The following is a 60,948-nucleotide window of genomic DNA, read 5'->3' as shown; positions in this document are numbered from 1 at the left end:
TGACAGATATAATATATGTAATATTCAATCAAGCTTCTCCTGTCCGATAAAAGTGTGTCATTAATGAAAGGGAAAAAACTCAATCCAGACTTTAAGTAAGTTTAGGGTCTGGTTCGCAGAGTATTCAGTTAAATTTGTTTCACAATTATTCAATGAAAAAAAAAAACTAACCTCATTTAAGTAAATTATCAAAACATTTTGAATTGTAATGATTTCTTTTTTTAAACTAAAAGTTTTGTTTAAAAAACTTTTTTTTTTAATTAAATAACTCATTTTTGTCTCATGAACTTAAAATGTTATTTGTAAAACAAACTTTTATTTGCACACATCAGGAATCTTGTTCCGATGTTTAGGCCCTGCCAACGCCATATGAGAATCGCAAGCAAAACTTTGAATCACAAACAAGAACTTTGGATAGCAAGAAAAGATTTCTGACATGTGTGAAAAAGTTTTTTTTACTAATCATTTTTTCACTTCATGAGACAAAAATTTGTGATTTTAATAAAAAAAAAATGTTTTAAGCAAAACTTTTTTTTGTTTAAAAAAATGTTACAATTAAAAATGTTTTGATGACAATTTTATTTAATTGAGGTTAGTTATTTTTATAGAATAATTGTGAAACAAATTGAACCCCAAAGCAGAGGTCTCATTTTCTCTGAAATGAATATTATGTTGTGCTATGAACTGAAAAACATATTGGTTTAAACACAAGGGTAAAGAATTGTTGGTAACACTTTATTTGACCGGGTGTGCATAAGACTTACATGACACTGTCATAAACATGACATAACACCTGTCATGAACATGAAGAAGTCTTTATGCAAAGTTGCATTAAAAGTCCATTAAAAGTGCCAACTTTGCATTAAATTATTATTTACAAAATCATGTGAAGTTGGCACTTTTAATGGACTTTTAATCCAACTTTTAGAGCAACTTTGCATTAAAAGTGTCATTATTTACCAAGTGACACTTCATGACAACTGTCATAAACATTCATAAAGACTTCTTCATGTTTATGACAGGTGTTATGTCATGTTTATGACATTGTCATGTCAGTCTTATGCACACCCCTTCAAATAAAGTGTTACCGAATTGGTAGTGTGGTTTAATATAGTGTTTTGATCATAATTCATTATATTTAGCTTTTTTCAGTTCAAAGATGCCACATAAAGAAAGACGTCAGAAACAAAAAAGAAAGGATCTGCTACAAGCAGGCAAAGGTGGTGGATTGTTGACCAACTGGGTCAGAACGAGGACTGTATGTAAGAACAAAGAAATAAAGATTTTTACCATGATCAACATGCAGTTTTCGGTAGTGAACAATATATTTAATATTACAAGGCAGCTGTTATGTTTTTATTATGTTAAGATGTAATAACTCTAGTTATATGTCTGACCATTTGTAATTTATCATTGTTTATTAAACTCTGAAAGCTCTGTGACTTTCTTAATATTCTGTCCTAAAATGTGCCCTTTTTGAGCACCTGCCCCTTTACTGGTCTGTGCACGGCCCTGGGGGTGACCCTCAAAAAACACCGCCACAGTTAGACGTAAGCAGCTACCTGACGCTGTCGATCAGCTGCTGATGGTCTTCTGTGATCAAAATGTCAGGCAAGGCTTCGGCCAGAACCTCCACATCCCTGTCGGAAGCGTACTGCTTGAGCACCTCGAACAGCTGCTCCTTCACGTCAGGCTCCTCTCCGAGAACCTCCTCCACCTGATTCGATAAAGACGGTGTTAAAACGACTCACGATGACAGAATGAAACCGGAGCCAAGCGAGCGAAAAGAAGCAGCTTCATGCTCACCTTTTTGTTGAACTCCATAGCCTTGTGAGCTCGGCTCTCCCTGATGCTGTCTCCGCTCTGCGACAGTACCCGCATGCTGCTGCTCAGCCGCTTGTTCCGACGGGCCATGCTGAGCACTCCCAGTCGGAGGGGTCGGCCCTGCGCCGCCTTGATCATGGCTGCTGCCGTTTCATGATGCTTCACCGGGATGCCGTTGACCTCCATGACGTAGTCGTTGACTTTGAGGCCGCTGCGTGCAGCCGGACCGCCAGGCATGCTCTCCTCGACCATCAGAGGGCTGTCCCCCACGATGGTGAAGCCAAAACGGCCATCTGGGCCTGGCGTGATGTCAATCTTAGGAACAGTATGTTAAAAAATTTGCCAAATTATTCCGGATTCTACAAAGCGGAGGCTAAATCTGAAATATTTAGGCGTCAGCTGACCTGTTCGATCCGTGAAACGACGCCAATACTGGGGGGTACGGTCTTGAGAGTCTGAGCCAGAGCGATGAGAGCTGGTGTGCTGAGGTTGGTCACATCCTGGCCCTCGATGTCCACCACCTGGTCACCTGGCTGCAAGCCGGCAAGGAAGGCACTGCTGCCTTCCACTACGGACAGGATGTAGCTGGGCCCAGTGCCTCCGAGCCTGAAGCCAAAGGCCTCTGGCCAGTTCTGGTTGGTGGCAGGGAGACCAAGGTCTAAAGAACACACAGGAGTTGGAGAGGCTCAAAGTAACATGTTGCTGGAATGATGGATACATAGTGTCTTACAAACATATTTCAACCCCTTATAACTTTTCAAATGCTGTTTTATTTCATATTTTTATCATCTGTTTTATCTTATTTTATTTTGTTTTATTGACCAACACAGATAAGTGCAGAATTGCGAAGCAGTAGAAAAGGAATGCATCATTTTTCATTTCCTTTTACAAAGGAAAATAAGTGTGGTGTGTGTTAGTAGTCAACCCTCTTTCCTTTAATGCCTGTTAATCTGACACAGAACCTTAAGAAGAACTGGTGATGCGTTCAGTGTGTAATTTGCTCTTAGTATGTAAGTCCAGCCATCCCGCGAAGGCTTCTGTGGTTCACAGAGAATATCAGCGAACAAAAAACATCGTGAAGACCAAGGGCCATGGCAGAGAGTTCAGGGGTGAAATGAGGTAGAAGCGTAAAGCCGAGTTAGGTGATAAAACAACATCCCAAGCTTTTAATGTCTCACTGAGCTCTTTTCAATCCATCATCTAAAACTGGGAAGAGAACTGGAAGGCCGGTCCATTCACCTACAGTATGTGAAATGTTCCCAGGAAGAGTATAATTTATCAAAGAACCAGAAGCTTATAGAGCTGCAAAGATCCACAGGATAATCTGCTAAAAGGACAACAGTAGTTGTGCACTGAACACTAAAACAAACCAGATTTCCAGGTCACTATTATTCATTAATATCATTGTTGTTATTTTTACGTTGAAACATGGCAGCCTCATGCCTTGGGGGATACATTTTGGGGGGCAGCAGAGATGGGGAATGTCGGTCAATTGATGGAGGTAAGGTGGCGCCAACTACACAACAATCCTGGGAAAAAAATCAAAAACTTGTTTAAGGCTGCAAAAGGGACAAAAATGGACATTATCAGCTTTTTTGGGTGGTGTTCCTTTAAGAAAATGTCTGCTCGCAATAAAACCATAAAGGAGGCCTGCTAATTAAGCTCTTATTAGCCTAGAGAGGTGTGAGTAGGTACACAGGTCTTTTTGTTGGAACGACCAAAAAACATTTTGTAAGTCGAACAAATCACAGCGAGAGGAGAAGTTTAGCAGAGAAGGAGGTTATTTGTGCCTGTTGGTATCTGGACCACATGTTGAACCGCTGGCCTTCCCCTGGTCACTGGCCTCATTCTGCTGCTGTACAAAGTGTCCCAAAAGAGTCTTCACTTCATCTGTACAGGACATTAATCTGGGTACATTTAAAAATATGCAGGATGTGGTGCAGCACGGTCAACGCGCAGTACATTTTATAGCAATTTTTGTATTAAAGGAGTACATCAAACCCTAGTCTATTGTGCCCTTGTTTTTTTTTTGTTTGTTTTTTTTTGTCTTGTAGATTTGCTTAAAATAAACCAGACTGCGGTTCAAATGATGTCCTTGGGATTTTTGTGAATTTCGTAACTTAATCGCAAGAGAGCATAGTTGCATAAGTGTAAAATTGCATGCAGTTGTTTTATTTCTTTTAAAAGTTTTAGCAGGTCAGACATGAAAACTGACAAAAAAAAAAGGTTGCAACAGTTTCTCCTAAAAGTCAAGTAGAAAGAGTCTGAATTGTAAATGATGTCATTTCTGCTGAAGGGCAAATCAGATCTCAGTGGCACGCCAGGCTTCAGACCGACTGTATGAAACATAAATCAAAGAATCAGTGATGGAGCAACTGCTGTCAGCTCACCAAAGAGAATCAGAAGAAAACTGATTTAAAATAGATAAGGACATCATGGATGGATCCTCTATTTGCCTTCTCGTAACACTGAGCTGTACTGTCAGGGCTTGTCTTCTGTTTTCTCCACCCTTCGTCCCAGATACACGCTCTACTGTAGCTCCTCTTCATCTTCCGTCTTGCAAACGAAGCCCTTCAGGAATACCGTCATACAAAATAGATCAAATCAGAGAAAGAAGACTTACAGAAATCTTTGGCGGCGCTCCGGGTCCCAGACTTGCTCTGGCGCAGGGAGAAGCGGCCCTTTCTGCTCAGGAAGCGCCTCATCCTTGCCCGGCTTGCGGCAGGGCACGTTCCAGCCAGCCTTTCCTCACACCCCCCGACTAGGGGGTCGACGCAGCCAGGGAGTGCCCCTCGGACACCCTGAAGCTGCTCCTCCACCTGACCTGACTCACCTCCTCCCCGAAGCCTCTACCCCACCTACACGGATGCTGGCCCCCCCAGAAGGTCACATTTGTGGCTTGTGAGGGCCAATTCTTCCCTCTGCTCTGAATCAGCAAAGCAGCTGGGAGAAGCTGAGGAGCTGAGAGCGACTGAGAGTCGGGCTCTCCATCCTGGGTGAGGCTGTCCAACCTCAGCCTCGGTCCAAACCCTCTGGCTGAGCGGCGAGCATGAAACTGGGACGCAGTAACTTGGTCCTGAAATGGTTCATTGCAAGGAAAGGTACTGCGAAGCCCCATTTTTCTATAAATACCTTCGCCTCTCTTTCTCTCTCCCACCCTCTCTCACTGTCTCCCTCTGTTGCTCATGTGGATGAAGCCCTCTCAGAGGGCTGAGGAGTGACCCAGAAACTGAGCCGTGAAGCAGCCCAGCCAGGGACGGTTCTGATTATAGCGTCTAGTACTGGAGCACCAGTTGGAGCCGTCGCCTGCAAGACGGGCTTCAAGGTTACAATCACCAACTGGAGCAATATTTTTCCCAGCAGAAGTTCTAGCAAACAAACAGACAAAAAAAACAACAACTTAGAAACAAGAGCTGTAAGAAAATAGCATTTATTTCAAATGAAATGTGCTTCGGCTAACACATTTTACATTTAAGCAGCTGTGTGATATGCTAGAGGACACAATACCTCTGCAAACGGGAACACTGTATCATGGTCGGCCTTGGACAAGCAGCCCAACCTGTCAGCGTTTAAAGGGCACCGCACTTCAAATCCGAGATAAAAAGTTCAAAATCGTGACTGCGGGTGAGGCAGGGAACTGGGAAAATATCCCATGCAATTATAATATGCAAGGTTTCCATTACAAAATCTCATCCTCAGCACTTGGAGGATTTCAAAACATGCTGCACGTTCGCTTAAAAAAAAAAAATCACCTTTGCTTTTGAGGTTATTTATCTGAAAGTTCAAACAACGATTCAGTGGATGAGAATTACAGCACCTTGCTAAAGATGCATCGAAACCAACTTCACTGGGATTTTATGTGATTGAGCAACACATAATTGTGAAGTGGAAATGAAATACAACCATTGATTTCTTGCATCTATTATTTTAGACAAACAAGCACCTGAAAAGTGTGGCGTACTTCATTCAGATGCCCCTAAAAAAATGGAGGGCAACCAATCGCCTTCAGAAGTCACCCATTTTTGAAAACATTTAATTTTCCTCCTGCTTCACATTTATGTTCTACTTTGTTTTGCTCCATCACATAAAATAAATGTGTGGTTGCTGTGTGACAAACATGTGAAAAGATTCAAAGGGGAAAAACTCTTTAGGCATATTTCAAAGCTTTCATGGCATCTAGACAAACTTGGCTGCTTTCCAACATGTCTCTCACTCAGATATAACTGAACTACGCTTTTAGATTATTGAAAATTTCAATGAGCGCATAAACGTTCTTCAGGCAGAGTATGGAAAATGTCCAGGACTCGACTCGGCTCCAAATTCAAAATGAGCTCAGGGATAGCCAGCTCCAGTTCTCGAGGTAGACTCTCGCAGGTTTTGGATGTTTTCTTTCTTTCTTCATGTCACCTTGCCAGACAGAAGCCTGTCGATCAACTATTCATCTTATTCAGGTGTGTCCAATCAGAAAATATCTAAAACACCAGGGACAGAGTATTCAGAACTCACTTCGGATTCTACCAAGTTTGATAAATACTAAAGTTTGGATTTAACAAACTAAACATAAAGGAGAGAATTTTCTTTTTTTTTTAATTCTGATTTGCAATATTTAGATTCTGAAATAAAAAAAAGACTAATGTAGCCTAAAGATTCAAATTTTTCTTTCTTTTTTTTTTCTCGTGTCTAACGAAGAGTGTAGGAACCCTGTGGAATATATGGGGGAAAAGATGAATTTGGATATGTTCTGGCCTAACATTCAAATGAATTTAGCATTAGATGTATTAAACTGTTTATTGGATCACAAATAAGTCACATCGAATGCATTTACGTTACTGATCCAGTTAATAACACTAATAGTAGGGTAAACCTACTACTCCCTGTTAACATTTGTTTCTTCATCCAAAATATTTATTTATTTTTTCTATTTCCGTCACTACGAGTTTTATAAAAACTTTGGCCTCAACTTCATATTTGACTCATCCACACACAAAAACTCAAACGGACTGTAAAGCCAGACGAGTCCATCGGTAGAATCCTCTTTGATCATACAACTACAGTCTGAATTTCCACCTCCTCTGGGGAGGTGATGACATACTCCTCTTGCTGCTGCACCATCTGTATTCCCTCCACTGCTTCCTCTGTGGTAACCATGGTAACAGTCCCCCCGACGTCCTCGGCGGTGCCCGTCGTGGCCAGCAGCGTGCCGTCGCTGATGGCGGAGGCAAGCGTCATGGCCACCTGCTCCGTCAGGCTCTCCGGCGTGGCGATGGTGATGGTGTCCCCACAGTCGGAGATGGAGGCGCTTTCCTCGTCCGCCCCGACGTTTCGCACGATGATCTGGTGGCTGGCGGCGCCGTGGGACTGGCTGACGATCTGCTGCACCACTTTCATGATCTGGTTGCCCATCTTGGAAGAACGGAAATTCGAAAAAAGGAAACGTCAGAGGACTTGTGAGACGGGCTTAACGAGAACTCAACTTTGTGCATTTATGAGCTTACGTTTTGAAGTGAGCAACAGTTATATAGATAATGCATAGGTTCTCTTTAGAGCTCCCCAAACGTGCACACTGACCTCGTTTTGGCTGTCCTGAATGAGCGTGACTTCTTGCTGCATTTCCTCTTCGGTTTGAGTCTAGACGGTGTGAAAGAATCGAAAAGTAGAAGAACTTTTGTTATACTTTTCATGTAGATCTCCCCGGACCGGGAGGCTTCCTGCGTAAAACCCCTGAAATACTATCAGGAAATTATGTTCCAGTCAAGATGCTTGGAGCAGATTAAAGAAGGTCATTCATTGAAAAATTATTAACCAGAACCAACGACTGGATTAATTTTTTCACTAAAGAATTAATTTCTTCCTGATTCTAAAGATCATTGCATGTTAGATATGAAATGAAAGCATGATTTAAAAGTAAAATGTAAAAAAAAATAGAGGCATACAACAGCCTTTTTTCATCATTTTAAAAATGAACTATTTCACAGAATAAACAAATGGTTGCAGAGGTTTCTCTGTGTAATTGTCCTCCAAACTTATGGGTTTTTGCTCCCACCTTTATGATATACTCCTGCGTGTCCGCCACCACCGAGGAGAACTCCACCAGCACGGCGTGAGGATCTTCTGCGATGACTTCTGCTGCGCTGAGGCTGTCCGCAGACGCCTGCTCCTCCGACACAACGCCCTGCTGCTCGTTGGAGTTCTCCTTATTGCAGCCACCTGGTGTGGAAGCAACCAATATAAGATCAGCTTTGTGTCAGAGCCATAAACACCCGAGTCGTTTTGAGTTTGCTTCTGCACGTCGCCCTGACCTTTGGCGCGCATGTGCCGGTTGAGCGTCCCGTGCTCGGCGAAGCCCCGCCCACACTTGGGGCACTTGAAAGGCCTCTCTCCTGTGTGGTGGCGGATGTGTCGCACCAGAGAGCCTTTCTCTCTGAAGCCTCTGAAGCAGAACTCGCACACGTAAGGTTTCTCGTCGCCGTGAGTCCGTTGGTGAACTTGTAAGGCGTTCTGAGAAAAATTGAATACAAGAATTTAAAAAAAACAAAACAAATAAAAAAGAGCCAAAACAATCAGAATGTTAGCTGTGTATGTACATCCACTGTAATCCACCTTGGTCTTGTAGCCCTTGTTGCATCTGTGACAGTGGTAGGGCCTCTCATCCGAGTGGGCTCTCATGTGTTCGCGTACGTGTCCGATGGTTTTATACAGCTTGCCGCACTCGCCGCATTTATACCGCCTCTCGCTGACGTGGACCTCCATGTGCTTCTTTAACAGGTAGCCAGTGAGAAACTCCTTTTGACATAGTGTGCACTTAAACGGTTTATAACCTATAAAACAAGGATAAACGCACAGATCATATAAAAAAAAAAGAAAAAAAGAATCAAAACATTTTTTTATCTGTATTCTTATTATAAATTGTCCCATGCATCAGAAAATGGTAGTTTATTTTTGTTTTCAAAATAACTAACTGACTGTGTCTGACCTGGAGGGGAATAATCTTACATCATGGGGTCCCATTACGCTACATTGTACTTTCTATTGGTCTATCACATCTAACATCAATAAAATACATAGAAGTTTGTGGTCCTAACATGACATGTGAAAAAGCTTAACAATAAGATAGTAACTCATTTCTTGCCCTCCAAGAAAAAATCTAGGAGGAAATCTTGACTATTGTGTAGGGTACTGGAAAGAGCTGCAACGTTCAATATGGGCTTACCTAAATGACCTTTGACATGAAAACGGAAATAATTTACGCCTTTGAACGACCGACTGCAGTGCGGACAAGTGTAGAGCTTGCAGGACGCTCGATCTTCCGCCGCTTCCTGTCCAAGAAACAAGAAAACGGTTATGATTCCTGGGAAATTTCTCCAAAGCGACCTTTTTGAACAAAAGAAACTTTGTGAGGCACATGCCTCCTCCGTCTCTTCAAACTCTTCTTTAACCTGGATCTCAATCACACTCTGATCAACGTCAGTAGCATCTGGAATGTCTTTGTCCAGCTCCTGCGCTGCCGGCGAGGATTCCTCCACCACCGTCTCCTCGGTGCCCAGGGCGATGCCGGAGTTGATGATGGCTTGGCAGATGAGGCTGTCGCTGGCGGCGGCGGCAGCGGCCAGAGCGTCTGCCTGAGACTGATCCACCACCACCTGGTTCAAGCAAAAGATAAACACCAGCTTGAGATACAATCGAAAGGGAAACGCAGGAAAGACTTAAAGCGTGCGCTCTCACCTGCTGCTCCTGTGTTGTCCCGTCCACTTCCATTGTGAAGTGGACCTGACGGAGGACCTCCTGGGAGCCGGCCTCCACCACACTGACCACAGCAGTCTGAGCCTCCACCATCTCCTGCTCCTCAGCTTGCTGCTCCACAACTACCACTTCCTGTTGGGCCACCACCTGGCCTTGGTCAGTTTCAACTCCTGAAACATCCACACCGTCTCAGGATCTGCTCCATTTACTGTGTCACTGCACTTCAAGCCAGATTAAACATGGACAAGTTTTGCTAGTTTTATAAATAAATTTAAATATTATAACTCCACTTCATAGTATTTATGAAAATAACAGCATTGGGAGACTTACTAGAACTAAGTTACAGTAAGATTTTTTTGTTAAATTACATCACAGTAGCTATTATAATCTGTATTATATATTGGAAGTTCTTAAACACTGAATACAATTTAAAGTTCAATATTTTTCTACACATAGATTGGTCATCATTTTTTAAGCTAAGGCTTCAAAATGGAAACCTGCAAAAATTGTAACACTAGATGACAAAGGCTCGATGAATGGATAAATGGCTGGACGGATATATGGACAGATTGATGGATGGATGTAGGAATTGTTGGATGTATAAATGGATGCAACTGTGCAGTGACTGCACTGCATTTCCTTTCCTTTAAAATTAGTCTGACCTTTCTGCACTCCGTCTTTGCTGACCAGGATCTCCTTGTACTGGACAAACCGGATCTTCTCTGTGCAGGGAGTCAGGGATTTCAGATGTCTGGTGAGAGCCCCCGACTCTCTGAAGGACTGCCCGCACAGGGTGCACCGATACGGCCGCTCATCTGCACGCAGTGGAGAAGAGAGCAAAATAGAAAAGTTTTGATTTCTGGCACAGATGTCAAAGTGAGAAATTTCAACAGTGCTGTGTGACTCCAGTTCATTCACCAGTGTGCCGACGGTTGTGACGTATCAGTGAGCCTTTGGTACGAAATGAAGTCCCACACAGGCTACAGGAGAAGTTCTTCTGGTCACTGTGAGTTTTCATGTGAGTCCTCAAGATGTTTGTCTATGCAGGGAAACAGAATCACAGAGTGAACGGAAGTTAGAAACAAGCATCAACTAAGGTAATTGCATCATGTGGCTTATCAACTGATTGACTCACGGTTTTAAATGTCTTTTCACAAAGGTGACAGATGTAACGTCCCTCCTGATTTACTTTGAAAGTCTGCTGTTCACCGTCAGCGTTTTCAGATTCAAACGTTGCGCTTTTATCTGACTGGTCGGTTACTTTAATAGAAGCGATTTTCTTCCTATGACCTCGACCCATTGGACCATTTCTTTCATCTGCGTGGAAAACAAAATAACAGAAATTTAGCGCAGTACTGCAGAAAAAATTAACTGAGCAAACATAATAACAAATTGATAAATAACTGTTAAAACTAATGTATTTGTAATTCAAACTAAGCACTCCAATTAAAAATATGCATCTTTTGTGGTTTTTAAGGTTCTCAAGGATTCTATAGAACAGCAGAAAAAGTAAAAAAAAAAAAAAAAGACATATTAAGGTTGATAACCTACCATCGGTGGTCGTTGCTGGTTTAACTGTAGATATACTTTCAGTTTTCGCCTTGGACGCTGAGCTTCCAGTACTTGAAGAGACCTACAGAAAAGAAAACATAACAAAATGACATACTGATGAAGTTTCATGGTTTAATTACATGTGCACAGATGGGAGAAAAACATAGTCGTATCATAACCATACGTATACATTTTTGTTCTAAGCTGTGTTTATCTTGATGGTGAGAAAAAAAAAAGACTTGCTCCAGGTTGGTGTTTGCTAAGAGGAATATTTTTGCTTTTTGAGTGTTGATCTCCTTGGACTGAATCTGACAACTAAATTTCCCTTTTATCTGCCAGATTAAAACTGATCATGCCAAGGAAATTCACTGACTATTTTGTATTACGTAAAACAATATCTGGATCTTGGCAACAACCCCAATTTATGAAGAAATTAAATATCAAATTTAGCTTTGTTTTTAAATAAAAATTATGTTTTCTGAAGTGAACATTTATTCCTTTAGAATGTATCATTAGTAAATCAATCTGAAAGATTTCCCAGTGGATGATCAAGATTGTATTGACCACAACAATACAGTTTATTAGATAAACAAAATAATAATAATAATTTGAGCTTAAAACTGTCTGAGGACATGCCTGCTGGTTGGTCTCCTGAGAAGCCTGTCTGGTCTCCAGACGTTTGCAGCTCTGCTGCAGCTTGTGCTGGATGAAAGCCTCCAGGCTGGAGAACTCACACCGACATCGCCCGCACTTGTGGACATCATCATCTACAAAAGGACGCAAAACAACCATGTAAATGTGAGATACTTCTGGGGTTTCTTATGACTTGTAACCCTTACTACTGCAAGGTGCTGCATGTTTGGTGCAACGTCTTCAAATGCCAACAACTGGGCAAATCTACAGCATGCAGCAAACTGGCTAATGTTGCTAATGTTAGTTAGCTGCTACTAGCACAATTTCATTACGAGGAAGTTAGCAAGGCCCAAACGTGATAACAGAGATGGAATTTAATCTTGTTTTATGCCGTCAGGGGCCTAACCTTCATCTCCCAGTGTAGTCTGAATGGTGATGGTGTCGGTGCCGTCCGTCGTTTGCTCCTTCTCTGTTTCTGCCGTATGATTATTTTCTGCATTCATGTCGTTTAACTTCTCCGTCTCTGTCGCAACGCAGCAGCGGGGCGGGAGCAAATATGGCGGATTTACGACCGCGTAGTCATAACAACTAAAGGGCTCGTGCACGTGTGGAATGAAATAAAACGAGATTTTCTGCTACGGACTTGGTCTTAAACTGTAATTCCTCGTCATGTGTCTCTAGAGGTGGTTCTTGTTCCGAAATAATTTACACATTTGGACAATGATGCATTTGAAACGGGAAAATCTGACTTTTGAGTTAAAATAACACTCCACACAACCTTTTGAATTCATTGAACACAACATTAAATAGAGGGTATTAAAACAATAGTTTATAAGGACTGGGCAAACCAGTTGTGCATGGCAGGAATATAAAAAACCTTACTGATTTCACTCAGAGAAAGCAATGGTATTTCCTGGATGTCTTGGTTCAGGAAACAACAGTATTAATAACATAAGTAAATTTAAAAAAATACAATAAAAAAAATACTGTTTATCCCAAAAGGAAATTAAATGTTGACATAACTTATAAGTATCTTTAAAAAGTGGTCGGTGATGCTGTGGGCAGGAATCGGCTGTAGCAGTCAATTTTGCAACAAATCTGAGGAGGCCTCTGACAGAAGACTTGCTGTGCGGCAGTCTCTTTTCCATAGTAACACATCCTGGATGATATAAGATTTGGTAAATTTGTTAATTCCCCTCATTTACTTTTATTACTCCTCTGTAAATATCTGTCTGGCTGCATAGTTAAAAGACAGACAGAGAAATGTTTACATTGACATATTTGTTGTTCAGTTGAGGTATTTCTGTCTCTGTTCTTTTCAAGATTAGTGTGTTTGCTTGAAAACAAGGACTGACAAAAAAAAAGGTGTTACCAAGATAAACAGACTAAAACATTTTGAATCTAGTGTTGACACGGCAGCATCTTACCTGATCATAGAAACAAGTTTCAACAATTGAAAATTAGGAGATGTTCTGTAAACATTTGATCAATGATGTTGGGATGTTGGCTGTGATCTTGAACAACTCGATGGTCAAATTAAATAGTCTGGTTGCGGTTATCACAGCTTGTTTTTGGGAAACAACACAATATGGAAAACATCATCTAAGTTTTTCCCCCAAACCCTCCTTCTTTCATCTTCAAACATTTGTTGTAGAGTTAAAAATGTAACGTTGAGATTAAAGTCAACATTCAAGTTAAAGAAGATGTTTAGTAAAGGTAATAAAGGGTTTGTTTTCATCTTATTTTCAACAAATAACATTACAAATATTGATATTTTTTTTGTACCTAAGCACCTAAAGTATATTTTAGTCATTCATACCATATTATGATTACTATTTTGCTCTACAATAATGTAGAAGTACATTTAAGTACATATGATGAAGGATCAACAACTGAAAAAATTCTCAGAGGTGAGCTGTTGCGCAGCTTTTCCAGTTATGGATAAAGTTGAATCAAGACTTCGCAACACTCATATAAACAACAACTTTACGGCAGTGAGTATGGCGTCTCACTTCAGCGGTGTCCTGCAGCTGACAGATCTCGACGATTTTATCACCCCGTCGCAGGTCGGAAACTTTAACTAGTATAGCATAACGTTACCGGATATTAATTTTGGTAGAACGAGATAAATATTAATGATTCGTCGACTTTTTGAGTCTGATTTTAGTAACGTAGAAACACGGTGAAGTAGCCAGCAATCGGATGTGTTGTTGTTCTTGTCACCTGTGTTAGTTGTTTAAGAAGCGACCCATAAGTAGCACCAACAGTGAACTATTGTTGTCTAAAGATAATCATAAATCGATGTTTACTGTTTGGTTGGGGCGTTGATGCCTCCAAAATACAGGCTTAAAAACACGATAAGCCGCCGTTAGCTTGCTAATGATAAGGGGGTGATGTAAGAAGACTGAAATAAGACTGAAATAATAATACTCTCAGCCTGTGGTAACTTGAAGTCTCTAATTTAAGAACATTAGTGCTGGCACTGACAATTTTACTGTGATGACTCACTGGGGGAGATTTTTGTTTTATAAGTATTAAGAAACAAACAAAACATTCAGCACGCCAATCAGGAAAATTGTAGTTTATTTAAAACATATTTTCCAGTTAAGCTCAAATGTTCAATAAACCTTGTTCAGTTTCTATGCATCGACATTCATTATTTGGTATATCGACACAAATAATGATGCAACTTACAAAGCTTTTAGGGTGTTAATGAAACCATTTATCTCCTTGGACTGATTTCTACAGGTTATAGCAGTGAACTAAAAGGTAACATGGCCAATTTAAAGTGTAATTGATATTTTAAAATCTTATCTAAACAAAAGAACAATACACATTTCCCTCTTTGCTCCCATCCAACTCTATTCTCATTGATAGAAATGTGATCAGAGCAAATATGGAATAATACAATGCATATAGTAAAGTTACCATGATTAAAATAATCCTGCTAATCTGAAGATACAGCATTGTTCATTGGCTGACACATTTCAAAATGTGATGACATGAACACGCAAACAAAAAGTGAGACAAGGTTCCAGATTTTTTTTTTTCTCATTCCTTTTTCTGTCTTGATCGTTGCTGGAATGATGGAAAACCTTATTGTTGTGGTTTAAGAAAATCCAAAAAATATTTTGTTTCATATTTGCCCTCTTGTTTCTGTTTTTGCAGGAATGTGTCAAACCAGTCAAAGTAGAGAAGAAACAAGGTAAATCTGTGGCCAAAATACAGATAGAAGATGATGGAAGTTATGTGCAAGTCAACCAGGTGGGTATCGTGACTCGACGGCATCATGACATTAAAAACCATGTCAGGTAGAACATGAACAGTCTCTAGGTTGCATAATTATTGTGTTGTGCTCACTGTTACCTGTAATACAGCACGCATGTGCTTTGCACACCTGGATGGCTTAGTTTATCAGAATCTAAAGGAACTCTGGTTGTGTTGGCCTAATGCTAAACCTTCACCATTAGAAGCACCTCAGAACTTTTAATATAATAACTAATAAAAAGGCTCATTCAGATCATCTGTGGGATCATTTCAGAGTTTCACGTAAAACATTGGTTTTGAATTTTGTTTGCATAATTCCATTTTAATTCTTTTGCAAACAGTTTCACACAGAGCAATGTGCAAGGTCAAAATTATTGCACAAGACAGCACACGTTGCAATGCACAGCACTTTGTACTAAAAATCTATTCACCTGCACCTGCTCATGGTGCTGCTGTTTATCGAAGCTGTGTTGGCTGAAACCGATGGTAGAGGCATACAGTTTTTATACTTTTTAGTACAAATCCTTGTGTACATCCGACTCCAGATGTGATCTCAATGGTGATGACATTATGATAGGAAAACTGCAGGTTTTATAGACATTTAAGCCAAGCACTGAAAGAATACGAGTGCCATGATTGTCTTCTCTATGAAAGTTCTAAATAAATTTCTCCAGATTTCTCATGACGCAGAAGTTCTTGAACAATAGATGATTCTCGAGCCTGTATGACTGGACCTTATCCCACAATCTGTCATTAAACTCTTATTGGTGTCTTTGAACTAAGCCCACTTGTTGTTGAAGGATGGAGGAAAACAGAAGCTGGAGAGAGCAAAGATCACGCTCAACGACTGCTTGGCCTGCAGTGGCTGCATCACTTCAGCCGAGAGCGTCCTGATCGCGCAGCAGAGTTACGAGGAGCTTTTAAAAGTGCTGCGGAACAACAAGGTAGAGCTGCGATGTGTCACCGGGAATAGTTCTGCACCGTTTTTGATCCTGAATTTGCTGTTATTGTTTTGTGTCTGCATCGTGTCGACTTCCCACGCAGACCAAAGAGACGGAGCAGAAGATTGTAGTGGTGTCGGTATCGCCCCAGTCCAGAGCCTCCCTTGCAGCACATTACAACCTCAGCAGTAGTGAGGCTGGCAGAAAGCTCACTTCTTTCCTTAAAGGCCTTGGTGTGTACTTTTTTTTTTTTTTTTTTTTATCAATTATTAAATGACTCCTAATTGAGGCAGAATAATTTTGTCTCTGCGATGTCTTGTTGTCTTCCAGGTGTTCATCATGTGTTTGACACCAGCTTCAGTCGAACGTTCAGCCTGCTGGAGAGTCAGAGGGAGTTTGTGGAGCGTTTCAGTCGGAAAGAGCAGGACAGCAAAGCCGTGCCCATGCTGACATCCGCCTGTCCAGGTACAGCAGGGGGGGAAAAAAAGAAAAAAACGTAGTATGCGCACAAAACTCAACAAATTATGTCAAAGTAGTTGTGGGGAGAAAATACTAAAATAACTTGTTGAAGCAGAAAATAATGTTAAATCTATTCACTAGTTTGTAAAATAAAACTAACGAAAATTACAAAAATGCATGCAGGTTGGATCTGTTATGCAGAGAAGACTCACGGCGACTATATCCTCCCGTACATCAGCACCACTCGCTCTCCACAGCAGATGATGGGCTCTCTGGTGAAAAGCTATTTTGCTGAACAGCAGGTATGCTTTGGAGCTGATATAAAGTGACAAGCAAAAGTATTCTTACGATTTGAACTTTTATTTTTACACTTTGTCACGTTGCGACCTCAAACTTCAATGATCTTCTTTCAAGAAAAGATGTAACAGTGTTACAAACAGCAACGTTACCACTGTTGTGGTGGTGCACCAGTCTTATGTCAAAGCATATTTATGTGCTAGAATGGCCTAATCAAAGTCTAAAGCGAAATAAAAATGAGAATTTCTGGCAGGACTATAAATTATATTGTCCATCCAATCTGACTGAGCTCGATCTGGTTTGGAAAGAGATTGTGAAACTGCGACATGGCATGACGACAAGGCACTAAACGTAACTACAGATAACAGAGAAGAGTTGTTGATCTGTCTGTGGTTGTTTGTCTCTTAGGGTCTTGGTCCACAGCAGATCTACCACGTGGCTGTGATGCCCTGCTTCGACAAGAAACTAGAGGCATCACGCTCCGACTTCTACCTGAGCAAAGCCGAGACCCGAGAAGTGGATTGTGTCATCACTTCAGGTACAGCAGCTGCCCTCATTCTGTCTTTTTTCTTTTTTGCTTATGGAAATAAAATGATTAAGAGCTCTCTTTGCTGCTGCTGCTGCTGCTGCTGCAGGAGAGGTTCAGAAAATGTTGGAGGAGCAGAACGTTTCTCTTTCTGATGTCGAGCCTGCAGCCCTGGACACAATGCAAGTTTTATCACGTCTTGATGTACTGCTCTCGATCCTTGCAGGATTTAAACCCACACGTTGTGTGTTTCACGCAGGTTCAGCAGTGTGTGCGGGGATGAGTTCCTGAGCCATGCTGGGAGTGGTTCGGGAGGCTACCTCCATCACGTGTTCACGTATGCTGCCAAGCAGCTGTTTGGGGAGGAGGTGAAAGAACTCACCTACAGGACGCTCAGGTGGAGGAGGCCGTCAAAACGAAGGATCATTTCACATCTTCTGTTTTTAAATTACACATTTAAAAAAAAAAAACATGATTATGTCTCACTATTTTTGTATTCTCCACTCTGTGATGCAGGAATAAAGACTTCCAGGAGGTGAGACTGGAGAAAGACGGTGCCGTCCTGCTGTGTTTCGCCTCGACTTATGGCTTCCGCAACATTCAGAACCTCGTGCAGAAACTCAAGCGGGGAAAGTCGCCCTACCACTTTGTGGAAGTTATGGCCTGTCCGTCAGGTAAACAGGAGAATATAGTTTTAGTTCCTAGTCCCAGGAGCTTCTTTCATAGTTCTGCGTATTGATGAGTCACATCTTGGGTTTTTATCAATCTTTGCTACATTAATCCCTGCTCAACATGTTTCACATGTATAAAAATAAGGTCTTCTTGTCAAACTTAACATGTCTCATTTGTTGACCTGCAGGCTGTCTAAACGGTGGTGGGCAGGTGAGGCCCTCATCCAGTCAAAACCAAAAGGAGCTTCTCCAGCAAGTCGAGGAACTCTACAAGGCAGAGCGCCCCCTGTTGCCAGAAAACGACACCCGCGTGGCTGAGTTGTATGAAAGCTGGCTTCGCACCCTGGGAGCGGAGAGAGCCAAAGAGCTGCTACACACACAGTTCCACGCTGTGGAGAAAATGACCAACGGGCTCACTATAAAGTGGTGATCTGTGCTCTCGTCTATCCAAGATGATGTTTGCAGACTTCAGCTTTGGTCCTGACAGAGATGCACATTTTTGATTGTTCTTTTAGGTCTTTTCTTTTTTTTTTTTTTTTTTTCCTGGGCCTGGTAGGGAGTTGAATACCAGATTATAAACCAATGCCTCTGCACTGAATATATGTAACTATTTACCGTTGTCCTCTTAATTAGTTAGTTATGTATTTTGTGCGCAGCCTGTTACATCCTAAACATGTCATTTCCAATAGGTAAAATATGATCACCCTTTGTTAATTATATGTAAATTTATACAGTTTGAAAACAAAATAAACCATTATTTAATTATTCAAGTGTTGCATACCAAAGTGTGTTCTTTTACATATGCTGTATTTAGTTTATTGGGTAGGTTTGCTCAAGTCTGCTTTTGAGCAAGAGTGACCTATATCTTATTCCTGTTACAGGAATTGGATATAGGTCTTATTAGGAAGAAAGAATTAGGAAAGTATATCCCTCTGTTTTTATTTTTCCAGATTGAAACAACTTTGAGATCACATTTCTTCAACAATCAGTCTTTGTTCATTTTATTCAAGTATGGCATGTTTAGCTGCAGGTAAAACAAACAACTATTTACATTGATTTTACTTCTGCAGCTTAAGAAAATACGTTTTTTGAGTACTTTTAACTTGACAATTTTGGCCCTACATGGATAAAGTTTGGACACCTTGGAAAACAGTATTCTCACACAACAAAGCTAGTGTTGTTTGTGCTGTTCACATCTGAATTCAGATAAGTTCACATTTAGAGGCCCTTCTGTAAATTGCTGCACAATAATTATATTTGTCTGTGATTTACTGCCAAAGTCAGTGGAGATTTCTGTATTTTATCCATGCACAAAAATGTGAATAGCCAATATAACATTTACTGTAACTCTCGTGATCAACATTCTATATGTTTTTAGAAGCAATAGGATTTTTTAAATTGCATTAACTAAAAGCAATCCGAACTGTTTTAAATATTTCCGTCAGAATACTATGAACCGATGTCATAGAGCATACATCTCATCGGCCCATGCTGACTTTACAGTAAATATTCTATTGCCTTGTGACATTTTTGTTTTTTAATATTTGCATGTATTTTTTGTTGCTTTAAATTTCACTCTAATGTCAGGACTTTTCTACTGATAAAATGTTCTGCATCATTAAATCAGAACTAGCATTTGGGCTTCTGAAAATTTCCTAAAAACACTTATAGAAATAACTCATCCTGTACATTTAGGCATTTACTCCGCATTCAAACTTTACATTTATTAGTGTTGCTATGGATGAACGGATCTGACCACAGATTACGAGCCATAGAAGCAAACAGGGATTTACAGAACAGGGTCGAGCTAATTAGCACAGTTCTGCGTCTCAACCTTGTGTTAAACGTGCAAAAATGCTGATTTATAACAAAAATATATTCCCACTAATATCTCTTAATTTAAGAGAGACAGCTGCAGCGCTGCCATAGTCTTTAGCGTGATACAACATTCAGTCACCGTCTTTGATCGCTGGACTTAAACGGTCCTGAGAGCTCATGAGCAGACCCCACTGCAAAGCCAACATGGCTTGAGGCGGAAGTCTCTCCTTGGGCTTCTTGAATTTATCCATTTCCTTTCTCAGGACTCTCATCACCTCTACAGGCTCCATCTTCCCAGTAAACTTCTGCACTGCTTTCTCCCTGGAATAATAATAATAATAATAATAATAATTTAAAAGAAAATTAGGACAGAGTAAAAACACAGAAACTGAACATTCCAGCTCACATTCTTTTTATATTAAAAGCTAAAGCAATTTTAAGAAATGTTTCTAAATAATTTCATTTAAAAATTACTCATCTAGGCATACCTTTCGTGTTCCATTAAACACTGTATATGAGCTAAACATAAAAACTCACGAGAGGCGGAGAAAAGGGTTGTAATCAAACTCCTCCTGCAGTGTGGATGGTACAGTGGGTTTGTCGTCATCATCTCTCGCCTAGCGATGGAGAGCAAAGCATCCATATGGCAGAAATAAATACAAAAAGGTTAAATTATATACACTATTACTATGTCATAGATTATTAACAAATGATTCAATCAAATTTATACTAAGCAGTTCTTTAAAAGCTCCAGTATTGTTAAATGAAATGTCTTACTGATCATAAAGTCAATTAAATGATTCAGTCAACCTATGAATGAGGCATATTTTTTCTAAACACAAGTAAATTTTTTATTTTTTTTACTGCTGTAAAAATTTATCTGAATTGACATAAAGTAAAGAATTATAAACAGTATTATTATTTAACATTTTTTGCTGCTTTTTACTCACCCTGGCCCAGCTCAGCATCTCTTTAACCTTCTCGTTCTCTGGCTCCACCAGCAGCGCAAACTTTAGGTTCTTGATAGTGTTCTCATGTCCACAGAACACTTTCTGTTTTAAAAAAATATATATTTTAAACAGATTCTTGGAGAGGTTTCCTTTGGTGCACCAAGAATTCAACACACTGCCAGTTGTGCATGAAAGTTTCCCCCGACTGATTTGAGCATATTAGGAAAAATGTTTGTGGTTAAAGGAGAATATCAGACACACCGCCGCTTTTGGCGACATTGGAGCTTTCCACATTACTTCCTGTCAGAAGTAACTAAAAGGATTTCAACAAGCAGCTGAAACCATCCATGATCATTATGCCAATAAACAGTGACAGTGTGCCAATCGTAATTTGGTGCGAAAATGGCCTAAAATTAAGTGGTTGGAATATATTTTTTTTTTGTTTGACTAACTCACTGTTTCTTGAGGTAGGGAAGCGATCACTTTGGTGAGGTTGTGGTGCATCTGTTCTGCTGTGCCCTCCAAAAACCTCCCACATCCACCAATAAACAACGTGTCTCCTGAAACCCAAAAGAGAGAACTAGACGACAGAGAACTATGGTGCCCCTCCCTTCACATTAAACAAAACCAGCATAATTTCTTAATGCAAGGAATGAGAGATTCAGCTGGTAAATCAGCCCTTTACATGAGCAGACAAGGACCTGTGAACACAGCGGGCGCGTCTGTGCATTCATCCTCCCAGACGTAGTAGCACATATCACCAGAGGTGTGGCAAGGAGTGAACAGGCACTTCACATTGATAGAGTTAAACTGCAAATGGAGAAAATATCGTCATAAACTGCAACCCTGACTGTTACAGTTTTTTAGTGTCAAAGATTACATCCCTTTACCTTCAGTTCCTGAGAGTCTGTGACTTTATCTGTGAGCCCCTTGATTCGATCATCCGCCCCATAAACCTTGAGGCCAGGAACCTCATTCACCAGAGCCTCATTTCCACGAGCGTGGTCCCTGCAAGCACAAACGAAATCAAAGAAAACCATTACCCGAACTAGGGTATACTGAGGTTTAGAAAGTTATGGCTTCAAATCTGCTGACATTTTCCATCGTACCGTTTCTAGGGAATGACATAAAAGTTATTTTCACAAGATACCGCAGACAGCACTTAAGTGACTGGTGTGAACTAGACTGGAGAGTAACATCTGTGCATGTTAACAGTCAGAAAGCAACTATGTCTTACAAATATTTCTGAATATTGTTCCTACACTATAAGCACCACTAACTACTCTTAATAAGATAGTATGTAACTACAGCTAATCAGCTCATCAAATTTTATATGAGCTATGGCTCATAGCTAATCACACTTGAATAAAATAGATAATTTGTCGAATTAAAATGATAACCGACTGAATATGTGTAGTTTGTTTGGATCCATATGCTAATCTTACCAGTGATGATGCGTTGTGAGAACAGCAATGAGAAACAAGCCTTCTCTTTTGACAATTTCCAGCAGCTGTCAAAAATAAAGAAAAACCAGTTAGCCATTACGTTAAAGAAACACAAATAAAATGATTTTTAAAAATGCAGTATATTTTTGTTATAGTTGGCTTTTAATTTTTTATTTATTTTTAAATATCACTTCAATGTGTTCCTATGGATACAATTTTCTCAGTTAAAAATTTTATACATTTTTTGTAAAAGTGCCATTATTTTATCTTCCACCCTTTCACGTCTCACCCGATGAGGTACAGCGGGGTCCACGGCTATGGCCTGCTTGCTCTGCTCCTCTATCACCAGGTACATGTAGTTGTCCTCCAGGATGGAGATCACCTTCACCTTCATGGCTCTCACGCGCGCATGCACGCACCCTGGCACGCGACGCTTCCACAAACCACAGCACACACCTCCTGTAGTATCTGTGCTAATTGGTTGTAAACCAATCCACACTCTCTGTCACACTTTATAAACCCAGCTAGGTTATTAACTAGGTTAAACGCTTTCTGTAGCTTGTTTGAGAATAATTTCATCAAAGCGCATCGACTAACAAAAAGCAAAGTTATTAAAGCTCAGGTTTGCATTCAGACCAGGAAGTTGTCGTGACCTAATAAAGCCATTGCGTGAAACGTCATAACGCAGACATTTTAATCGAGTCAGACAAATCCAACCGTTAAGAGGAATACATAATTTGGTAAAAATCACAGAAATATTCACTGCATATCAGCTTGAATTATTGCCGAGTGTTTATTTTGGGCTTTAATAAGTAGTATAATTTCTATTCACATGATGTCAGTCAGAGCTTAAGGCTGTATGAGGCCCAAATCATCATAAGCCACCTCAGTTTAACAAAAATTGATGAAAAATAAATGCATTAAAAAGCATAACATCTCTGTTTTTACAAATGGGAAGATCAGCCGCACAACATATCTTAGTAGTTTAACTTAGAATTAGGTATGCATTGCTTGAATCATATTTAGTTTACAAGTTTATCAAGTTACGTGTAATAAAATAGAATCACACAGGTAAACACCTATTGGGATTTATTCAGTACTAGATCTTGATTTTAAATTTACAAAAAACAAACAAAATAAACATTTATGCTCTTGGAATCAGTTAGTATATTTCACCCTCCTTTTATGTTGTGGGTCAAATTGACCTGTTTTAAAGTTATTTTTTTTAAACAGTTGAAGGTTTTTTTTGCATGAAACTTTTTCTATTTGTCTTAATAGACAAGGTCTACCTATAAACTGAAAATTGTTCATTACACATTTATGTTAATATGTTTGATTAACTTAATTACATAAAATTTATCGTAAACTTCTGAGAAATAAAACACACAAAATGAAACTTCTACAGGTCTGACGGATTCATAAGAAATCTGCTGAGTAAGCAGTATGTGACGTAACATCGGTATGCTGAATTGACGGGTAAGCCAGATTTTCAGAACACCTGCAATCAAGTTGAAGACTAAAAAGGGTGAAAAAAAAAAGTTCAATTCTATTTGTTTCCTTGCAACTATGAGACATTTCTCACCACACAGATACATGCACACAAGATACCAAAGAAGTACCTTGTCTCATAAAAAAAGATTTCTGACGCATCAAAAAAACATCCTTCCATTGACTTTCTTCCAACAGATGTGTTTTATTGCTTTTTCCAAAGAACATCATGCCGTGCTCTTTTTAGATTGTGCTTTACAAACATCCAGGATAGCTAATCGGTAATGCTGACAACACCAACCACTCATAATAAAACGAGAAATTAAGTATAAGTTCTGCTGCATTTTACGCAAATGAGACTTTAAGCAAATGTAGAGCCAACACAAAGGCAATCAGAGTAAAACAATGTTGATCTTAAATGAGATTATTACTTAATATGATATCCACTTACAGAAACCATGTACACATATGGCTGATTGTTCCTTACATGAAATGGGCAAATTTAAACACTGAATGAAAACTGTTAGTACATCAATATATTAATATCTTTTTAAGCATTTACAAATTACAAAAAATTCATCTCTTAAAGCCATATATTCTTCAAACCAGTCCCATCACTATCAGCCAAACAAACCTCATAAAACAGGATGAGAACATCTAGTTATTTCATACATCTGAGTCTATAGCGGTTATAACTGGGTACATTCAGCAAGGGGTAAATGTAATGGATCTATTTTAAATGACGTTGAGGTTGAGTTGTAGTTATTCTTTAAAATAATGTAGAACTTGCAGTGCTTTAAGGGGGTAAAAACAGGAACACAGTGGACTTCACTCCTTCGGGACGCGGAAGTTGTCTTTTTCTTTCCGAAGGCTTCTCATGGTTTCAATGGGATCGGTCTGCTTCACGTGGTCTTGAACAGATTTCTCTCTAAAACAAAACATCAAAATGAATGAGAGTGAGTTTGGAAAAGAAAAACAAAAAACTCTTTATTTAGTTTTAAATAAACTCCAATCCTCTAATTAAACAAGTGCCCAGTCAGGCTGCACATACTTCACTCTCATAAAGGGATTAAATGTAAATTCATCTGCCAAAGTGGACGGGATCGTTGGCTCTCCATCGCTGCACTTCTCCTGCAAAAAAAAAAAAAAAAAGGCAAACACACAAGCTCTTAATCTTTACAAAGATTTGGATTTATTTTTTAGACATCTGATTGAAGCGATGGCACAAAAGTCCAGTACCTTTGCCCATGCAAGCTTCTTCTGAATGACTTCATTATGCGGTTCAACATGGCGTGCAAATTTCAGATTGCTGACCGTGTACTCATGGCCACAATAAACACGCTGTAAAGAAAAACAGAAGTTAGGTTCCTCCTGTGATAACAACTAGAAACTATCAGGTTATGTTGCAAACACACACAAAAAAACAACATATTATGATCTTTTATTGCTTCAATTATTCTACTTTTGAAGATTCTATGGGGGGGGGAAAATCAACAAATTTATGTTTTAAAATACAACAGTGTGCAATTATCATGTATATGCATGATAATTGCAAAAAAAACAGATGGGATCTGTTTTTCAGATTCAGATTTGTTTTTGTAATTACAATTTCTAACATAAACTTTTAAAAATAGTGCATTATTTTTTTATTTTAGTTCCACAGTTATGAACAACTACTTTGCATCAGGTTATCATATAAAATCCCAAGTAAATACACAAATATTTGATTCACATGGTGTTACATTTACCGTTTCGGGAGGAAGACGTCCCAGGATTTCTATCAAGGCTTTGTACATCTGCTCTGCCGTACCCTCGAAGAATTTACCACAGCCGGCCACAAACAACGTGTCACCTGCATGTAGAAAAAAGGAGAGAGATGCAACTTACATTGCATTTAAACAGAACACGTGAGAAGGGTCAGAGCATTTGCAAACCTGTGAAAACAGCAGGTGGCTCAGAGCTGCTTTCTTTAGTCACATAGTAACAGATGTGGCCGGTTGTGTGACAGGGTGTGAACAGGCATTTCACACTGAGTGATCCAAGCTTTTAAAAAAATAAAAATAAATACATAAAAGGTGAGCTCTTTAGCCGGGCGGAGCTTACTGTAGTATTATAATAAGGAAAGAACAATGCTACACTCTTACCTTGAAGGTATTTGAGTGGGAAACTTTCTTCGTTATCGCATCAACTCTGTCATCTCCTCCGTAGACCTTCAGCCCTGGCATCAGCTTCACCATCTTCTCATTTCCACCTGCATGATCCCTGCAAGAGCAGAAGAAGAGGCGCGCTGCAGGTATAAAACATGTATGGATGGATAAAGCCTGAACTGTGCGAGGCCGGTACATGTTTGCATCTGGGTTAAAGTTGTCAATGCTAAGCGTTAATACGAAGCATACCAGTGGTGATGGGTGGTCAGAACGGTTGTGAGTTTAACGCCGTGCTTTCTGACTGCTTCCACAACCTGATGAAGGCAGAAAAAGAACTGATGTTATGTTATGTTAGAGAGTAAGGTTATGTTAGAGGTGCAAAAACGACTGGTGAGAGCTAAAATGGGATTCATTCATGCTGTGAATCAAGCAAGGAGAGACTGATGGTGGAGGCTTTGCGTGTCAGGTCGAGTCACCTGCTGTGAAGAAGATTTTAAGTAAAAGGAGTTTGTGTCAATAGAGCCTTGAATCTCTTCAAAAATACTGAGAATACGAGGTCTTTACATTACACACTGCATAGACCGGGAATGACCATCTCCAGTCCTAAATATCCAGCATCCCCCTTGTTTAACACATCTAAATAAAAAAGAAAAAAAAACAACTGAAAAATAAGAGACTGAAAATATAAAATCCATACCATATGAATGGTCTATTAACACGCCTCTTCAAAATGTAATAGCACACTGAGGTTAATTCAGTCCTTTAAGCAAAAACACATGAAAAAAAAAAAACAGAGTTGAACACTCTCGGCGAAGAAAAACAAAATCTTACTTATTTATCATCAACCAATTTCTACTGCCTCATCTGCTGTAGGGTGGAAGAGGGCTGGGTCTAGATAGAGTCTGGCTGTGTTGTCATAGGGTGAGAGGTGGAGAACGTCACAGGACAAACAGAAAGACACAAGGCAAACAGCCATGCACACTCGCTTCTTAAGTTAATCTAAAACTAGGTATTAAATCAACATATCTGCAGCTGGTGGTCAGGGTGATTAATGGTTCTCCAAGTTAGTTCAAACTTTCTCTTTGGACTTTGGATGCTTTTCCATTCATTTTCTGTTCATTCTTTTGTCCCCAAAATAAAAGTGTTCCAAGGTCAAATTTAAAATGCGTTTTGAAGCAGATGTGTTCATATCAATGAGTCTGCAGTTGCTGTTTTTACTCCAATCACTTGACTGACTGAGTCATCCACTCAAAATCCCTTCAGTTTCGCAAGTTGCAGAAATTTCCATCTCATGTTTGATTCACCACGAGAGAAGAAGTTCTCGAGTTCCAACAGAAATCTACTAATACTATAAATAAAATGGATTTTCAAAGACAAGGTATGCAAAACCAACATAAAACCAGCTTATGCTGCTATACAAAAACTTTACCTACGCATTTAATTTGCCATCATAAGTACAGACCTTTATTGGCTCCACTGGATCAACAATGGCAGCTTCTTTTGACTCTTCATCGATCAGCAGATACATGTAGTTGTCACTGAGCGCTGGCAGAAGTTCGACCCTCATGTTGGCTTGTTGGACCAGGTGGGATTTCCTCACCGTGCTGTGAAGGAGAGCGGCTGTCTGGGCTTTCACTTCCACAGATGCTTCATGGAAGGACACAAACATGTGTTGATAGAAACACTCTGAGGTTCACTTTATACCTATTAACTGTGACCGCAGTTTGCTCATTGAAACGTTTTATGCTATTAAGAGTAAAAGCATACGGACGGCGTGTTGACGACCCTAAAATTAAACGTTAGCTTTAACACAATCGGGTTTTGTTTGTTTTTTTTTCAGTTAATATTTGAACATCAGTTACAACTTTATTATATCCGATTTTATAAATAAGCATGGTAACAGCAACAATACAGAGACAGGCCAGCTGTATTCACTCGCCTCACTGGGGACACAAACGTAAACACAATACCAACATATAAGTACGTGACATCGAACTTAATCAGGCTAACATGTTAGCCAACTGTAAAACATTTCGGACATACCAAACTTTAACGCTGTAGCTGCTCCTATCAGAGTGCAGGCACTCCCCACAAGTGACTTGATTAACATTACAGTTACTGCAATCTTATCACGGCTGAACTAACCAGAAAAGTTTGGTTTTGGTTCAGTTCCGCCTCCGCCTTCTTATCAACGCCATCCTCCCTAGACATTACCAATCAAATCTTGAAGGTATTTTGTTTAAATAATGGTAATCAGTCAATACGTATGCATTTGATCAACACTTGCCATTTATTTTGTTTACGTGATAAACATTTATGTGACAAACATTTACGTGATAAACAGATCAAATGTGAAAATTAATGGTTTCGATCTCAAGTTTTATTTATTTATAGGTTTCCTCTGGCTTGCCGTAGGTTGATTATCAAGTTCTTTGGCATAGATACAGACGCGTTAGACGCTGCATAATCTCCTGGCTGAGACGTCGCCGCCATATTGTGAGTGTCAGAGTTAACCCAATAATTCCTAAACTTATGTTTTTATTATTATGTAATATTTGTGTCAGTGTACTTGTTCTTGTTATATTCAGTTTAATTTGTTCATTTTCATTTCATTGAATCTTTTTTATTTTATCTTACTGATTTATTTATTTATTTATTCTAATCACCTTAAAATTGTTTGTAAATGTACCATAACTCAAAATAACCCTGTATGGATAAAAGGGGGTAGAAAGTGATGTAGATATAGATGAATAGACAGAAAAAACCGATTCACAAATATATAAATTGACTGATGCACAGAGAGAATAGATGTGAGGAGAAATGGATGGATAGTGTATTTTCATAAACAAATTATTTTGATTTCCAGATAGTGTGCATATATTATTGAATTTGGGCTGCATGGTTAAACAGCTAGCATCGCTGTCTTGAAACAAGAAGGTTTTGGGTTCAAGTCCTGGCCTGTTCTCTATATTCTCTTTGGATAATATGATCCTCTCAGACCATATATGCGTGTGTCTTGTGTTGACCTGCAATGTACTGGGGACCTTTCCAGTGTGTACCCAACCTTGTACAGACATAGATAACAGATGGGTGGATTATTGAATTTACTGAATGAACTGAAATTCTGTCTTTCAAAGGCAAACATGCCACTGGTAATATGGCGGACGTGCTGAAGCATCGTCTGCTCGGGTAAACGAGGCCAGAGCGGTATCTCATTCCTCTATGTCTATGGCTTTATTTAAGGTCGGTCAAAGTTTCCAGAGCTGACCTGCTCGTAGCGCCACAAACTACACTTACTAAGCTAAAGTTTTGCCCACGATGGCAGTGCGGAATATTTCTCGGTTCTGGGAATGGGGACGGAAGATAATTTGCGTGGGGAGAAACTACGCAGACCACGCGAAAGAGCTTAAAAACGCCATTCCTACAGAGCCTGTCCTGTTCCTGAAACCGCCATCTGCGTATGTGAGAGAGGGCTCCCCCATCCTGGTGCCTCTGTACAGCAGCAACCTGCACCACGAGGTGGAGTTAGGGGTGGTCATCGGCAAAGGGGGTACAGCCATTCCCCAGTCCGCCGCCATGGAGCACGTAGCGGGGTACGCGCTGTGCTTGGACATGACAGCCCGGGACATCCAGGACGAGTGTAAGTCCAAGGGTCTGCCCTGGACCCTGGCCAAGGCCTTCAACACCTCCTGCCCTGTCAGCGACTTCATCCCTAAAGATCGCATCCCCGACCCGGGGAACGTCAAGCTCTGGCTGAAGGTGAACGACCAGCTTCGGCAGAGCGGCTGCACCTCGCAGATGATCTTCTCGGTCCCCTATCTGATCAGCTACATCAGCGAATTCATCAGCCTGGAAGAGGGGGATCTCATCCTGACCGGGACCCCTAAAGGGGTCTCCGCCGTGCAGGAGCACGATGAGCTGCAGGCTGGCATCGAGGACGTAGTTACTATGAATTTCAAAGTGGAGAGACCGGACCACTAGGAGGAAGAAATGCGCAAGCTGACTGAGAGAAACCAGCAGATGGCAGCACTGAGCAGCACTAACCCTAACTATGATTATTTTTCCCTAATCGGGATTTGATTGATTTACAGGTTGCTGCGTGATCAGGGTAATCTAAGCCTGACTCTTATTATTTTCTATTATTTTGTATTGTTAACTGAACTCAAATCTGCGTCATGGATATAAAAATCTTTTAATGGAAGATGTATCAGCAGGGATTTAAAAATGTTGACAAACACTTTGATAAAGTGCTTTAAAGATTAAATATCTGAAATTTAACTATAAGTAAAATTCATATTTTCTTTTACACGTGATTCCTTTTCTGATTCTAAGATTGTTTTTTTTTTTTTAATTTTAAAAAATGTTGATTTTTGTGGCATGAAATTATTTTAGGTATTCCTTTAAGTCACTTCAATACATTTCCATTCCTCCAACTAATTTGATGCTACATTTCTAGAAAATATAAAATGTGCTCATTTTTACATAGTTAAAATTAATTAAGACTGACACTCTGTCCAGCTTTCTAATCCTACTATCAGACAAAGATTTTAAGAGAAGTGGCAAAATTCACCTTTAAAGCGACAAAATTGTGGCTAAAGATGTTAGTAAAGTATGGACAGTCTCCAGATTTCATTCTTACAGTACATGCGTAGTGAGAGCTGAGGCTCCGAGGTGCCAGACTGCTGCCAAAACCCATGAAGGATTACAGGATGGATAAAGGAGTGGGCCAAAATCCCTGATGTGTGCAAACCTGGTGACCAACTATAAAAACATCTTACTGCTACGCTTGCCAATTAAAAAAAAAATCCTCAAAGCCAAGTGCTAACCCATGTTTTGTTGGGAATCAATCACCCTCTTTCACTCAGTGGCATGCAAATCAATTTGAACTTCTATGAAATGTACTTTTTTCAGATCTTTGGTTAATCCTTGGTAAATGCTTGTTTTTGTTTCTTTGCAAGTGAGCCAACTAACAACATCAAACCCTCACTGCATTTCCAGAAATTTCTGTTTGGCTTTCATCTTCATTTTTGTAAAATAGCTGTATCGGTAAAGGATTTTTGTTGTTGTTGTTGTTGTTGTTGTTGTTGTTTTAAGGACACCTGCTAGGAAATTACCCTCTTTGCTTGTGGTTAAGGTTGGAAAAGTTTTTACTGTATTCTGGATTTGCTGAGATCAGCTTTCCTGCAGCGGTTGGATTAAATCACACTCAACCCTCTGCTCAAAGTGAGAAAAACAATGCCAACACGTAACAAATTACCAGCAACGCCTCAGTGCTTAAATAGCAATATTGATGTGTGCCTCTAACATAACATAACCACATTGTTGAGAGGTGCCTTTTAGCAGCTTTCCCAGGTTCGGGCGCTGTTCTCCCACGGGCTTCTCTCTTTTCAACATCAAACAAAGTCTCCATCAACCTGTCCCAGGCTCCTTTGCTGTAACCCGAGTCAGAAAACATCATCATGCCTCACCTGTAGGGCATGTTGTCTGGAAGACCCACCTCGTCGGGGAACACATGTGTCCGTCATTCCAACATTTATCACAAAATTTAATAAGAGCTGGGAGCTGGGAAGCATATCCACAGACCAGTTTCCCCCCCGCCACAGAGTAAGAGTGGAGCTTTGTGTCACTTATGTTCACAGCAGATGTTGTCTTTTATGAGATATGAATCATACAACTCCTCTTCTTTTGTGTGACTGCAGGTATTACCTTCTCCCGGCTATTAACAAAGGCTTCAAAGCCAGAGCCCGGCTCTGATTTAACGCTCACCACATTAACCGGGGATGTTGTCATCAAGCCCCGGCCCAAAAAGGTATATTTGACTCTTCTGAGGGCAGCCTGGATTACACGGAGACCACAGGTTTCCGATCTCACACAAGCCAACGGTGACGTCAGCCTGGAGAAAGCAGAGCCAAACCGTGGCGCTGCCAGGGGAATGAAGACATTAGAGGACATTTTCACACACCTGTCAGCGTAGCTTTGGTACCGTGTCCCTGCATGAGTTATTGTTGAGGATCAAACAATCCCAAAACAGGGTTTTAATAGAGGTAAAAAAATAAATAAATGAATTATTTTAATACCTGAAAAAGTATACCTTCCATAAAAACTAAATACAATTAATATTAAAATAAAGAAAAAAATATATATAATTCATTTGAAGAAACAAAATATAGATATAGTACCATAACAATAAATAAATATTAATATAAATACAATCCATAAATATTATGAATATAAATAAACTTATGGCTTAAACTTATGTAAATATAAAACAGTAAATATGTAAATATTCCTATAAGTAAATAAAAATATTTGAAGTAAAAAAAAAATCTAAGCAAAAGTTAAAGAGGATTTAACTACACATGACTACTACATAGTTATCAACAATGTAACTCTTAAACCGTTTCACTTCCCTACAATAGATCATAAATAGAGCAATATATCGGGACATGATCTGAAATTATCTGAAACGCGCATTTTATTTACAATATAAGACGGGGCATCCCCAGAATCAGAACCAATCATTAAGAAGCAGATTTTAGGTTTTATGCTCCAATAATCTGGATCAAACTTCCAGAAAACAGCAAAGTGAGGCCAACAAACATTGAGGCCAAACACGCGTCTGTTTAGAGTCGCCTTCGATTAATAATAAATGGAACATGGATCAAATCTCCTCAAAAGTAAAATGTTCCATTATTCGTCTAATATAAGCTCAGAAACCCTGACAAAGACGCACGACTTAATGTTATTTTGACGAAATTCAGTGTTACCTTATGTGAACTTAAACGATTAAAATAAATCCATTAATGACACTTGACACTGTCCGTTCTTTTGCAGAAGAAGGCCTCTCCCCCCACTGGAAGAAAGAATCAAAGTGCTTTGCTGTCTGGCAGTCTGCATCTTGTCTGTCTGCATTTTCGGAATGGCAATTTGTGATGCCTGGCTTTGCGTGCTGCTCCGAATGCCACCAGACGGGTCTGTGGCGTGGCTATTCTGAGGACACAACCACCAACACTCAGAAGTTTAGGAGGCTCTGAGTCAGAGAGGACATGAAACATCACAGGGAATCACGCTCACAGGGTTTAGCAAATTGGCTTAATTTGTTATTTTGCACACACGCAGAAGGGCTATCTTGCATGTCAGGACCGTAAATGTGTTATTGCAGCACGTTAACCACATGCCCACTGTTTTCTTCTAATGTATCCTGAAATTTTGACAGGCTGTAACTGATATTCATGCATAATTACCATGCTTTGCAGAAAATAAAAAAATATAAAAAATATCCACATCCATTGAAATTTTTCACGCTGCGTCATTCCACAAACATAGAAAAAAAATCCTGGTTGGAAATTAGAACCACTGTTCACTATTCCAACTTCATGTCTGCTAACTTATGTCACTACCTCCTTCAACCATCTGAAGACTGACAGTTTTTGCCCGATGATCCAGTTTATGTTGTGCCTCGCAAAACTATTCATACCCCTTTGAACTTTTTCTTTCCTTTTCATGTTACAGCAGTAAACTTTAATGTGTTTTAGTGTCAGTAAAAGCACTGAAAACTGTGTTTTGCCTTCACATTTAGCCTCTGTGAGTCAGCACTTTGAGGAGCCACATTCTTGCAGCCACATGTCTTTCAGACGAGATTGACCCATCCTTCCCTTTTAAACAGCTCAGGTTCAGGGTGATTAGATGGAGAGCGTTAGTAAACATGAGTTTTCAGGTCTTACCACTGATGCTTGGTTGGATTTATGTTCGAGCTCTGACTTGATCGCACACGATTTAAGCCATTGCATTTTAGCTCTCGTTGTTTTGGGGTTTGTTGTCCTGCTTTTGCTGCTGTTAAGGAGTTTCCCTCCAGTATTGTCCCACATTCAGCTCTATCTTCCCCTGAACTCTGACTTCCCACATAACAAAAAAAATCAGCTGTGGTTGCCAGAATTTTGCTGGTACCTATCTCCAGCAAATGTTCTGGATGAGAGGCTGGGTACAGCCTGGACAGGTTGCCAGGGCAACACAGAGACAGACAGGATGAACAACCATACACACCTAGGGAGAATTTGGAGAGACCAATTTCCCTGTGGGAGGAAGCTGGAGTACATGGATAGAACCCATGCATGCACAGGGAGAACATGCAAACTCCCTGCAGAAAGACCCTGGGCTGGGAATTGAACCCAGGACCTTCTTGCTGCAAGGCAACAGTGCTACCAACTGCACCACTGCGCAGCCCTGTATTTGGTATAGTCCAGTAAATTCTGACAACCACAGTTGCCAGTATTTTACTGTAACTTAGAAAAGTTTTTTTTTTCTTTACAGTGTGTACTCTTTGATCCTAATGATGCTGCTGGTTTGGTACTGTTCACCAACAAACCCCAGAGGCAAAAAGCTGCATTTCTTCAGATCAAATTGCACAAATTAAGACTTCATTCATTAATTAGGTGACTTCTAAAGATGATCAATTTGATTATTTTGAGGTATTAGTGGAAAGGGGGCGGGGTTATATTAGTATGCCACACTTTTTAGTCTGTTGGTCAAAATCCAAAATAAAACACATTGATGAACATTTTTAAAAAGTGTAAGAAGCAGGAATAGTTTTGAAAGCTGGTGAAGTTATTTCACTAGTCATTAAATACCGTGGTTCTATAATTACACAAATGAGGACTTTGACAAATAAAATAATAAAAAAAACGTATGCATTAAACACTGGTGCATAACTTTTTTGGTTTAGTTAACAGAGATGCAGGTGAGTTATTTTAGGGGAACATGTTATGGTTTTATTGGCTAAATATGAGGCACTTTATTTTGCTCAAATGTGGCCACAGCCAAATGAAAATGAAAGACCTTCCAAAAGCATTTCCACAGATTTTTATTTTTAGTGTGAAAGCTTTCCCTCTACTTGGCAGCAGCGTCTCCATTCATACCTCGTAAACTGACTGGAAGCATGTCTGTGAATTTTCATCCTCCATCTTTTCCTAATCAAGGCCCCAGGAGCAGACAAGAGTTGGCACTTTAAAAGCTAAAAAAAAACAAACAAAAAAAAAAACTGTGGAGGTCTTTCCAGAAGCAAGTGTGTCCAGAAAAACAATTTTATGAAACGATGCAATAAAATTCTCTAAGCCCATACTTGAGTTCCTGTTTTCGCTGAACTGCTGTGACCAAAAAATCTTTCCAGCTCAAGTCGCTCGCTCGTCAAATAAAGTTGGAGTCCCAGGATTTAACAAGATAGCAGTGGTCCCCGATCGTGAAGAAGAAACTAAATCCTAATAGGTCTTACTAAATAAAAGGAGATTATGATGTGCTTTTCTTTCTTGGAAACCTAATATTTTTTTCCTACTTTTAAACTTAATGCGTTTTATTTCTCTGGTTGGCTTTGTAATGCTTTTTCTATCCAATTTCCTGGGTCTATAGCTGGATGAGTAGTAGGGTTTAGAAACCATTCTGAGCTATGAAATCATAATGGATTTATGGGAATCACCTGTATTTTTAAAAAGATTTTTAAAAAAGGAGAGAGAGAGAGAGAGAGAGACGAACAGCAGTGTGATGGAGCTGCTTGTGAAGAAGCACAGAGTGACTTCATGTAAAAATAAAGGTAAGATTGCATGAAATTGATTTAAGCTTCAAGTAGTTAGGGTAAAAACTGAAGTCTAAATTGGATTATGTATTTGTACATGTGACTCAATAAACCATCTGAATGGGGTTGCCACTGCCCAAACACCCACTGACTACATGACAATGGGCAACACATCAGACTCATTCTTTTCTTACCCAACCACTCAAGCTGCCCACTGACATCACAGCGCTCTGAGCAGTGAGCCATATTGCCTCCATCACAGCAGGCCACTACTTGCCTGTCCTTGAACTCAGCTGAATTTCTCACATAATTAAAAGTGTTTAGTGAAAGCTGTAGATTATCCTAAGTGCCACGATGTTGTGCTGATTTAGGGAAAGCTTACTTCTGGGGATTACCCTTTAAGGACATTAATGTCTTTTCCAGATGGCAAAATGAGTGTATCTGTTCATGCCGGCTGCTGGGCTGGCACAGAACAGCTCTATCAGCACGCTGCGTAATTACTACAGAGTAGCAAAACACTTCAAGAGGGACGTTAGAGCTGGATATTTAAAGTTTTAGTGCGGGTCTTTTAAAAACTAAAGCCTGGAATAGCAACAAAACAGAAATCCCGACTGAAATTTACAGGAGGTGCTGAGCATGTGACGTGTGTGCGTTTTTATGAAACTCATAAATAAAACACGTCGTTTCATTTGCAACCCAGACATTTCCACACAAAAAAAGAAGCTTAGTCTTTTTTTCTTTTTCTTTTGTTTTGTTCAATCAAAAGCGTGGGGTAGGTTTTGATTTTCCACTGGGCTCCTGTCCCTGGTTGTTTCACCAGTGAAGATGCTTGTTTCTTTTTTAACCTTACAAGCCACTACATCTTGATTGAAAAGAGCTCTGTTGTTAATTCTGAGCCCACAAAGAAAGAAGCAGGGGTTTCTGTGTGAGCTCACATCTTCTGTAATTAAAGGCCACAACACACGCAGGCCTTAAACTGTACATGTGGCCTCCATTGTGGGGGGAATGAAAAGGACCATGTGATTTCTCTTTAATGACGCCACGACAAACAGTTAAAGTTAAGAAATCAATCTGGAACGGAGCAAAATTACACCGTATATAAAACATTAAGTACCTGTTGAATATTTAGCATGCTGGTTTTGCTAAAAACGAATAAATCCAGAATGAGGGAGAGATGTATTCAAACCACAATACCCTTCTCATTATTCAACAGAACTTTAATTTAAAAAAAAAAAAACAACTTTAATTGCATTTTAAAAAGTCACACCATTATAATTGTTAACCAGTTTTTGGTATATTTTCACAGGTGTATATTTTTAACAGTTCATGCTTTTTGTGAGGAGTGGCTGAAAGGCCTTTGCCATCACCTTTAATCTTTAACTCTCTTTACAAATTTTCTCTCAGATTCAAGTGAGGACCGTGGTTGACTCAATTTAGAACATGTTTAATTCCTGTTGACAAACGAAACACGTTGTAACAGATGTGGCTAAAGTTACTTTTTTGGAAAGTAAGTTTTAGCACAAAAAAACCTTTATGAAGTTAAAAAAGTGCAGGTGAACTGTTGTGATATGAGAAGAGTGAATACTACAGAGCTCAAACACTAAAAATACCAGGCACTCTGCTGCTACTAAAACCCTTTAAGTTGCACATCTTTGGGGGTTTAACAGTGATCATTTGATGCAGTGCTGCTAAAAACAATTGTCCTCTGCGTCCTGTAATTCTCTGACGGATAAAATCTTGACCCGTTACTGAGCGTTTTCCGGTTTTGAGGAGAATTCCGGCATGGTTTCTGGTAAAACAGTCTTGGTTCATTACATCCTGTTATTCCTTTCCTAATGAATGAAAACAGGATCGTTGGTTTCTCTATGGGGACACAGCTGCAGTGCCAGTGCCACATGACTTACCCAGTTCAAGGCTGGGAAAGACCTCCGTACCGAGTCAGACTCGCACACACTAATGAAAACCAGTTCATTTATTTTGATTGGAACGCAGCGAAATTCTGTGCTTCATTTGGACAAATCCCTCCTACTTTCTCCAGAGCATGGCACGTTTTGGAGAAGTGCCTGTGCCAATCTTTATCCTTCAAGCTATTTCCACAAAACTGGGCTTCCAAAACACAAAAGCATTCATACCAATGTGCCACACTGTTTAGGACTTTCAGGACCAAATTCAAAACCACTTGCATCTCACCTCATAAGCAAAGAATGTGATTTTGTTTGTATTTGTTTTGTGAACGACCAAAGCAAAACACACTCGTAAACCAACTCACCATCAACTCCAGCGCTTCAAAACTCGAGGCGAGTATAGACGATGGGCGGATAGATGTATACTTACTTGATCAGTTAATTAACAGCAAATCGATTCTACATGAAGCAAAACTAGCTCAGAATAATGTTGAAATCAGGAAGGAATTGTTTAAATGACTAAAATTTATATTAAGAAAAGTCCAAATCAAAAGATAAGCTTTAATTTTTTATTTTTATTTTTTTATTTATTTTTTGCTAAATGTTTAGATAAAAATGTTCTGTGATGTTTGTGTGTGTTTGCTTTCCAACTTACTGCTCACTGTTCTCACTCAACAGCCTTCAAAGGCAACGTTTTATTTCTCTTCATGGAGCAAAAAAAAAAAAAGTTTTTATACTTTGTTTCACAATCCAGCTGAAGTTACCTTCAGTGTTGGCCTTTTCAGCCTTGTTAGCACCAAACCAGTGGTTTATTTAGCAAAACAGAAGAATGGCAATGAATGAGATTGATGATCAGATATAGTTGGTGGTAAAGCTCATCTGATTGTAGTACGATAAAGGAAAATAGCGAGACTGTAAGTAGCAGTAGTGATGTTGCCTCTCTGAGTCTGTCTTGCGTTTCCTGCACATTTCCCAGACAAACTCTAACTATAGTGCTGGGATTCTGTTATTATAAGTAGAGTTTTTACATTTTAGTTACTGAATTGCCCGTCAGTGTTGAGAAAAGCATTACATCTCTGCATGTTCCCTTTTACCTTATGAAGAATGGGTTTTTCCTCATTTTCACTGGGGAGGAAGCTATGATCGGTGGAAGATAGGGGTGAGAGCAGCTGGGAACAGCTCAGGCCTGTCCTACAGGGAGCAACACAGGTTATTCACAGCGACACCTACACTCAGATCCTCTGCGCACCCATAACCAGACTGCTGACCTCTAAGGCTGTTAGCATCCTTCTCTGCAGATGACAAAGTTTCACAAGCAATGGTGCGTGTCTGAGATAACGTTTGAAGCAGTAATGAAAGAAATAGAGACTCCTGCAATTGTTCTGGATTTACAGCATTTGGTTACCATGGAGATGAGTGCTCAGGCAACTCCCCTTTGTTGATTGGGCATTTTAAAAAAATATATGATATGCTGCTCTACTTTCACATTCTTTTCAATCCACTAACATCTGAAAGAAACGAATTCATTATTGTATTTACTGTTTCTGTAAAGAATCTAGTTCAAGTTCACATCTTACGTGTGCCACTACAATTTTGGCAGATTGAGACGTTTGCAGTTGTTGACAGATGTTTGTTTGTTTTTCTTTTTTTTGTAATAGTTAATTACTTTTATAACCATTTGTGATTAACAGATAAAGCTGGTTCTCTGTGAAACACATGGCATTTAGAAAAATTGGCAATAAACACCAAAAACAACATTTGTATGTGTAGATTTAATTGAATATTTACATTTGAGGTATAAATTGTATTTCATCTGCAATTGATACAAATTGTTTGCACTGCGTAGCAAATCATCCGATTGTCTTGTTTCGGGTTAAAACGAAAACAGAACAAAAAAAATGAAAGTGTCAAAGCGTTGCTGTAGTGTGACATTATTCCCAATGTCCTGTCAGTTAAGCCACTTTAGGTCTTTCTTTGCCATGTAATAAACAGTACATGATAATAAATAAAAGGTTTATTTTCTTTTATAAAAACGTATTATTCATATCAACATAAACTATAAATATGATGTCGTCTTATAAACAAAGAACGAGATAAAAAAAGAAAGAAAGAAAGTGAAACCTTCAAACCAAAAGGAGACATATGAGAGTGGTTTAAAGTCCTCAATCTGTATATGTGCATATTAGCAGCACTGGGTCCATCTCAGCTCCACCTCTACAGCTAAACTGTTGCAGTTTATGAGTGCTGCATGTCAGGTTGCATTTGCAGGCAAAAAGATCTTTGCCTTTCCTTTACCCCTCCCTGAGAATCTTAGATTTATAAAACTTTAAAGAAACATCAAGAGGCTATTCTTAAGGCAGACTTGATCGTCGTTCATCAGTCCCAACCAAAGTCTTGTCCAGTCATCTGATAGAAACGCTGATTGAACGGTCTGTAGAAGTCCCTGAGTCTTTGCAGAGCCTCGGACGGGATCTGGGGGTGAGGTCGGCCCTTCGACTTCCCGAGGCAGCGGGGCCTGCTGCTCCCCTCTGGCTTCTTCAAGCAGGGAAAACCTTTAGTCTGGTTGAAGTAGAAATGTTTGTCTGAAATGACTCTCTTCAGGCCCAGAAAGTCCTGAACGCGTCCCATTTCCCCGGCGGGGTCGGACACGAGTCGCTCACCGCTGACAAACAGAAAGTGAGACAGGGGGAAATACTGGAGCCAGTTCTCCAGATGTTTGGCGTAGAGGCCGATGCGCACGGCGCTCCAAGTGGAGTCCACCGGTCCCGTGGAGGAGTTCTTCAAGGCAAGGCTCTGGAAGGACGGCAGACCCGGGTTCTTGGTGAGCGTCTGGGTGTAGTCGGACACGGCGCGCGTCACCGGGTCCCTCACGACAACGATGAGCTTGGTGTGGCGGTTCATTGTGCAAACACGACTGGGAGCCTCCCTGGTTACAAAGTAGCTCGGTGTCTTCTCCATGGTGATCTGGCCGTCCAGAGTCCGGGGCATCAGGTTTCTAGATGGGGAGAAGAAATTTCCAGTTAGGTATTTTGATCCAAGCCATTCACTCATCAGAACGTTTCTTCAATGAGCCTTACATCCCTCACGCCAAACTTCTTATGCTTTTCTTATTTTGCTGTTTAGATTCCTATGCCATGTCAATAAATGTGGACTTTGACTAGACCATTCTAACACAAAATTATGGCGAAATGTTTCGTCATTAAACTCCCATACTCTTCTCAAATCTTTGACAACTTTTGACAGGTTTGCCACTATTTCCTCATATTTAGCTGCATCATTTTTCACATCAATTCTGACCACCTTTCACGTCTCTGCTAAAAAACAAAGCAAGTCCACAGCATGATGCTGCCAACACCGTGTTTCATTGCTAAGACGGTGTGTTCTTGTTGTTAGTCTTGTGACAAATACAGCAATTTGGTCTCATTCAAAAGCACTCCACGCTTTTTCTGATTTATTTATAAAATATTTTTGAATTCTTTTCCTTCCACTTGAGTCTTATAAAACCCCTCATAAATACATTGATGTTTGTGGTTCTCATGTAAAAAAAAAATAAAAAAGAGAAAAAAAAAGTGAAAAGTTCAAAGGGTACGAATGTGTTTTTAACCTCTTATACCTGAAGGAGCGAAGCTACAGCCAAACCTGCCAGTTTAATCACACACTTATTTTAGTAACCCCAATCCTTCTTTCATTAAATCACCTCAATTCACGTATGATTAAAGGTTTGGATCCAAGACCGTGTTATTGTTTGCAGCCCCTTCGAAAACCTCACCCGAAGGTCTGCAGAGCAGGACCATCCGCTCACTTGGGGTCTGATGAGTCTAAAACCACAAAACCTCAAGAACCACTTAACAGCAATTTCCTACAGATTTCCACCCCCTCTTCTTCCTGCAAGAGCAAAGCGCCCACCCTGTTTCATCCTCGCCTCCCCTGCCTGTTCCTGCACGTATTTAAAGAGTCCAATATGTCTGCAGGAAGTGTGACCGGGCAGTCCAGCTGCTGAGCTCAGCTAGTGTGTTAAACATATGGCTGTGAGGGGGTGCAGGCAGGGGTGGGGGTGGGAGGACACTCTGCACAATAGACCAATACAAATACTGTGTGAGCTGGAATATCATGATATGTTCTGAGTTATGTAAAGTAATCTGCGTCCGTAGAACAATAAACCGATTTATCTATTTATTTTTGTTTCATGGGCAGCTCACAAACGGCATATGTGTGGTATCGTTTGAGCACATTGTTTCTTCTTCTGTGGTTTGATTTCTAGTCCATCTATCAAACAGACATTGTGGGCACCACTCAGGTCTCAGATGTGCTCGTGACTGACAGGAGAGCCGCGTGAGCCAGACTTGTGGCAGACTAAGATTTCAGAAGCGAGTCGGTTCGCCTGAGAAACCGGCGATGAGCAATGATTAAAACGGAGGAGGAACTGTCTATTGGCCATTTTGGCTACATACATCTTATTGTGTTACTGGAAATGGAGAGCATTCATGTGGTTTCCAATAAAATAAACAAGTAACGGAGCATTTGGGCTTTATTTGTTTCACATTGGAAGCCTCAATTGAGTCCAAATGGCCATAATAAGAGGTCGTTCAGAAATGTAGATGCAGTTTTGAGGGGGATTTATTTCCCCTGCGAGACTTTTCACGATCAAAGACCGATTTGATGATTAGTGAAAAGCAAACAAAAGTCTGCATTGCGTTAATACTGCAGCTTCTCTTCATAAGTTTGCATTAGGAAGAGAACTAATTAAACAAATAATCTTTACTTTTTGAGCCCTCGAGAGAAATATCTGTTTCGTTTTAGCACTGGGTGATATCACTTGAACATGTTACTTATGGTTTTTAAGTTGCTGATAGAAGCAGATGTCTAAAGCCTCAGTTGGGATCATTTAGTCAAAAGCAGCATTAGTCAGGATGAATAATGAGTAGATGAGTGTAACTTCATGAATGTGAAAAGCAAACATCTTGAAAGTCTCAGAAAAGAGGTGGATCAAGCAAATCCACAGACAAATATATGGATTGAGAGTTTCAACTATCGGAGGGAATTCGCTTGATTTTATCACTTTAAATGTGGCATCAAATGAGCTTATCGTTACTTAGAGTGGATTTAGTGAAGACGCTTAAGGACCAGTCCACTCTGACATGGATGCTTTTCTGAAACAGGCTTTTTCTGCCAGGTTGGTATCTCCCATCCACAGGAAAGAGATTTTATGAAGATGTGTTTTGTTGTATCCATATGTAAACAAAAAGCCCCTTAATACATTTTCAAGGTGGCAAAACATGAACGATATAACCGATTTATCAGCACCTAAGAATATCCCTGACATCACGAGACGCGGATCATGTACTGAACCGTTTGAGTACGGAAAGAGCCTGTTAAAACTGTAAACATATGATAAAATATTAACTTTTCTGGTACCTCCATATAATAGTAAAAGTTCCAAGAATGTGTTTGGCTTATTCATTTGAAATACATGTAAAACAACAGTTATGAATCTAAGAGCTTTTAATAAGAGTCCTGTTTAAGTTTCCAATGAAACAACGATTAGACACCATCTACATATGAAGTGGGTTATTTCTGTCCTACCATTGTAAACATAAATATGTGGATTTTAATGAACCCCATCAGGACTGGAACTGGAACTGCTTGAGTTGGTCGGATGAGACTAAGATTAAGATTTTCTGCAACCAAAACGGCAGGTTGGTTTGAGTGAAACAAATCAGCCTGCAGTGTTACGTAGAAAAGCTTTATGTATGGTGGAGGATGCGTTATGCTGTGGGCCAGTTTAGAGAAATTGTGCAAAGACGAATAGTCAAAGTTCTCTCTGCCTGCTTGCTGCGACCTTATAACATGTCAGAACAAGAAGACCTGAATAAAAGAGGTCACTAGCAGTAGTACCAGCAAGTTAGTTGAAAAACAATCATTTCTAGTAAATGTTGCATTTATTCCTCACTGATTAAATCTGCTGATACTTTTTGCACATCCTCAAAAGGGGGCTGCCCTCACCTTAATATTCACATTAGTGTACGAGGCGACTTTATTTTCTTTTGCGCAGATGTAAGCTTCAAGACATTTCAGGGGAATTTTACAGGGCACTAAATTTACTTATAGCTTGTAATAAACACCAACTGATGTAGCTAAAAGAGGGAACACAAATAAAAATTTATGTGGGCTCCAGAGATGGATGAAGGTGAATAAATTCTTGCTAAACAAATAGAATAGAAATAGCCGTTATTGTTCCACAGAGGGCTGGATATCCTGTCTATCCCATCATATTCTGGAGGGAGGAGTTTTTAAAAAAAAAAGTTTAAAGTCTTTCGTGTTTACTTCAAGGTGAGCCATCTCAGCCCATTACAATGCCCATAATAAAAGACCATTAATTGATCACTATCCAATTGCACGAGGCTATCCTCTGCCTCCTCACTCTGTTTATCTGGGTCTGATCAATACGTCTGTCTCCGTGTGACAGATTGTGCTCGATGCTTGCAATGCGTATGGTTTTCACTGTGCGCTCACGCGTGGGCACAGAGGTAACGGTGTTTACTGGTAAGTGAGTTAGCGTCTGCCCTCTGATTCGTCATGCACGGGCTTTGGGTTTGTCCTTCACTCCTTCAGTTGAGTGACACTTTGGATAATGACCATTAGTCTTCTTTCCATACTCATGCATAGTTAATGAGTTGTGGCTTTTACCCCTCTCCCTCCAAGCGCCTGTCACCCTATTGATCAATCAGTCTCATTAACTGAGAATCAATAAGTAGCAACTCCTGTCATAAATCTGTCTGCATTCGGCGATAAGGAGTACTGTAAATCTGTCAAGGATGATTAATTTAAAATCCTATTTACCAGGTGCAAATAAAAACTCTCATTTAACCCGCAAAAAAACTGGCAAGTCTTTGTTTTGTGAATAAATGTGAGACTCGGGAGAATAAATATGTTTTTTATTTAGCCCATCAAAAAAAAAAAAAGCGTTGCTGACAAACTATACGAGTCTGGAACTCCCTGCTGTTAAAAGGATGTAACGCTTTTTTCCTCCCCGAAGTGCCACAGAGCTGATTACAAAGCTGATACGCTGGAAGCAGTCTGGATCACACAATTAGATAAAAAAAAAAAGAAAAAAGAAAAAAAACAACCTTTTCTGCGAGGATGTGGCCAACAGACTTCCTGCCCTTCAGATTATGGGCTCTCCCACCGAAGTGCTCCAGCTTACACCCCTGCAGCACCTTAGCGAAAGGCATGCTGCACATCAAGTGTGTGTGATCAGAGAGGAAACAAGACCATTAAAAATCTAAATCTACCATGTCTCTTTCTCAATCAAAAACAGGTTGGTAACTTTAGGGCTTATAATAATGTCACTTACTGGACCATTTACATAAAAACAGTTTTGGGGGATTGTCCTAGAGAAGAGTTTTGTTACAATGGGCGTCTTTTCATCCCTGATATTGTTCATAGCAGGGACCCAATTAAAAAAGCTGGCAGAAAATCAAGGCAATAAAACCAAAAGAGCCCAAAAAAAAAAAAAAAAAAAAACAATGTGAGGGGGAAACATTTCTCAGCAGAGTTGTTGTTGTGCTCAAAGGGTGACAGAGGAAGCCTTAAGGCCATGGACTGCCGAACAGGATGAGTGGGAACTTCCATATCTGAATGAAATAGTGCTTGTCATCACTTCTGACGATGAAGGAAGCGAGGGGGGCATATAAATACTGGGAGTGAAGTGACAGTGTGGTTTCAAAATGAAAAGAAGTCTGACTTTTTTTGTGAAAAATGTGGTTGTTTGTTCCTCTTCTGGGACTTTTGGTGATTCTTCATCCATTCTGGTCACAGTTAGTCACCCATTAGCTTATGTCAGCATTTATTCCAGCATAATGTACTGATTAAAAAAAAAATCTGCCAGTCAGCTCCTGTTCAAATAATTAAAAACAAAGACTTTTGAAGTACAGAGTTAGCCCACTTCTTTCTTTTACAGTGGCTTGCAAAAGCATTCATAGTTCTGGAGTGTTTTCACAGTTCCAACCACAAACTTATATGCATTTCATTGGGATTTTATTTGATAGTCAAACAAAAAGTAGCACATCATTGTGAAGTGGAAGGGAGACAAAACACGGTTTTCATTTATTTCCCCCCAAAAAAGAAGAAATTCAAAAGTCTGAAAAGTCTGACATGCATTTTGTATTCGACTCCCTTTAGTTATAGTCCTCTAAGTAAAACTTCAATGGCCTGCAGTTAAGAGTCACCTAATTAATAAATAAACTTGATTCACAAAGAGAGTAGACAGGCCAGGGAGAAAGTGGTGGTGAAGTTTAAAGCACAAATAGGTTTCATGAAACAATATAAGATGGTTCTACAAAGTACTGACTAAGGATTGCTAAATACAAAAGCCTGCCACACATTTCAGATGTCACAGTGTAAAAAAAACATTTGAACATCATGTAGAATTTTCCTTCCCTTTCACAATTATCAAATCCACATAAAATACGTTGACGTTTCTGGCTGTAAAGTGATAGAAACGTTCAAGGAGTATGAATATGTTTTATATGCTATAAGCTGAATACGAGTCTCGTTATGGCTCTAAGTGGACGATTACGTCCTGGGACGTTGACGGCGAGTAATAATATTGTCACTAACTCATACCGCAGGCATTAGAGGATGCTTACCCTCACAATTAATAATGCATTAATGGACTAAGTGAAAAGCTGACCTCCAGTTGAGAAAACCTAAGTGCTGAATTTTCACAGAAACTACTTGAAGTGGCCATCTAGAAAGGAAAGGAGTAATGTATGTTGGTACTTCAGGCTTGTTGATGCCTGGGGAAAGACAAGTAGTGTCCATTAAAGTTAGGAGTTTTTAGAAGTCTATGCCTTCCAGAGAAGTTCAATAATGCACATAGCTGTTGCACTCAGAATATGCATGCACCACAATTATGATGAATGATAATGACATCAGTGTAACTTTAAATACTTTTGTGAACGACTGCACTAAAGCTGAGATTTATTTGTTTGCATACAGGCTGATGGTGGGTGGGGAGAACAATGAATCATTTCAGCCTCAGGGCTGCCAAACAAGTTAATAAAACACAAATCTAAATCCATCTAAACAAGTTATTAGAGCACAGATTTAAAGTGGAGTAGTGTGAAAAGTCTAAGAAACAAATCCAGCTAACCCGCATGGTAACATTGACTTTCCAGAGCTTGTAATTTAGCAACGTAGTGAAGAGATGAGGCAGTGATTCACAAATCCACAAGTAAAAGTATTATTTTAAAGCAAAAAGGTTAATTTATTTAAGGCAGAGACAAGCTTTAGAGGTTTAGCAATTATCCAGGAAAATCTGCAAGCAGCGCAGAAAACCTGGCAAATACATCGATGGCCAATCTGTAAACTATAAATATGATAGTATAACTGGGTTTTGCTCTAGACAGAAATACAATTTAATCGATTGCCATTAAGTGTAGATATCCACGGTCCCCCTCAGGTTTAATCAGGATGTTTATTCTCTTGTATTCAATTAAGGGGCATAAAGTTTACCTTGAGCATCCTGCAGTGCTAAGACGTTTATATCCTCTCCAGGGGGAAAATGTAACTTTGGTGAATATTTTTCCTTAATGCGATCATCAAGTTTTGATTACATTTACACTTTCGTTTCTAGTCAGGTGATTTTGTTTGTAACATAAGTTAGCAAATGCTAGCAAAAATATTCCAAACATAGTAAACTACTGCAGATAATGGGGAAACTTTGCATTTAGGACGAGTGTATTTATGTAAAAAGTAACTATAATATGCTTATGCATTAAAGCCCTCAGCACTGGCTGGGTTGTCAGATGATTTTCCAATATAGTACACGCAGTCTGAATCAAGGACTATTTTAGCTTGACCGAACCGCTGCCCATCAACACTGAAGTTAACTCGAGTGGTGGTGACGATATGGGCTGTCCTGCAGGTGCATGCATGCTGGGGCTAACTGGTAGGACTGTTAGCTTACCAGCTAGGCTAACTACTGTCTTTCTGTCAGGCAACCCTTTATGGCTGGAGTAGCAGGTGACACAGAAATTCCACCAGAAATATCGTTTGGACTTATAAGTCATCTTAGTTGAATAAAATGACAACACCATTTGATTTTATATTGAAATATCTCTGCACCAGTCTGCCCTTGTCATCTTTACAAACTACTTTCATGTGATTTTTGCCAGGTTTTCCCAAAAATCCATGCATGCATAAACCTCAAACCTTCCGCTGTGTGAAATACAGTTCACTGGAAGCTAGTAGATTTTGTTCTGATCAAATAATGACGTAAAAATAGCAAAACTGACCAATGCGTCCTCGTTTACTAATGAGAAACCACAAATAAAGTGACTCTGAGCAATTTCACTAAAAAGTCTTGTTTGTGGATCAACAATTAAATAGAGATAAATGACTCGGTGTGTTAGTACTTAAAAAATAGACCTAGAAGAAGCTTTTTCAGCATGATAAAATGTTAATTTAGGGGTGCACAGATTTATCTGCGCCGATTTCCTTAATTTTGGGAGATCGCTGGTCAGCCAGTACTTACATTATTTCCCTAGCTTTGATTTTTAGATCTTTGATTTTTAAATCATTCACTCTCCTCTTCTGCTCTCCCATAAGAGAAGTTTGGCCGATAGACCAGACCACCAGGTTATTTTTGCAGTTAACAGTAGTCGCTCCTCTGTTGCCAATTCAGCAACTTTGCTATGTTTAGCAACATTTCTGAAAAAAAAAAAAAAAAATTCAGCAGGTCAGGCTTTTTAAAGATCGGCAATTGATGATCCGCCAGAAAACTGCAATCAGTGCACCCCTAGTTAATATAGGTTTCCCATTTCAGGAGAAGACATGAATAGGGTAAGGGCATAAAAGAGTGAAAAAACTGGTTTGACGTTGAAACTTGATGTCCAAGTTTACTCTGATACAGGTCTGGTGAAAAAAGTTAGAAGACGATGAAAGTCTTATCTGTAGGATTTCTAACCAAGCTACTCTTGACTGTGTCATTGTTTTTAGCTTTTTTCTTGGCCCATGCTAACCTTCGCTGGAAATTGCAGTGCAACCAAGCATGACTACCAAGCATCTGAGGCATCCGCTGGAACAGAACCATCATTTCTTTGACTATTTTTCTCACAGACCTAAAACGACCTAAGTGAAACTATTCCAAAATTTTTACAAGCACCCCAAAATGAACCACAATGTGCCTTAAATTATAATAATTCACCCCATCTGGGGTTTGAGTGTGGGCTTTTCCCCAAACCTTAGAACACCACCTAAACCCAACTACGGCCAGAACCCACCATCATTAAAACACATTACAGCTATACACTGTGGAAGCCACTTCCTGGTCTGCTACGCCAATCAGGGGCACCGAGCCTCCGTCACTAATGGCCTTAGGGCTTAATGTTGAAGGAGTCATTGGTAAAATTGCCCTCACTTGGGAAAATGTTGCCCCATGACCATAAAAGTCCACCTCCAAAACCTCAGCTGTCAAAAATCAAGATTGGCGCGATGATTAGTTGAACTTGGCCTCCTGGATAGAAAAAGGCATGTGAGAGAGACAGACATACAATTTTTGGTTTGGTGTTTTTCAAAGCATGAAAGAAACAACTGATCTTTTTTGTTATAACATGTTCATAATCATATCTTGTGTTGGGTTTTTTTCTGTTGGGTTTACCAATTTTTATTTTTAAATAAAATATTTTGATCAAGAAATTTTAAACATAGTTGGAAAAAGAATACAGTATTAGAGTTGGCTTGTACAGCATTTCTGTCAGCCTTCGCATGTCCTGATTTAAATGATTTATACTATCTTTCAGCAGCAGTCTGATTGGTTACAGTCTTAGATGCTACGCCTGTGGATCATCCATACAGTTAGTCCCATTTTACTGATTTTACTTTGGGAAAAAACAAGTTTTCCAAATAGCTAAACATTTCCCCTCAAAAATTGAAAGCTGCTTTTAAAAAATGAACTTGGCTTCTTCATAGATTTTTACCTAACATAAATAAAAAAAACAGCAGCATTGCTATAATAAGAAACACAATTAAAGTATTTCATACGCCAAGACAAAAAAAAATAGAACAACAGCCATTGTCTCACGAAAAGCTGTGGGTTTTTGCTGACAAATCCCATATGTGAGCTACACGACATCACAAACTCTTCAAACCTTCGCCTCATTTTAAATGCAATGTTTGTGGGTTTTCTTGTTCCAGTAATGAGTTAAGTGCCCACATGCAAACAAGAGGATGGGATGGAAACACAGACATGTAACACCAAAAAAGATAAAAGCAAGAGCAAGCATTTATGAATGGGTCTGAGACAGTTATTGAATCTATGGTGTGTCTTCACCAGTGCAGCTCACTTTGATACTTTCAACAACTGACATCAAACTTTCACATTGTGACAGCTTACAAATTCCACCCATCTGTTAAACTCATGTCATTTTAATTATTATTCTTTTTCCATCCAGGACACGTGGTAGCAGACTCTTTGTGCTATCATAAATAAAGTCTATTTGTTTTTATAGATGTTTAAAGGATGGTTCGGTTATAAAACAAATCTTTAGCATCTCCCAAACCGTCGTATGGGTCATTCAATCCTCAGTGGAAATCTTCAAGAGGCTTTAAAAGATGTGACACTTTAGTTGCAAGTCAGAAAAACAGGATTTTCCAGTTGCTGTATAACGAGGCCAGTTACTGTTAGTAATACAAGCCAATAGCAACGTGTGACTCCAAGTCACAAAATATTTGGAGGTAAAAGCACCCTTCTGATATCATTGGTGGAAAACACTGAAAACTTTTATTGTTATATGCTTTAAACATTGTATCACCCTGTCGCGTAAAATCTCAATTGAAGAAACTGAAGTTTGCGGTTGATACATGACAAAATGTACAAGATTTAAATGGAAGAAAACTTTTTCAAATCACTGTCTGAACGTGCAAAGACCAAACTTGCATAAAAGCAACAAAAAAAGATTTTAAAAATATATGTGTATTCATAATCAAAAATAAAGACCAAAACTGTAATTTATATCTGGGTTCAATTAAGGCTCTGAAGAGGGTTTTAGCTATTTTTAATTTTAGCTATTAATTTATTTTTTATTTTATTTTTCTGAAAGTCTTTGTGAAAAATTTGCTTGTTCAGATAGATAAGTCATGTTATACTAGCGTGCAAAATTGCACTAATAAACCAAGTTTTCAGTTTTTCCTCCTACTCTACCTCTAATCAAGATCTTACATATGAGTTAAACACACAAAAACACATAATGTAAGCACCAGATCTGCCACAGGTATTCACACGTAGGAACTTTGTCAGAGAGGAACACAGTGAAGCGAGGTGGGGTTAGGATGAAGCGCATCGGACAGGGGTGTGTGTGTGTGTGGGGGGGAGGGGGGGCAGAGGGGGTAAAATATGTGAAAAGAATGTGTGAAAGCTGGGATGCAAATGTGGTAATTAGAAACAGGAGGAACCCTGTGTGTAAAAGTGTTGGATACGGGGGGAGGAAATGGCAAAAAATTCATACGGTGCATAGAGAGACAGACAAGGAACAGAAATCTTTCAACATGTTAAAATTATCAGCGGCGAAACTGTTTCCATGTGGCCAAATATGCTCCGTTAAGGCGGAGCGAGGAGTTTATGAAGAATGGCAAGACAGGGTGGAATTACATCTGAGAAACCTCTGAAATCTGTCTCTGATAATGCTCCTCACCCTGTCATAACCTTCGCCTCTCCTCGTGGCACCTTTCGAGCTCAGAGGTCTCACAATGCCATTGTCCTGTCAGCCTGATGAGAGCTCAGCTGGGACCAGGTTCAGAAGCTTGCAGAACATCTGGATATGATCAGGATCAGCTTCGTCCTGAGCTAAAACCCTCTTCAGAGCCTTAATTGAACCCAGATATAAGTTACAGTTTTGGTCAAACAGGTCAATCCATGATCAGCTGCTGCCGCTACAGCAGAAGCTAATTAGACCCCCCCCTCCACGCACCCCCCCAAAATCATGCACTGTAATCAAATCGTCACATCTGCGTAAGCTGAAGATAACATCCAACTTAGAGCTTTTGTTGACATTGCAGGGTGATCATAGTTGGTTTCCTATGCGGCGCACAACCAGAGCAAACACAGGATGACAGATGGAAGTGTGGGTTGTAAATGGTTTATAAATGGGCGTCAAGATGATGAACAGCTCCTCTGGGGCCCTGGGGACCCTTTGATCTACAGTGCAGCTCACACACGGATCGTACCGTGTGAAGCTGATCCGAGTACATCAGTCTGTCTGTGTTCTGGCTCGTTTATTGAAGTACACATCAGCACATATGCGTAGGGCGCTCAACTTTTAACAGGATGGTGTTCCCTATGTATGGTTTGACGTTTGGTGTTTATTTTCAAACAGGAGGCAGGCAGGTGACAATCAAAGGTTTACATAAAAACAAGTAAAACCAAGAACTAAAATACAGCAGCGAATCCTAATTAAATCAAAAGAAGGAGACCACGAGGAAACAGGCTGGTGGCATAAAAGCAAATATTTAATATCGATTGCCGAACAAGAAGCAGGAGGCTGATTAGAAACTGTGGTCAGCTGTGAGGGAAAAAGGCAAGTGACAGAAGTTGATGAGAGGAAATAGGAGAAATGTCTGATAGAAAGTACAGGCAATATGGGAAACAAGGAAACCAGAGATTTAACAAACAAACGGGAGAAACTGTCCGTGTATGTTTGTTAGTGGGAAATCAGCCAAAACTGGACTGTATCTTTGAATATCTGGTTCTCAAAAAAAATATTTGAACTCATTTTCAGTTTCTTAGAATCACCTGGTTTGTTGATTGATTGCATAGATTTGGATATTTAATGCTTTATTTTTGTTTCATTAATATTTTCAACCCACTTTGTGTATTGCAATCATAGGTTGGCAGTGTGGCATGTTTTCCTTGTGTTTTTTGAGTAACATAATTTGTAAGACAGTTTATATGAGCAGATGAGACTTCTTCCATTGGAACAAGGTTAATTTCTATCTACTGAGCCTTCTTTATAATTTGGTGAACAAGTAAATACACAGCACACATGTACATCCTGTTAGCTATCGTGTACAAAAACTTAATGAGAAAAGCTACGTCTATTGTCCTTCACTTTTTTGTATGTATCTGGTGTGTTGTTTTTAAAACTCTTGGTTTAATTTAAGAGTTTAAAGCAACTTTAACAGTTGTGTTTCCATGAAATTTAGATGTGAACCAACAACCTGTTCATCTGTAAGCAGCCTACCTGTACCACTCCAGCCCTCTGTCGTAGAACCTGTCGAAGAAATGTGGCTCTGCGCCAAACGCCCTCACGTCCGGATGGATGCGCAAAAACTCCAGCAGGGCGCGGGTTCCTCCTTTCTTCACCCCGATGATAATGGCATTTGGGAGCTTTTTAGTCCCGTAGGTGTTGGAAACGGGGATGCTGTTTGTCTCCTTCTCGCTGCCCGGCTCGTACTGCTGCTGCTGCTCGGCGTCCACCTGCAGCGCGTCCTGAGAGGCTGTCCGCTTGTGGAGCTGCCGCTGCGCGCCGGGGTGGTGAGGCGGAGGCGGCCGGAGGTCCACCAGCACCTGGCTGCGGTCGTCCAGGTTGTCATAGCCCCCGTCTGCAGCTTGTTGGCTGTATAAAGTCCTCGGAGCCGAATCGCAAAGTCCAGCGAGACAGTAGAAGAAATAAGTGAATATTAGGACCATGGTGAGGAACACGGAGACCTTGGAGAGCACCTTTCCAAAGTTAAGCCTGACTCTGCAGCCGCCACATCCCATGAGTTGATCTCCTGCTGGACGCGAAAGGACCGAAACCTTGACAACATGCTTCTTCCTCCTACATGGATCGGATCTGTATGAAGCAGAACCTGTTGCGCAAATAAGTAGAACTTCCCTCAGCTCGGCAGTCCATTTGGCAGCGATTATTTGTCAGAAGTGCAGTTCACAATGTTTGTCAACTGAAAATGAAACGTACACACAAAACCACTTTTAATTGGAAATCACTTTGTTTTCACGCGAGCTCGTTTTTATGCCCAGACCTGGTAGCGCGCTGGTGCGCTCTGAGGTCTTCGCTCCTCGGCGCTCTTCATTTGCCCCTCGGTTGACACGCCTTGCAAGTCTCCACCCTTCACTCCAGTGGCGGATGGCAGGCCCTTACAGTTCACTGTGTGAACAAGTTTCACATTACAATCTGCCAATGCATCATAACAAGCCCGAAACAGAGTAAAAACACTTAAACCTGAAGCACTCACAGTTCCCAACAGAAGTGTTCACACACCGCTTCAACTTTTCCACATTTTTGTAATGCTACAAATGCCGCTGCATGAACTAGCACTAAAAAGGAAAATTACACTTTTTTTTTTTTTTGAGCTTTCTCAAAGAACCTGAAAAGTGCGGCGTGCATTTCTATTCAGCAGAATAGAAATACCGACTGGAATTCTGATACTATAAGTGGGTGAATCCATCCAAAAATATATATATAATATCAATACCAAATTGGTATCAATATGGAGTCTTTTTAAGTCCCATCAGTTCTGAGCATCTTCCCAGTAGGTTATGAAGAATAACATCATGATGCTTAACACCTGTCCTTGCATGTTGGCTGTGTCTCTTACATAGCTTGGGACAAACTTTAAACAGAATTATTATGGGATTCTCTCAACAATTGCTTTCTCGTTTCATTGAACTTTGTGGTTGCAATGTGAGAAAATATGGAAATTTTCCAGACGCAGGAATATTTTTTCAACCCACTTTAGGTTTAGCTTTATGATTATTACCTACACAGAGGAAAATCCTCATTGCGCTTCGATCGACATGACTCCTTTGAGAGTTCTTGCCTCCTTTTGTGCTCTGGTTGCACCTTGAGACACAACATTAAACTAAAACACAGACGTCTGAAACACACATTTAAAACAGGAGTGCCAAGGAAAGCAGAGGAATAGCCCACTACCTCATACAGTATGACAGCTTGAGAGTGTCACCTTCAGGCTACGTGCAGGAGGGGGGTCAGCGCTGGGATGTTTCTCTGACTTTGTAAAGCAGGTGTAAGGTTTCTTCTGACAGTGAGACGAAGTTCAGACTTTGAACTGACTTTGTGGAATCGGTTTTGAAGGATAAGAGGATAAAAAAAGAGGGTGGAGTGGCAAAGGGTGGATAATCTGTCTAAGGAAGAGGTGAACAACTCAGCCTTTAAGCGACAAATACTCAGAGAGAAATCATGAATACACTTGGCAGTCTCACTGTAAAGTTGGACTGTTATGTGTCTTTAAAAAAAACTGTTTTATGACTTAAGAAAAAAAAAAACAGAAAATGTACTTTGTATGTTTTATAGTGACTAAAGTTAGGGCTGCAGCTCAGACGTAATAAAATGAAGCAGTTGTTAAGACAAAAAAAGAACATGTTATAGAAAAATAAATCTAGAGATTAGCAAGGATTTCTGTTGCATACTGATCTTTATTTATTAAACTTCCAACAAAGCGATGGAGAATGTTGACGAGATACTTCCACAGCTGTTTTCATCCATATATGTTAATTTTCCAGGCATTTCTATTCAGTTCACATGTTTACCAGTTTATTTTAAAGATATTTAACCCTTTCTTTGTTATTTGTTATTCCATTCTGGGTTTTTTTTTAGACATGTAATAGTTATTAATGGTGCAGAAGACAGAATTCAGTGGATCAAACTCACAGCTTAGTACTTGAAAAACGACGACGTCGACCAAGCTCAAACTTTCGAGCTGCTTGGAAATTTGCAGGAGATTCTCTTTAGGGATTATCTCAAAGTGAATGGAAATATGTTATAATCCATCCTCAACAACTATGTTAAAAGTCTGTCTTATAAGAATTAGTAAGGTGAATTTTTTATAATCAAACGCATAAAAACTTCACACTGAAAAAAACGTTTTAAGTTATTGAAAATGGTAGAAACCTCATAAGATACTAAAGAAATTTTCACAACCAGACTGTGACATTGTCATGTGGTGGTGAGTTTGTAATGGTGAGAACGAACACTGAGACCCTGATGATGATGATTTAATAAAGAGAATGCTCAAAACAGTCCGGTTCAGGCAGCACGGCCGAAGACTTAGCAACAGCTAAATACAGGCAGCAACTGAAAATACAAGACTGGAAACGAGAGAAGAGTCGACACAGGACTTAACAGTTCTGCTGTGAGCGACACAGAACACACAAACATACAAGTATCTGACAAAGAACAGAGACAACAGGTGGACTTAAATACACAGGGAGTAATCAGGGGGACTAGACACACCTGGGAAGCAATTAGGGAGCAGAGAGGACAACACAGAGACTCACAATATCACAATAAACACAGAAAAAACCCAAAAACAAACACAGAAAACTCAAATCCTAACAGACATTGGATCAATAAAATTAGACTTATTAAAATGAAATCAGATTAATAAAACTATCTCAAAGACTATTTGATATCTCATGAACCGCCCTTATTTCGAGTGAAAGTACTGTTTTCATTTCAGGCTCTGCACAAACCAAACAAACACGGCATGAGAATGTTAATTAGAGAGCTTTAGAGATCCAGGTAGGTGTATTATGTTACCAGTGGACAGAGCCAGTCTTGCTTTCCCCCCCCCTCTCCCCTCCCCTCCAGTCGTCAGGTGGAGCAGCTCGCTTTTACCATATTGAGAACAGAATCCAGTTCTTTACAAAAATAAAAAATAAAAAAATCTTGGCAAAATTTATCTCTTAGAAATGTCAAACTTTTCACTTCAACAACGGAAAAAGTTTTCAAGTTAAACATGAAAGAAGCCGGTGATTGTTGATTCCAACTCAAACATGGAGCTGTGTAAAAACAAAGCAAACATGCAATAATGACATGTTTTGTAATTGCTCTCGCCCAGTCAGCGGGAGCGAGGTCGCAGTCTCGGCCTTGCTTTCATTAGACGTATTAATTTCTATACCCTTTGTGATAATTGCTCCGTCTTGAGCTGCACTGACAGGTTTGGACCTTGGAGTGTAAACAGAGAGATTAAAGAAGCACACAGGCAGGGCTGTGGAAAACAGATATGCAAGCTCTGAGCTGCGCCTGGGTGCACGCAGCAAAACCAAAAGCTGGATCCCGTGTCGGTGAGCTCACACTCATGTGCATGCGTTTATGCGTGCGTGCGTGCGTGCAATCCAGGCGATATTTCCAGCCGTCCCGCCCGCAGGTTTGTTCTGGTGCTGCATCCCTGTTGCGTGTGCCAGGAGATACAGATTTCCATGGCCAGAGGCCTGCCGATGGCACGTACATGTGTCAGCCATTACAGGCAAATTAGAAATCCTCTGCAGCCACGGGTGAATGTTCCACTCCAATTTTGTAATTTTCAGGATAAAGGAGAAGCTGTCACCTATTTGCAAATCCCTGCAGAACCCTTGGAGCCACTGCAGTCAGTGTTAGAATCGCTACTCGGGAGAAAGTTGTTTAGCAGATCCATGGCTGCGTTTTCCTTCAACGCTATTTACGACGCATTAAACATCTGGGATTCAAAATGAAGACGATTCCCACTGGTTTGCATCAAATATGACCACTAGATACATTATTGTGCTTATTAAAGACTTTATATGCTGCTTTAACTTTTTGCAACGTTACAAACACAAACTCCAATTTGTTTTATTGGAATTTCAAGTGGTAGATAGAAAGTGAAACACATTTGTGTTTACAAAAATATATCTGAAAAGCCTGCCTGACTCAATAGGCTTGAATGGTTTGTAGACCATTCAAGCTAAAATGAAAATTAAGCAGATATATATTTTTAAAGAACCAATGTTACAGCTAAACAAGTTAGTTCCTGTCCTGTTTCTGTGCTTTTAGTGCAATATCTACATTACATATCCACAGCAGAATAACACTTAAGTTGTGAGACATAGTATTTTTTTTATTTTTTTATTTTTTATTTTTATTTTTTTACCGTTTGATTTTAAATCTAATCTTACACTTTTATCATATAAAAAAAGGACAAAAATAGGTTGGTAATTTGTCATATTCAAGGTGACGTAGCCCTTTTATTTTTGCAGAAATATTTCATAACTTACATATAAGATGGCAGTTTTCTAACCAGGTTCTAGGATAGCTATTCATAATCAAGGGTGTTATCTTAGGACTTATGCTATTATAGCTCTAGACAACTTCTTATTTAGGAGACCAAATACTCTAATATTTGCATAACAGGTGTTTACTGGAAACAATTAATTTGAATCTATTTAGGAATATCTGAGTAAAAGATAAAAAGGGGCTGAATACAAATCCAAACTTTTCACATTTCTTTCTGATATACAGTTATAAAATGTAAAAAAAAAAAAAAAAAAGTCTTCCATTTTACAACTGTTCACTACTACACAGGTGCAGCACGACAAAAGGAGAAAAATGTTCAAAGGGAATAAATATACACTTTAAGGCATTGTAGCATTTTGTGGATTCCCTCGCCTTTAGCAGATTATCTAAAGGATGTTAAACACACACACACACACACACACACACACACACACACACACACACACACACACACACACACACACACACCCCCACACACACACACACACACAAAAAAAATACATTTCAATCCTCATATTGTTGTGTCTCAGCTTTGGCTCTTTGAAGAGAGAACAGATGCCACGTTCTCTCTCAGACATGAATGATGTTTTAACAGCCAGGCCCTCAGGTAGGGAGGATCTCGGAGTACAAAGCCTCACAACAAAGCAGCTGCAAAGCCCCACCTCCCCAACTTTACCCAACAAACTCGATGATAAAGTCAGATAGAAGAAGGGAGGAAAAAAAAACATCACTCTGATCTCTCCCGGCCACGCACACCAAGCCTCTTCCTGTTCCCTCTCCACACCCTCTGTCGCTCGCGTCCCTGCTGCCTTCACACAGGTGCGTTGAAGGCTTCATCTCCGTGTTGACTTCCAGACTCTCGCTCTTTCGACTCGTGCCCTGCAGCTTCGTGGAGACATCACTGGATGGATCAGTGGAGCTGAGATCAGAGAGGAGACATGTTTGGCGTCTGCGCGGCCTGGAAAGCAGACCCACGTCATGCCTCAGAGTGCAACCTGGAAGTAATTTATATCTGTGGGAGAGCTTACTGACTGTTAATTCAATTTGTTTGATTACATATTTTTTTTGTATTTGAAAAAAAAAAATTATGTTAGATAAACAAACATACACACACACACACACACAAAGAAATATCAACCTTCTCCAGCGGCAAACACCCAGCTGTTGGGAACAGTTTTCGATATGTCTTTCATCTTGACAATAAAAACTTAAATACCTTTCCAGAGAGAGCATGTCTACACAGGAGCTTCGGACGGTTTCAAAAGTGTTATTTACTGTTTTGTCTGCGCTTTATCATGGCAGGAGAATCGGGCAAGACGGAATCCAAAGGGAATTAAAGTGAATGACAATCATGTCATCGCATAAGCCGCAGACCGTTCGGGAAATGCCTTCTTTTCTAATCCTCAGCTCTGCGGTGAAAAGTGTGGGATCTGGTGGTTGGCTCCAAAGTGGCTTTGGGTGTGTTAGGAAGGGTGGAGGAGAAGAGGGCAGGGGTTGAGATGGTGGTGGAGGAGGGCGGGGAGGTGGAGGGGAGGCGTGTATATGTGTTTGTGCCTGCATGGTGAGTGAGAGACACAGAGCAGCAAAGTTGAAGAGGAGATGTTCAAGAGGAGGCTCTTGTCATTCGCTAAGTATACAATTTCATGCCCCCGAGCTCAGCTTGGGAGTTTTAATCATGTAGGCCTGACAAAAGGTGCAAAGACGGAGCAGGCGTTACAGACTGAAGCATGCGAATGACTGACATCCAATGTCTCTGGGCCTCACCACGAGAGTTATACACTTTGAACTTTTTCCACTTCACGTCCGCAGACTGCAACGTCTTTTATCGGGAGTTTATGAGACAGACCCACACCGATTAATGCATAACTGTGACATATAAAGAAAATCTCCATAAGTGTGGCACGTATCGACAGTCGGTCCCTTTTTATATCTGACACACCTTGTCAGAGTCAGGTGAGGTGGCTCCTTATTTCCATGTGTAAAATAGCTGAAAAGTAATCTAACGGTGTTACATTGCATGCGAGTAATTAAATGTGCATAATTGGATGCAGTCGCTCTGAAGATCTCAGAGTCTCGTTAGAGAACATTAGCGAACAAGCAGCAGCATGAAGACCAAAGACTAGAGCAGAGCAGACAGGGCAGGGAGAAAAACTGAAGAGACGTTTATGGTAGGTTCATGTCATCAAAGGTCCAGAGCTTTAAACATCTCGCAGAACATTATTCAGTTCATTCTTTAAACTATAGTTTTCCATCGGGACTGAAAGATTCGATCCTGCAGAGAGGGTGTAAATCAGACAAGCAGTTGGTATCTCTGGAGGAGCTGCACAGATCCTTAGCTCAGGTGGGAGAAAATGTTGTCAGGACAGCTACCCACCCACAATTCTGACCTTTCTAGAAGAGTGGTGAGAAGATAGCCATGGTTGAATAAAATACATAAGAAGCCCAATTTTCAGTTTATTTAGAATCAATTCTGTCTGTTAAGACAAAAAAAATGTTTTTACCCACATTCAATAAGAAAACTAACATGACACGTCCTCCTGAAACCACCATAAAACATGATAGAGGCAGTTTCATATCACATGGATGCTTAGCACTGGCAAGGAAACTGGCCAGCATTCATGGCCAATCCTGGAGGTAAACATGTTAATGCAGAGGTTCACCTTCCAAAAATGAAACAACCCGGAACCTTCAGTCAGAGCTACAATGAGATTGTTTTGGTCAAAGCAATTCCATTTGTAAAAAAATGGTCTAGTCAAAGACCAGACCTACTAAACCCAATCGTGAATCTGTGATAAGACTTGAATGCTGATGTTCACAGATGCTTTTCATTAAATCTGACTGAGACTGAGCTTCTCCACTGGTAAAACAAACAACAACAAAAAAACGGTCAGTCTCTGGACTTTTAAATCTAGTGGAAATATAAGCCAAAAAGACTTGCAGCTGTATTCGCAGCACAAAAGGTTCTGTGAAGTTTCTACTCAGGGCCACATTCAAATTTCCATCATTATTTAAAAAAAAAAAAAAAAAAAAATATATATATATATATATATATATATATATATATATATATATATATATATATATTTATATGTAGACACAATAATGATTCATCCCTGGAATTTAGCAACTTTTTCCATGCATGGATGAGACAATTAGCCAGAGTCTAGACTGGAATATTAAATTGATGAAACCAATCATCAAGGCCACGTTGAAAGAAAACAACAAAGTTCGGTTCTTTGAAATGAAAATAAGAAGCAATTAGGAGCAATTTAAAACTTCTGCCCAGTTCTGCACATATATGCATGTGTTACGGAGGCCTATTGTTCCGTTCTATAACTATCTGTGGTACCCGGGCCTCTATATGGTTTCTCAGAGAAATGCCTGTGGGTTGCTCCGTGTGGCTTCCCTTCATTGAAACTCCTCGTCGCCTTAAATGTTGATTGCCATGACGTCAGCCGAAAACCTCAGTCCTGCCCTTTATGTGTCGCCGTCACCATCTATTTCCGCCCAGTGAGCGAAAAACAACTTTCTTTCCATTGCAGTGAATCCCTAACGTGAGCCCTCAGATTGAACACTGAGCTTCTGTTACTGGGACCAGAGTCTCCACCCAAATGGGGATGTGTGACAGCTTTCACACCCGCCAAACGTGTAAAACGGCTAAAATGAGCGGC

At 39.9% G+C, this 60,948-nt stretch overlaps 6 protein-coding genes across 8 annotated transcripts; 2 read left to right on the top strand and 4 right to left on the bottom strand.

Annotated features, from left to right (window-relative positions):
- Window positions 1–5,238: 5,238 nt before the first annotated feature.
- On the bottom strand, window positions 5,239–12,467 carry e4f1 (E4F transcription factor 1). Of its 2 annotated transcripts, none has more exons than XM_014980618.2 (14): window positions 12,155–12,467; window positions 11,752–11,882; window positions 11,116–11,197; window positions 10,700–10,881; window positions 10,483–10,603; window positions 10,227–10,379; window positions 9,547–9,734; window positions 9,261–9,464; window positions 9,035–9,140; window positions 8,425–8,642; window positions 8,124–8,322; window positions 7,868–8,031; window positions 7,393–7,452; window positions 5,239–7,227 (listed from the first exon to the last, which is right to left on the bottom strand). In XM_014980618.2, exons 1-14 carry the CDS (start codon window positions 12,249–12,251, stop codon window positions 6,865–6,867), a joined length of 2,268 nt encoding a protein of 755 aa, XP_014836104.2. In that variant the 5' UTR covers window positions 12,252–12,467; the 3' UTR covers window positions 5,239–6,864. The 2 variants fall into 2 exon arrangements, with proteins under 2 accessions (XP_014836104.2, XP_087864452.1); XM_088008326.1 differs by having other exon boundaries at window positions 9,035–9,136; window positions 9,227–9,464; window positions 12,155–12,465.
- Window positions 12,468–13,701: 1,234 nt separating this feature from the next.
- ciao3 (cytosolic iron-sulfur assembly component 3) lies at window positions 13,702–18,679 on the top strand. Its single transcript, XM_014980621.2, has 11 exons — window positions 13,702–13,814; window positions 14,917–15,012; window positions 15,816–15,959; window positions 16,060–16,189; window positions 16,287–16,421; window positions 16,599–16,717; window positions 17,121–17,250; window positions 17,348–17,420; window positions 17,498–17,635; window positions 17,755–17,912; window positions 18,098–18,679. The coding sequence occupies exons 1-11, from the start codon at window positions 13,749–13,751 to the stop codon at window positions 18,337–18,339; spliced, it is 1,431 nt and encodes a 476-aa protein (XP_014836107.2). The 5' UTR covers window positions 13,702–13,748; the 3' UTR covers window positions 18,340–18,679.
- A 928-nt stretch (window positions 18,680–19,607) lies between these two features.
- LOC106914065 (hydroxyacylglutathione hydrolase-like protein) lies at window positions 19,608–22,792 on the bottom strand. Its single transcript, XM_014980622.2, has 8 exons — window positions 22,412–22,792; window positions 22,123–22,187; window positions 21,568–21,685; window positions 21,379–21,487; window positions 21,134–21,237; window positions 20,678–20,779; window positions 20,265–20,344; window positions 19,608–20,048 (listed from the first exon to the last, which is right to left on the bottom strand). Exons 1-8 carry the CDS (start codon window positions 22,514–22,516, stop codon window positions 19,859–19,861), a joined length of 873 nt encoding a protein of 290 aa, XP_014836108.1. The 5' UTR covers window positions 22,517–22,792; the 3' UTR covers window positions 19,608–19,858.
- A 998-nt stretch (window positions 22,793–23,790) lies between these two features.
- LOC106914066 (hydroxyacylglutathione hydrolase, mitochondrial-like) lies at window positions 23,791–27,955 on the bottom strand. 2 transcript variants are annotated; one of them, XM_014980623.2, is made up of 9 exons: window positions 27,801–27,955; window positions 27,220–27,404; window positions 26,007–26,071; window positions 25,755–25,872; window positions 25,545–25,653; window positions 25,359–25,462; window positions 24,850–24,951; window positions 24,662–24,741; window positions 23,791–24,538 (listed from the first exon to the last, which is right to left on the bottom strand). In XM_014980623.2, the coding sequence occupies exons 1-9, from the start codon at window positions 27,865–27,867 to the stop codon at window positions 24,439–24,441; spliced, it is 930 nt and encodes a 309-aa protein (XP_014836109.1). In that variant the 5' UTR covers window positions 27,868–27,955; the 3' UTR covers window positions 23,791–24,438. The 2 variants fall into 2 exon arrangements, with proteins under 2 accessions (XP_014836109.1, XP_087864451.1); XM_088008325.1 differs by having other exon boundaries at window positions 27,220–27,361; window positions 27,801–27,927.
- Window positions 27,956–28,970: 1,015 nt separating this feature from the next.
- Window positions 28,971–30,047, top strand: fahd1 (FAH domain containing oxaloacetate decarboxylase 1). The gene has a single exon (XM_014980625.2). The coding sequence runs from the start codon at window positions 29,076–29,078 to the stop codon at window positions 29,736–29,738; it is 663 nt and encodes a 220-aa protein (XP_014836111.1). The 5' UTR covers window positions 28,971–29,075; the 3' UTR covers window positions 29,739–30,047.
- Window positions 30,048–38,983: 8,936 nt separating this feature from the next.
- Window positions 38,984–53,291, bottom strand: LOC106914068 (heparan sulfate glucosamine 3-O-sulfotransferase 6). Its single transcript, XM_088008324.1, has 2 exons — window positions 52,466–53,291; window positions 38,984–40,221 (listed from the first exon to the last, which is right to left on the bottom strand). The coding sequence occupies exons 1-2, from the start codon at window positions 52,984–52,986 to the stop codon at window positions 39,603–39,605; spliced, it is 1,140 nt and encodes a 379-aa protein (XP_087864450.1). The 5' UTR covers window positions 52,987–53,291; the 3' UTR covers window positions 38,984–39,602.
- Window positions 53,292–60,948: the final 7,657 nt, after the last annotated feature.

Source organism: Poecilia mexicana, unplaced genomic scaffold (assembly GCF_051168715.1).
Source record: "Poecilia mexicana isolate PSO_F unplaced genomic scaffold, ASM5116871v1 scaffold_8, whole genome shotgun sequence".
Classification (NCBI taxonomy): Eukaryota; Metazoa; Chordata; class Actinopteri; order Cyprinodontiformes; family Poeciliidae; genus Poecilia; species Poecilia mexicana.
This window is presented reverse-complemented; position numbering and strand designations above follow the sequence as displayed.

Bases quoted from the DNA above. Each gene is read 5' to 3' on its own strand.
- e4f1 (XM_088008326.1), bottom strand. From the start codon at position 12,251: ATGAATGCAGAAAATAATCATACGGCAGAAACAGAGAAGGAGCAAACG. The intron at 11,883-12,154 runs GTTAGGCCCCTG...GTCCTTTTGTAG, and splicing joins GACTACACTGGGAGATGAAG to ATGATGATGTCCACAAGTGC. The intron at 7,453-7,867 runs GTGGGAGCAAAA...CACACCGTCTAG, and splicing joins CGCAGGAGTATATCATAAAG to ACTCAAACCGAAGAGGAAAT.
- LOC106914065 (XM_014980622.2), bottom strand. From the start codon at position 22,516: ATGAAGGTGAAGGTGATCTCCATCCTGGAGGACAACTACATGTACCTG. The intron at 21,686-22,122 runs GTAAGATTAGCA...TTGTGCTTGCAG, and splicing joins CTCACAACGCATCATCACTG to GGACCACGCTCGTGGAAATG. The intron at 20,345-20,677 runs GTGAGTAAAAAG...CTCCATCGCTAG, and splicing joins AGATGCTGAGCTGGGCCAGG to GCGAGAGATGATGACGACAA.
- LOC106914066 (XM_014980623.2), bottom strand. From the start codon at position 27,867: ATGTTAATCAAGTCACTTGTGGGGAGTGCCTGCACTCTGATAGGAGCA. The intron at 27,405-27,800 runs GTATGTCCGAAA...CCTTCCATGAAG, and splicing joins AGCTACAGCGTTAAAGTTTG to CATCTGTGGAAGTGAAAGCC. The intron at 25,873-26,006 runs GTATGCTTCGTA...CTGCTCTTGCAG, and splicing joins CTGACCACCCATCACCACTG to GGATCATGCAGGTGGAAATG.
- ciao3 (XM_014980621.2), top strand. From the start codon at position 13,749: ATGGCGTCTCACTTCAGCGGTGTCCTGCAGCTGACAGATCTCGACGAT. The intron at 15,960-16,059 runs GTAGAGCTGCGA...CTTCCCACGCAG, and splicing joins AAGTGCTGCGGAACAACAAG to ACCAAAGAGACGGAGCAGAA. The intron at 16,190-16,286 runs GTGTGTACTTTT...GTTGTCTTCCAG, and splicing joins TTCTTTCCTTAAAGGCCTTG to GTGTTCATCATGTGTTTGAC.
- LOC106914068 (XM_088008324.1), bottom strand. From the start codon at position 52,986: ATGGGATGTGGCGGCTGCAGAGTCAGGCTTAACTTTGGAAAGGTGCTC. The intron at 40,222-52,465 runs GTAGGCTGCTTA...CTCCCCATCTAG, and splicing joins AGAGGGCTGGAGTGGTACAG to AAACCTGATGCCCCGGACTC.
- fahd1 (XM_014980625.2), top strand. From the start codon at position 29,076: ATGGCAGTGCGGAATATTTCTCGGTTCTGGGAATGGGGACGGAAGATA.